Consider the following 72089-nt stretch of genomic DNA (forward strand, 5'->3'; position numbering starts at 1 on the left):
TAGAAGTCATGAAGTTTGTTACACTTGTATTCGTTGGTATTTTGGAAGATTTTTCGTGTGCTATACTACATAAAAATCACGAAGTTCGTTAAACTTGCAAATTTTAATATTTTGGAATATTTTCGTGTGCTATACTACATAAAAGTCACGAAGTTCGCTAGACTTGAATACATTGGTATTTTCGAAGACTTTCGTGTGCTATACTACATAATGTCACGAAGTTTATAAAACTTTCAAAATTTAGTGTTTTGGAAGATTTTTCGTGTGCTATATACTACATAAAAGTCACGAGATTTGTTAAACTGGCAAAATTTGGTCTTTCGGAAGATTTTCGTGTGCTATACTACATAAAAAACACGAAATTCGTTAAATAGCAAAATTTGGTATTTTGGAAGATTTTCGTGTACCATACTAAATAAAAGTCACGAAGTTCCTTAAATTCCAAAGTTTGGTATTTTGGAAGATTTTCGTGTGCTATACTACATAAAAGTCACAAACTTCGTTAAATTTGAATCTTTGATATTTATGAAGAATTTCATGTGCTATACTACATGAAAGGCACGAAGTTCGTTAATCTTGCAAAATTTGGTATTTTGGAAGATTTTCGTGTGCTATACTACATAAAAATCAAGAAGTTCGTTAAACTAGCAAATTTTTGTATTTTGGAAGATTTCCGTGTGCTATACTACATAAAAGTCACGAAATTCGTTAAATTTGCAATCTTTGGTATTTATGAAAATTTTCATGTGCTATACTACATAAAAGTCACGTAGTTCGTTAAACTTGTAAAAATTGAAATTTTGGAAAATTTTCGTGTGTTATACTACATTAAAGTCACAATGTTGGTTAACCCTGCATACATTGGTATTTTGGAAGATTTTCGTGTGCTATTTACATCGTAAATGTCACGAAGTTTGTTAAACTTGCAAATTTTGGTCTTTTGGAAGATTTTTATGTGCTACACTACATAAAAGTCACTAAATTTGTAAAACTTGCAAAATTTAGTGTTTTGGAAGATTTTTCGTGTGCTATATACTACATAAAAGTCACAAAATTTGTTAAACTGGAAAATTTTGGTCTTTTGGAAGACTTTTGTGTGCTACTACATAAAATTCACAAACTTCGTTAAACTTGCATACATTGGTATTTTGGAAGATTTTCGTGTGCTATACTACATTAATGTCACGAAGTTTGCTAAACTTGCATACATTGGTATTTTGGAAGATTTTCGTCTGCTATATCACATAAAGTCTAGAAGTTCGTATAACCGGAAAATTTTGGTATTTTGGAAGATTTTCGTGTTCTCTTCTACATTAAAGTCACAAAGTTCGTTAAACTTGTATACATTGATACTTTTAAAGATTTTCATGTGGTATATACTACGTAAAAGTCACAAAGTTTGTTAAACTAGCAAAATTTGTTCTTTTGAAAGATTTTCGTGTGCAACACTACATAAAAGTCACGAAGTTTTCTAAACTTGCAAATTTTGGTATTTTGGAAGGTTTTCGTGTGCTATACTTCATAAAAGTCACGAAATTCGTTACACTTGCAAACTTTTGTATTTAAAAATATTTTCGTGTGCTATACTACATAAAAGTCATGAAGTTTGTTACACTTGTATACGTTGGTATTTTGGAAGATTTTTCGTGTGCTATACTACATAAAAATCACGAAGTTCGTTAAACTTGCAAATTTTAATATTTTGGAATATTTTCGTGTGCTATACTACATAAAAGTCACGAAGTTCGCTAGACTTGAATACATTGGTATTTTCGAAGACTTTCGTGTGCTATACTACATAATGTCACGAAGTTTATAAAACTTTCAAAATTTAGTGTTTTGGAAGATTTTTCGTGTGCTATATACTACATAAAAGTCACGAGATTTGTTAAACTGGCAAAATTTGGTCTTTCGGAAGATTTTCGTGTGCTATACTACATAAAAAACACGAAATTCGTTAAATAGCAAAATTTGGTATTTTGGAAGATTTTCGTGTACCATACTAAATAAAAGTCACGAAGTTCCTTAAATTCCAAAGTTTGGTATTTTGGAAGATTTTCGTGTGCTATACTACATAAAAGTCACAAACTTCGTTAAATTTGAATCTTTGATATTTATGAAGAATTTCATGTGCTATACTACATGAAAGGCACGAAGTTCGTTAATCTTGCAAAATTTGGTATTTTGGAAGATTTTCGTGTGCTATACTACATAAAAATCAAGAAGTTCGTTAAACTAGCAAATTTTGGTATTTTGGAAGATTTCCGTGTGCTATACTACATAAAAGTCACGAAATTCGTTAAATTTGCAATCTTTGGTATTTATGAAAATTTTCATGTGCTATACTACATAAAAGTCACGTAGTTCGTTAAACTTGTAAAAATTGAAATTTTGGAAGATTTTCGTGTGTTATACTACATTAAAGTCACAAAGTTGGTTAACCCTGCATACATTGGTATTTTGGAAGATTTTCGTGTGCTATTTACATCGTAAATGTCACGAAGTTTGTTAAACTTGCAAATTTTGGTCTTTTGGAAGATTTTTATGTGCTACACTACATAAAAGTCACTAAATTTGTAAAACTTGCAAAATTTAGTGTTTTGGAAGATTTTTCGTGTGCTATATACTACATAAAAGTCACAAAATTTGTTAAACTGGAAAATTTTGGTCTTTTGGAAGACTTTTGTGTGCTACTACATAAAATTCACAAACTTCGTTAAACTTGCATACATTGGTATTTTGGAAGATTTTCGTGTGCTATACTACATTAATGTCACGAAGTTTGCTAAACTTGCATACATTGGTATTTTGGAAGATTTTCGTCTGCTATATCACATAAAGTCTAGAAGTTCGTATAACCGGAAAGTTTTGGTATTTTGGAAGATTTTCGTGTTCTCTTCTACATTAAAGTCACAAAGCTCGTTAAACTTGTATACATTGATACTTTTAAAGATTTTCATGTGGTATATACTACGTAAAAGTCACAAAGTTTGTTAAACTAGCAAAATTTGTTCTTTTGAAAGATTTTCGTGTGCAACACTACATAAAAGTCACGAAGTTTTTTAAACTTGCAAATTTTGGTATTTTGGAAGGTTTTCGTGTGCTATACTTCATAAAAGTCACGAAATTCGTTACACTTGCAAACTTTTGTATTTAAAAATATTTTCGTGTGCTATACTACATAAAAGTCATGAAGTTTGTTACACTTGTATACGTTGGTATTTTGGAAGATTTTTCGTGTGCTATACTACATAAAAATCACGAAGTTCGTTAAACTTGCAAATTTTAATATTTTGGAATATTTTCGTGTGCTATACTACATAAAAGTCACGAAGTTCGCTAGACTTGAATACATTGGTATTTTCGAAGACTTTCGTGTGCTATACTACATAATGTCACGAAGTTTATAAAACTTTCAAAATTTAGTGTTTTGGAAGATTTTTCGTGTGCTATATACTACATAAAAGTCACGAGATTTGTTAAACTGGCAAAATTTGGTCTTTCGGAAGATTTTCGTGTGCTATACTACATAAAAAACACGAAATTCGTTAAATAGCAAAATTTGGTATTTTGGAAGATTTTCGTGTACCATACTAAATAAAAGTCACGAAGTTCCTTAAATTCCAAAGTTTGGTATTTTGGAAGATTTTCGTGTGCTATACTACATAAAAGTCACAAACTTCGTTAAATTTGAATCTTTGATATTTATGAAGAATTTCATGTGCTATACTACATGAAAGGCACGAAGTTCGTTAATCTTGCAAAATTTGGTATTTTGGAAGATTTTCGTGTGCTATACTACATAAAAATCAAGAAGTTCGTTAAACTAGCAAATTTTGGTATTTTGGAAGATTTCCGTGTGCTATACTACATAAAAGTCACGAAATTCGTTAAATTTGCAATCTTTGGTATTTATGAAAAATTTTATGTGCTATACTACATAAAAGTCTAGAAGGTACGGTAGGTATGATTAATATCTTGTTTGAGAAAGAAAAGTTTGTTCCGTTGGTTCTCACTGAGGAGACGGGTGACAAATTAGAGGTTTCACAAATTGCGGTTGTTAGTGAATTTCCTGATGTTTTTCCCGAGAATGTTACTTCTCTTCCTCTGGAAAGGGAAGTGGAATTCTCTATTGAACTGATACTAGGAACGGCTCCTATATCGGTTTCTCCGTATCGGATGGCACCACTTGAATTAAGAGAATTGAAGGGGCAATTGGAGGAGCTGATGGCTAAACATTTTGTGCGACCTAGTGTCTCGCCGTGGGGAGCTCCAGTGTTGTTAGTAAAAAAGAAGGATGGTGGAATGAGGTTATGTATTGATTACCGTCAGTTGAATAAAGTCACCATCAAGAACAAATACCCTTTACCAAGGATAAACGACCTGTTAGATCAATTGGAAGGAGCCTGTGTGTTCTCGAAGATTGATTTACGTTCGGGTTATCACCAAATCCGTATGAAGAGCTCAGATGTGCCAAAGACTGCCTTTAGAACCCGTTATGGTCACTATGAATTCTTGGAAATGCCTTTCGGTGTGACGAATGCTCCAGTTGTTTTCATGGAGTATATGAATCGGATATTCCAGCCTTACTTGGATAAATTTGTAGTAGTCTTTATTGATGACATTCTTATCTATTCTCGTACTCCACAAGAACACGGAGAACATCTGAGGATTATTCTGTCGATATTACGAGAGAAACAATTGTTTGCTAAGTTGAGCAAGTGTGAGTTTTGGATAACGGAGGTAAAATTTCTTGGTCACGTCATATCTCAAGGAGGTGTGGCAGTGGATCCGTCGAAAATTGAAGCGGTAATTAATTGGGAGAGACCGAAGAATGCATCAGAAGTCCGAAGTTTCTTGGGTTTAGCCGGTTACTACAGAAGATTTATTAAAGGGTTTTCTCAATTGGCCCTACCGATGACTAGACTTACCCGAAAAGAGTATCCTTATGATTGGGATTCGGGGTGTGAACAAAGTTTCATGAGCTTGAAGGAAAGATTGACGACTGCTCCTGTTTTAATCATTCCTGATCCAAATAAGTCCTATGAGGTATTTTGCGATGCTTCCAAGAAAGGATTAGGAGGTGTATTGATGCAGGATGGTCAGGTGGTAGCATACGCATCTCGACAGTTGAAAGTTCACGAAGAGAATTATCCAACTCATGATTTAGAATTGGCTGCGGTTGTATTTACCCTGAAGGTGTGGCGTCATTACTTGTATGGAGTTCATTTTGAAATGTTCAGTGACCATAAGAGTTTAAAGTACTTGTTCGATCAGAAGGAGTTGAACATGCGTCAGAGGCGATGGATGGAATACTTGAAGGATTATGATTTTGACTTAAAGTATCATCCAGGCAAAGCAAATAAAGTGGCGGATGCATTGAGTCGGAAGGTGTTAAAGAGGGCCGAATTGATGATGTTAGAATATGCATTATTGGAAAGATTTCGAGATCTTAATCTTCAATTTGATTGGACACAAAATGGAGTGATGATGGGGAACTTGAATGTTAATTCCATTTTGAGAAATGAAATTCAACAAGCACAAGTGTCAGATGCTAAGTTACAAGAGGTGTTGGTTCAACCAGGATTTACACAAGCTATGGATGGAATGATTATGTTTAATCAGAGGATTTGTGTTCCGGACGATGCATTGTTGAGACGAAGGATTTTGGATGAGGCTCATAAAGGTGCTTTCACTATACATCCTGGTTTTTCAAAAATGTATCAAGATTTGAAAAGAGATTATTGGTGGTCCGGAATGAAAAGAGATATCGCGGTGTACGTATCGGAGTGTGCGGTGTGCCAATAGGTAAAGATCGAACATCAAAGACCAGGTGGGTTGTTACAACCACTAGAGATCCCAATATGGAAGTGGGATGGTATTTCAATGGATTTTGCAGTTGGACTACCTCGTACCCAAGGTGGATATGATTCTATTTGGGTGATTGTAGATCGGTTGACGAAATCTACACATTTCTTAGCCGTGAAGACTACTTACAAGGCAAGTCATCTTGCACGGTTATTTATTGCAGAAATTGTTAAGTTGCATGGTGTACCCTCTAGTATTGTGTCAGATAGAGATCCAAAGTTCACTTCAAGGTTTTGGAGAGCCTTCCAACAAGCTATGGGATCTAGGTTGTGTTTGAGTACGTCGAATCACCCACAAACGGACGGTCAAACGGAGCGAACGATACAAACCTTGGAGGATATGTTAAGAGCTTGTGTGCTTGAAAGTGGAGGAAATTGGAAAGAGCTTTTACCATTGATTGAATTTGCATATAATAATAGTTATCACGCGGGCATTGGTATGGAACCTTATGAAGCATTATATGGGAGGAAATGTAGGACACCGCTGTGTTGGTCAGAAGTTGGTGATGATAGAATTTCGGGACCCGAAATTATTCAAGAGACCACAGACAAGATTAGAATGATTCGTGATAAGGTTAAGCAATCATAGGATCGTCAGAAGTGTTATGAGGATAACCGTATGAGGCCTTTGGAGTTTGTGGAAGGTGACCATGTATTCTTGAAGGTTACTCCGAGATTGAGGTTGAAAGGACCGTTTAAGTCGAGGAAGTTAAGTCAAAGATACGTGGGACCGTATGAGATTCTAGAAAGGATTGGTGAAGTAGCATACCGTTTAGATTTACCACCTTCTCTATCAGAAATGCATGATGTTTTCCACGTGTCTCAACTTCAGAAGTTTATTCTCGATCCTCTTCAGCCAGTGTTACCAGATGCAGTTGAGATAGAATCAGATTTGACTTTTGAACCCTTACCGAGCCGCATCGTGGGAAGAGAGACTAAATGGTTGAGAAACAAGGAAATTCCTCTTGTTAAGGTTCAGTGGGATGTGACGCATCCGAGTGATGCTACGTGGGAGCTTGAATCGGAAATGCGGGATGCTTACCCTCACCTTTTTAGGTAATTCTTAAATTCGAGGACGAATTTCTATTTAAAGGGCGGGGAGGATGTAATACCCCGTATTTAATAAAATGCTCTAATGTTATTAGCTGACACTGAGGTTTTATTATTTAGTGCATCAGAGACATTTTGGACACTTAAGTTATAAGTGCTAACTTAAAGTTATGTTACTTATATTCTTTTCCTTTCTATTTCTTTCTCATTTTCAAACAAACACAAAGTTCTAGAGAGAGGAAGTAGAGAGAAGGGAGTGCAAGAGGAAAAGAGAAGAAAAGCTTAGATTTCGATCATTTCTCCGTCGAATCAACTCATCTTCGTCATCAACGACTCGTAATCGAGGTGGGTTCTAGTTAGTAACTTATTGCGTTTGATTTATGGATGAAAATCATAAGATTAGAAATTAGGGTTTTGATATAAATCATAGGGTTTGGTTCAAACTATGAAATTGATGTTGTTACTATTGATAAATCCTGATTAGAGGCCATATGTGTTGTTTCTATGCATTAGTATAATCTGGAATAGGTTTGGGTGTGGAGTTGGTTGGATTGAACCATTGGTGAAGCAAGAAAATAGAGCTGAGAACTCGGATTTCGCGCGCTTCGCGGCGCGAACCTAGGGAATAATTAATGAGTTTAGGTTATGCCAATAGTACGCGGCGCGTACAAGGGTTCGCGGCGCGACCACTATGGAAATTTATGAGTTTTGCTACTGCCAAAGGTTCGCGGCGCGACCAAGCTGCTGCGCGGCGCGAACTGAACCTTTCCACAATCAGAATTTAGTTTAAATTAGATAAATTGTTTCGATCATAACTTTTGAATCGTAACTCCGTTTTGGTCGCCGTTCGAAGCAGTATGAAACTAGAAACATGTACTTTCTAGTAGTGTAGGTTTGGGGAACAAAAGAAGAAATTATTTAATCGGAAATCGGGGAAATTGTTTGATTCTTTGGATTGTTTTTTTGTTCGGAAACATGCGAACGGTATACTTTTTGGTATAATGAGTGATTGCCATATATTTGTGATAATTGTCGTTGTTTACATGACAATGATGATATTTGTTTATTGCCTTCGGTGTAATACCTAGTATATTTGGAATTTGTTTGGTTGAGTTCTATTGCAGGTGGATTGGCATACCTTTGTTGTATATATGTATATATCAAAGAGGTTTGAATAACTACATGGGTTTAAATGAATAAAAGAGAAGTGAGGAAAAACTAGGATTTGTTAGGTATATATAGCTTAACAAAGAGAATCTAGGATGAAACATTATATGGAACATAAGTGTGTTTGAATCTTGTGAGGAAAGGCTAACAGGCCTAGTGGAAAGGCTAATAGGCCTAGTGATTGGTATGTACAATCACCACTGTATGAAATAACTTAATCGAAAACACTGTATTGCTTTATTTTCTTTTGAATGCTAACAGGCATTCAATGTGCAAAAATGGCACTGTGCAGTAATGGCACAAATAATCTTGGCAGGTTTGATTCCCGCTTTGTGTACGAATGGAACCTAACAGGGTAGAGACTTGTGATGGTTAACAGGCCATGTGAAGTGACGATTCATGGGTAATACTCATGAGTTCGTATCCATTTCGTATGTCGAGATTTTTCCAATGGATCCATGACTCGTGCCACCTCCTAGACGTAGAAGGGGACGGGAATAGAGGGATACCTTGATAACGGTTTTCGATTGGTAATACTGTGTTTGAGTTGTTGAACTCTAAATATGTTTCCATATAATGTTAGTATGTGAACTCAAAGTCTAGTTCCTTTTGTTATGACTTGAGATTTGATAGGTTAGAACCTTGTAAAGCCGAGAGGATCTATAAGATAGGGAACTCATTGAGATTATTTTATCTCACCCCATTATATATTGATTTCAGGTGCTACAGATTCCGCGAAGGGTAAGGAGAAAGCAGTTTGACTTTCCTTATGTCTTCTGTTCTTTTGGCATGGCGAAGCTTCCGTTGTGGAGTCTTATTTTGAGATCATTGTTTTGATCTAGTTCTTAGTATTTTGTTTTGAACATCTTGTATATGTTATGCCATTGTGTAGACTTATTTTTGTATTTGGGCATTAATGTATATAATGTGTTGACTAGGAACTTATTGTATTTCAATACCAAATACCTTGGATTCATGTATAAATATATGCTTTGATGTATGTAATTATATATGGGTGTTACAATTTTCGTGTGCTATATACTATGTAAACGTCACGAAGTTTGTTAAACTTGCAAAATTTGGTCTTTTGGAAGATTTTCGTTTGCTACACTACATAAAAGTCCCAAAGTTTGTTAAACTTGCAAATTTTGGTATTTTGGAAGATTTTCGTGTGTTATACTTCATAAATGTCACGAAGTTCTTTACACTTGCAAATTTTTGTATTTTGGAAGATTTTCGTGTGCAATACTACATAAAAGTCACGAAGATTATTACACTTGTATACATTGATATTTTGGAAGATGATGATGAAGGGTTTTTCTATGTCTTGGCCTGATAATGAAGAATCAGAAGATGAAACTAATGTTGTGACTGCTCTCACTAGCAGATGGGGATCTGATGTAGAATCTTGTTATGAGAATGATTTTTATGTTGATCTGAATGTATCTTCCAAGAAGCCATGTATTGGATGAGATAAAAGCTATAAGACAGAAGAAAATCAGAAAAAGATCATAGCTCGACTGAAGAATGAAAGAGAGAAACTTCTGAGTATTGCGCCTAATCTTCAAAAAGACGTAACTTTCCTAAATTCCAAACTTGTCTACATGACCAGATCCTTGAGAAGGATGAACAATGGAACTGATGTGATAAAAGGACTGGAAATATGAGTAATAATGATCAATCATTTAATCAACGAGGCAAAGTTCCTGAAGAAAAGTCCACTCCTTCTCAAACGAAGAAAGTGATTACCATGTCCATCCGGATGTTACAACATCCTGGCAGACATCTTGAAACTCCAACTAAAGCCAAACCCTCAACTTGGATATGTCATTAGTGTGGTGAGTATGGTCATATAAAGCCTTTTTATTACAAATTATATGGAGTCCAAAAACCTTCGGCTCAGTTTAAGGCGAATCTAGTGAGTAAAAAGATAAGTTCTAAATATAGGGATGTTAACCTTATAGCTCATACTTCTTTGAGAGCTTCAACCAAAGAAGATTGGTACTTTGATAGTGGATGCTCTAGACATATGACAGGGCTCAGAAGTTGTTGGTGGATATCAGATCTCAGCCCACACGTTTTGTTAGATTTGGTGATGAATCTAAAGGTGAAATTAAAGGAGTTGGAAAATTGGTGTGTGTTGGATCTTCTAGTCTAGAAGATGTTCTTTTTGTGGAAAAAAAACTAACTACTAATCTTATTAGCATTAGTCAATTATGTGACCAAAGAAGTATCAGTCAATTTCTCAAAGTCAGGATGTTTAGTCAAAGATGATAAAGAGGCTATTCTGATAAAGGGTATAAGATCTAAAGATAACTATTATCTGTGGGAACTGTAACACTCCGAAATTTAGATTTAATTATTTAATTGAATTTTGTGATTTGATGTGAATTTGTGTGACATATGATGATATGTTGTCAGGAATTAGTGGGAGATAGACGGTAATTAGAATTATTTAGATTTAAATAATTTGGTTTACATTATTTAGAGTTATAATAATAATTAAAAATATTGTTAAGGTGAGTTAAGTGAGGGCATAAGAGGAAGATCATAAAAAGGGTTCAAGGGGTAAAATAAGAATAAGCCAAGGAAGGAATAGAGATCCACTGTGAAATTTTGGGAGAAGAACGTGAAGTGAGAGCTAGGGCACAGAAAACCAAAGAGGAGTTCCAATAGAACGCGAAGGAAGAAATCACTTGCTAGGAATCTGAGGTAAGAGGTGTAATCCCGATTTATTATGATTGATAGGGGGTTAAGATAGATATAGGATTTTCTTTATATCTTTTATAATGAATTGTGAATACTCACCCTTTTTATGTTGGTTAAAACTACTAGTCTTTTTGTTATATCTTTTATAATGAATTGTGATTACTCACTCTTTCTATTCGAATGTTGCCTCCATGTAGGTAACGTGCAGATGACAAACAGTAGTTGTAGAAGCATTGAAGATAGCTCAGAGTGTTTCATTAGTTTCGTTATAGTAGTGGTGTTTTGCTCTAATATGTAACATCGAGTCTGGAACGCTTTGTTTTGCGAATGATTACTATATTTTGATTAACTTATTCCATGAGGTTTTCGGATGTTAAAAACTGTTTTGAATCCAATTTGTGATGAGACTGAGTTATTGTGAGTTTTGTTTATGAAGAAGTTTTTTTGGTGACGATAATGGCTTTACGTCCTCACAATTACGACAAAGCATCTCTCTTCATGTTTGTTCATGGACTTTATACAGGAACATTGCAGATAGATTTGTTGCAAGATCAATGTTGAATACTCAAACAAGTTGTAGTTTTCTTCAAATTTATAACTCAGTGTTGTAATCTTCAAATATTTACAAAGAGCATTCAAACAAAACTCTGTAAATGAATACATTGTAAAAATGACTGGACAAAAGTTCCAGTTTAAATAATGAATTCATCGATTTAATTCAAACAGCAGCCGGACGACCACCCTTTCTTGGATCACTTACTGCTGTTAGAGTGCCATACTTTACATGTGAGTTAGCGCCTTCACCAAGCTTCCTATGAATGTTAATAGGTGCTTCGGGAGTATGAACAATAAGCTGAGTAATCGATTTAATTTGACATGGTTCCAATTGATGACCTCTATCTTCCAGGAAAAGCCTACTTTCTTCTGAAAGCTCGATGTGATCACCATTATAAGCAGTCATGTTCTCGAATGAAACTGTAACCGGTAATAGCTACACGAGATAAAACAAAATTCTATATTAGATAGTAGTTAGGAGAATCATACATAAAAAAACTACTTGAATACAGAAAAGTTAGAACCTTTGTATAGACCCTTGGTCTTAGAACTGCGTCTAAAGGGTTCATTCCGAAGACGAAATGATTAAGAAAGACTTGAGTCACTGCTGGAATAATGCTCATTCCCCCACTTGCTCCAATTACCCCGACCAATTGCTCATCCTACCGAAGAATAGAAAAAGAAATTTTCATGTGTATGAGACAATGCTGTATAATTTGATTATCATATTAATCTAGTGAACAAACATTCTTGTGCTGTAAGCAATACCTTTGTGATGATAATAGGAGTCATGGAAGACAGTGGCCTTTTGTTTGGTTCGATAAAATTTGTCGGTGCTGGAGGTAGTTTTTCGGGGGATATATCAGTCGGTATAGAGAAATCATCCATTTCATCGTTGATCACAATACCTGTTGACGTTGAACGAATCCCAGCTCCAAAATGTCTGTCTACTGATGTTGTCAGTGATACCGCGTTTCTATCAGCATCTACAACACACAAATGACTTGTTCCGTGATCTCTAAGTTGGTTCCATCTGCATACAATTCAAACCACACTTTTATTAACTACTCGTTAGTTCGCATCGCAACATAACGTGCTAAAGGTAAAGTTTTCAAGTTTTCATTCAAATTCAAAACACACCTTTCCATATAGTACTCTGGAGGGAAAGTAGTGTTATCAAGTATCCGTCGCTGAATTGTTTGTGCAAAAGACGGCGAAAGCATTTCGGATACAGTTTCACTAACGTTTTCGAAGTTCGGGTCACCCAAATTCATTCGGATAGCAAACATATGTTTCAAAGCTTCTAGTACTCTATGTATACCCAAATTTCCCTTTGCAGCATCAAGACTTCCATAACTATCCAAGATGTTTAGGACCTGTCCATACTAACTATTAGAACATACAAGCATACAATGTAGCGTGTATTATCGTGTCGATATTAAACTAATCTCGTGAAAGAGATATGAATATACAAACCAGAGAAAGACCAAGAGTTCCACTCGAAGGAAGTGGCATTCCATGTAAGGTGTATCCCATCGCGTTCACAACCAATGCATCGGTAATTTCCACCTTGTAATTTCGTAAATCCTCCATTGTTAAAATACCACCAAGTTCACCAACATCCTTTACTAACTTCTCACCAATGGTTCCATTGTAGAAAGCTTGTATCCCTTCCTCTGCCACTATCTCCAAAGTTTGTCCAAGTTCCACATTTCTACATATCTCGCCTTTTTTTATCAAAATTCCTTTAGGCGCGTATATATTTCTTAACCCGGAATCACTCATTATCTTATTTTTATTTAAGGCTAAATAATCGCCGAGAGTAGGAGACACTACGAAACCATTTTTTGCAAGTCGTATAGCCGGTTGGAATAATACCTTCCATGCCAATCTTCCATGTTCCAACCACGCTGCATGAAGGCCGGCTAACTCACCAGGAACTCCGACTGACAAGGCACCTAAGAACTTAGCTTCGGGATTTCTCTGATACATATTCTGCTTAGACAATCAAACATTCAGACAAATGTAAGTTTCGTTTTCATACATTTCAATCACGAGTTTCGTTCACTTCAACGATCTAGTAGAAACAATTAATCAATCTCAAACCTGTGAAGCAGCAATAGGAGCAGTTTCTCTCATGTCATAAGCTTGTGCATTAGAGCTAGAAGATGATTTCACAACCATGAAAGAGCCACCTCCTATGCCGCTCGAAGCCTGAAAAACAACACCAGCGCATAACGTAGCCGCCACTGCAGCATCAACAGCATGCCCTCCAAGCCTAAGTATCGAAACACCAATAGCCGAACACCGAGCATCATCCGCTGCAACAACTCCAATTTCTGATTCAACAACTTGTCCCTTATCATCTGTTCTTCCCTCATTATATCTTTCCGCTCCCTTCAATATCCCGAAATTTACGTCGCCTCTTACTGCTAGCCCAATTACTAGAAAAGAAAAGAATTGCACATAGCATCAGATACTTTTTAACTTTTTACCAAATCAACTTTTTCTGACTTCTACTTGAAGAAGAATCACTTGAAATAATTCAAAAGCTAAAACAAACAGGTTATAAAATTCTATAAAATTTGCTGTAATTCATTATCTGATTAATTTTTTGAGTGGTTCTGAATTCATTATCTTATCATCTAAATATTGAAAAAAAAAAAAATCTAAATCATTTAAGAACATAAAAAATGTGAATAAGAAAAGAGAACTAACTTGTGACACCAACAAAGAGAAGAAGGAAACAGAATAGAATCTTCTTGTGGAATCTATTTGGAGAAACATGATTGGGTCCCAACAAAGGTGAATCCATTAACATGTACGATGATGTTGTTCTTGTTGTAGAACTTGAAAAACAAATACTATGAATGAATTCAGTATAGAATGGTTAATGTTTAGTTGACAATTTTATTAATTTTTTTTTAAGATTTCTGTATTGAATATTGATTTTAACAATTGGATGGATTATTTATATATTTATGCTATGTTATGATTCATTCCTTAGTTTCTAGATTAAAAAATGATTTCATTCGTTACGTTATCAACGTTTACCAAATTAAATTGTTTTTATTTATGAACTTTGATTGGTTTCTGTTCCAGGTTCATAATCTTGTCGTGTCTAAAAAGGTTAAATCGGACGTACTTTCTTTTTTCAAAAAAAAAATGGCACATATTTGTTTTTTCTAATTAAGAGCTCTAATTTTAAATAAATATATTTTTAATTATATTCGGTCATAGTTACAATTAAACTTTGAAAACATACTAGTAAATAAATAAATTGAAAGTTATTTGTTTATGGTTCCAGAAGCCAAACAGTCTGAGAGTACATCACTATGTTGACTAATTTTTTGAATTTGAATTTGAATTTGAATTTATGGTTCTCTCTGAATATTCTCTTTAACAACTGGTCGAATTTTATTTATGTCAAGATATGATTAATTGATTATTAATTCCAGTCAAAAAAATGATTCACGTATTAAATTTGGTCCAGTCAAAGAATGAGAAAAGATTACCAATATTGTTAAAAAAGAAACATATTTATGTAACTAAAAAAAAAAAGCAATTTTGTTATTCGCAATTATGAATTTGGTTAGTTTTGTGTCCAGGTTCCAAATTTCTAGTATATACGCTCTACATAAATTATTGGACTTTACATAGGTTTTAACAATTTCACATCCACAACTTATATAGAATATAACTAACTTTATGTAAAAAATAAAAATTATAAATTTTACAAAATTATTTCTTATAAATAATATAGAAAAATAAAAGATGAGAAAATAATAAAATAGTGATGATAGACAGTTGAAACGGTAACTTATCAATTTAATGTCAATGACACTGATACAAAAGTGATGACAACTAGTAGAGGCCTAAGGCAGGGGGATCCTATCTCCCGCTTGTTTTTTATTATCATAATGGAGTATTTACATAGAAAACTAAAAGTTCTCAGCAAGATTTTAAACTTTAATTTCCATGAAAAGTGTGAAAAGATCTAGATCATTGATGTTAGTTTTGCGGATGACCTCCTCTTATTTTCAAAGGAGGATGCGATATCAGTAAAGCTTGTCATGGATACTTTCAATGATTTCTCCCAATCCACATATTTATTTGTTAACCCTCAAAAATATAAATTTTATTGTGGAGGTATGACTGGCAGTGAAGAGGACCTGATAGCTGGGATCACAGGTTTTGTGAAAGGTGTGTTGCCGTTCAGATATCTGGGGATTCCGCTGACAAGTCGTAATCTTAATAATTCTTAATGCGTGAACCTTGTAGATAAAATTCTAGTCAGAATTAACCATTGGAGTGCCCATATGTTGAGCTATTCCAGTAGAGTTCAGTTATTGCGCAACATTGTATTTGCAACCACTAGTTATTGGATGCATTGTATGCCTCTTCCCAAAGGTGTGATTAAGCGTGTGGATGCAATTTGTAGATCATTCATGTGGACGGGCAAGAGTAGTGTCACTAGAAAGAGCCCTGTTGCGTGGAGTAAGGTATGCTCACCCAAAAATCAAGGTGGTTTGAATGTTATTAATTTCCAAATGTGGAATAATGCTTGCTTGATAAAACTCCTTTGGAATCTTTGAAAGAAGGAAGATTCTCTATGATCCAATGGATCCATACCTATTACACGAAGGGGGTAGACATAATGACAGTACCGATTAAGCTATCGTGCTCTTGAATATTGAAAGGAATCTTAAACCAGAGAGTGAAGGTACAAGAAATGGCACAATGGGAAGAATTGTGCCAAGAAGGGAAATTTTGCATCAGCAAGATTTACTATTCCCTGTTAGAGCCGCAGCTGCTGGTTCCTTGGAGGAGGGTGTTTTTCAATAACGAAGCTCGACCTCGTGCTTTGTTTATAATGTGGCTCGCATGTCATAATAGCCTGGCCACAAAGGAAAGACTTTACAAATTTGGTATGGTGGATCACGACTGTTGTGTTTCATGTGATGAAATAGAATCCATTCAACATCTTTTGTTTACTTGTCAGGATATGAATGATATTTGGAAGAAGATATTGGAATGGATAAATGTTGAGCACAACCCAAAGGGATGGATACAAGAATTTGCTTGGATTGAAGATAGAAGCAAGAGTAAGAGTTTGAGAAGTATCTTCCTCAAAACAGCTTTTGCAGAGACGGTATATAGTTGTTTGAAATATAGGAATAAAAAAATTCATGATAGAATAGATACGACAAATATAGCGTAAGAAGTTATAGATACCATAGTTCATCGATTGTGGATGAAGAAGAAATCTAAGATCACATTACTCATCTTCTTATGATATAGTGTTTAGTTTGTTTTGTTTTTGTTCTTTATCTAGACCCTAGGGGTCGATTGTATTTCATTGATTTTTGGAATATAATAATTTGTTTTTCAAAAAATAAAAAAATAAGAAAATAATAAAATAGTAAAAATATGATAGAAGAATAAATATTAATTATCGTTAAACTTAAAATTATCGTTAATATAATTTATAAGAAGATGGTATAAAAAAGAGTATTGGTAGCCGACACTCTTCACTATTATTTAAAATTTATGTTAAATATTTGAAAATATAGTTTAATCAATAAATAATGAAATTGCTAAATTGTATGTTATATTATAGACAAATAACTATTGTGATTCTTTAACGTTTAGATTGGGCTTTTTTTTTAACATCCCTTAACTTTTAAAATGTTCTATTTTAATTCTTTTTAATAAGCGATAAAAAAATTTTGAAATTGGTCGCTAAATCCGTCTCTAATTACAAAAAGACTAAAATAAAACGTTTTAGAAGTTAAAGGAGCAATGTGAGACAAAAAAAATATTTATGAACCAATCTAAATCTAAGAATATAGTTAAGGGACCAAAATAGATATTTTACCTATATTATATTATTATTATTATAACAAATAATTATGTAAGTTATAATGAAAATAATGATGTGAAATGTATTTTTTTTAATTTTGTTTAGATTAAAATTTAAGCTTTTTTTAAATAAAGTTTTTGTTCTTTTATGTTTTACATTTGTCATAATCTACCATTTTATAAATGTTGGAGTTTTTTTATTTTGTGTGTGATATAAATCTTCAATATTGTAAAATATAAAAGACTGAAAAAAAAAACCAGGTTTAAAAATGTGAACTAAAACTTTAGTTTGAACAAAGTAAAACACGAAAAGTGTATATAAATTTAGCTTCCATTATTATATTTTATATTATATAATATGAATTCCACCAAAATAAAATTCATGGAGATATAAAGTGAGATTTCATTATTGTCTTTATATATTATATTATATGAATCCCACCAAAATAAAATTCATGGGGATATAAAGTTAGCTTCCATTATTGTATCTTATATTATTATTATATGAATCCCACCAAAATAAAGTTCATTGAGATAGAAATTTAGCTTCCATTATTGTATCTTATAGACTTATATTATATGAATCCCACCAATATAAAATTCATGGATGGGGATCACTTGGGTACATAAATTACTTTTCTAAGCCACGTAGTTATGGGACATTCCAAGTTACAGGTTATCATAAAGTCTTTGACTTATGCTAGAAGGAACTGATGAGACTAATGAAGAATATTCAATAACTTAGAAATAGGATCATCCATCCAAAGTCCGCCCATAACTTAGAAATAGGATAACCTAACCAAAAGTCAGCCCATAAATTAACTATCTACAATTGATTGGAAGTACACAATTTTAATTTTTTTTTAAAGTAAAATATGTAATTCTTTGAATGTATAAATGTTAGTTTTGACAGAGTTGAATCGGTGTGTATTCAACAAAATCGAATGGAGTTTGTAATTGTTGTATATGTTGGATTCAACAGAGAGTTGAATACAGCTTGTTCAAGCATAAGTTAGTTGGTTATTTTGAGAATTGCTTTGAGTGCAAGCAATCTCATTATAAACAGGGATCTAATGAGGAATATTCAATAACTTAGAAATAGGATCATCCATCCAAAAGTCAGCCCATAACTTAGAAATAGGCCAACCTAACCAAGAGTCAGCCCATAAATTGACTATCTACAATTGATATTGATAGAAGTATGCAACTTTGACTTTGTCCTTTGTCAAATATGTAATTCTTTGTGTAAGTAAATGTTAGTTTCGATAGAGTTGAATTAGTGTATATTCAACAAAGTCGAATGGAGTTTGTAATAGTTGCATATGTTGGATTCGACAAAGAGTCGGGTACAACTTGTTGAAGTATATATTAGTTAGGTATTTTGAAAATTGCTTTGAGTGCAAGCAATTTCATTATAAATAGAGAGGTACTCTATTGTTGTAAGTGTGAAGAAAGTTTAATAAAATTTGTAGTTGAAAGTAGAGAGAGACTCTGTCGATTTTGTTCCATCTTCTTCCCCGTTCTCCCAAAATTCTAATTTCTCTTTTCTTTCCCAATTGACTTTCATAGATTTCTTTTCTTCTCAAACCAATTGTGCACCGGAATCTTCTAGCAACCAAAGAGTGGTTGAATCACTCGAGTGAAAGTGAGGAGCAAGAATCATGAATCAATCAAGAAATTGATTGGATCTTGTTCCGTCAAGAGGAGCGATTTCTCAACATAGGGTATCTAGAGCACTTGTTGCGATTCTTGGGAAGCGTAGAACTATGACTTCGCATTCGAACGAGCATCTTCAAACAAATCTTCCAATCTTGAATTTATATATATTATACATATTTTTACTCGATGTTTCGAATCTAGATCTATTATATATCTTTTTACTCGATCTTTGTAAGAATTATGATAATTGGTGTAAGCAGATGAAGAAAGGAACCATCGTAGCTTTATCTTTGTGTGAGGCGGAATACATAAATGCATTTCTTTGTGCATGTGAAGCGACATGGATGGTAAATCTTATCAAAGAAATTGCATGTGAGAATCATGGAGCAATGATCGTCAAGATCAACAACATGTATGTTATCAATTTGGCCAAGAACCTGATAGCACATGGAAGAAGCTTACACATTGAGATGCGGTTCCATTATCTTTGAGAGAAAGTAGCAAGTGGGGAGCTGAATTTGGAGAACTTCAAAACTGAGAAACAACTTGCAGACATCATGACGAAGGTTGTGGAAGTGAAGTTATTCAAGAGATTGAACTATGATAAATGTAGATAGCTTAGACAAAATGAATTATATGGTATGTCAAATATGTAATTGTTTGTGTATGTAAATGCTAGTTTCAACAAAGTCGAATTAGTGTGTATTCGACAAATTCGAATTGAGTCTGTAATAGTTGCATATCTTGGATTTGATAGAGAGTTGAATACAGCTTGTTGAAGCATGTGTTAGTTATTTTGAGAATTTATTTGAGTGAAAACAATCTCATTATAAATATGAAGATACCCTATTATTGTAAGTGTGAAGAAAGTTGAATAAAATTTCTAGTTGAAAGTAGAGAGATACTCTGCTATTCTATTCCATCTTTTTCTCTTTTCTCCCAAAACCTTAATTTCTCTTATATCCCCCAATTAAATTTCGTAGATTACTTTTCTTCTCAAATAAATTGTACACGGGAATTGTCTTGCAACCTACGAGTGGTTGAATCACTCATGTGAAGACTGAGGAGTGGGAATCGTTAATAAATCAAGAAAGTGATTGAATCTTGTTCCGTCAGGAGGAGAGATTTCCCAACACCCTTAAAGATTGGCATACTATGGTAATAGAAAGTAAATTATCCAATGTCGAACCTAATACAATTGTTTATTTCCCTAACTCAATGGGAAATAGGTGTAAGAATAATCTTCCCCGAGTTAGGCTTTGCCAAGCTTGATTCTGAGTGCTAAAAAATTCAAAGCCTAAGTCTGACTTGTATTCTATTATAGACTTATATTCAGGTCTGAGTCTGGTCTTTTTGAAGTCTTGATTAAGCTATTAACCTACCTAACAATATATTTTATTGAACATTTTTAAATAAGCGATTCAACTAATGTTCAAATAGACTAACAAATTAAAATTAAAATGAGACTAAATGTTTGTTTGTATTAACTTATTTGAGTTTACCTAATAGCATGAGTTTTGTGATACTATTATTTTGAGAAAACTTATGAAAACAACTTATGACATAGTTCATAAGGTTTTTTCAGCTTATTTTTATTAGTTATTCAAGATAACTATTCTAGGACGACATGAATGGCCATCGGCCGACCAGACAGAGGGAATTATAATTCATCTAAAGTACTCATCACACATGGAAACTACCCTATGGAAGAGTGCAAGCAATTAAAATCCAAGATATATCCAATAGCTATCTGGATCACACGCCTAAAAAATAATAGGTTATATCTGCCTCACCATATAAAGGATAAGCGTGAAGAATTCTGACACACAATTTAAAAATCAATTTCAATTCACTTTTCTCCCTCATCTAATGACTTGAGTGATGGAGTGCTAAATTAGAAAGTCATACTCTCATCCACCGTATCGGAAGCTCAGATCCATCTCCATCCATCACAACCATTAGTTCACCGATCAATTATGATAGAACAATGGCGGCGTATGTGGGAATCAACTTCTGATTCTCCCATTTTCCACAATCGCATGTTCACTATTCAATTCGTCGGTTTAGATCCTTTTTCAATTTATTGGATAAATAGTTCTCAAAATCAAACACAAGACTTACCGTGTTCGACCTAATCAAAGAGCATATCACCCTTGATTTTCTGATTTTCTAAATTGGTGACTTCTAAACTTTTCAGCAATGGCAGGATTTTGAGCTACTCGTTCTGCCGCATTACGCAAAGGTTGTCATAGTTGTTGCCGCTTAAGCAGCAATCAATAAACCTTATATGCTTGATTCTCAAGGTATAACAGATCAAGTAGCAGACACTCCAATACATCCAAATCTGCACCAACCCAAATCGTTGGTGTCATACCCCAAAATTTACCTCCCACACTTTTCTCATAACAAAAACAAGGTTCAAATCTCAAGGCATGGCTCATTCACATAATCCAGATAATCCACAGTCAACTGATCCAAATTGAAAGGTTAACCAAAGTCAAAGCATGATCCAAACTTATAACCATTGGTCACATAACAAGTATGGGGAGGTATATCCATCATTTGATCAAATATTGATCATGATTCCATTAACAGAAACTCAGAGATGAACAAATACAAAAAGGTTCAAATTAGGGTTTCTTTAGGAGAAAGTCAACCCAACTTTGACTGGGCATAACTTTCACCTGGAACATCAAAAATTCCCCACTCAAAGCCTATTGTGAAGGAAATTGAATTCTCTACAACTTTGTGTCTCACAAGCCAAGGCTAAAAATGCTTCATTTAAGAGATACAAAGCAAAAGATTACAGGTCATTTTCAGGCATCCTTCAAAAGTAGTTTTTCCCAAAGAGGCTATGATCAAGATAAAAGTTCCAAATGAAAAATATATTCCAAAGTGGCTTGTAGAGGACCTCTTGAGGTTTCCAAAAAGTCTTAGAAATCCCTCATAGCTTAAATATTGAGTGAGATATGATCAATCAAAGTTGGGAGATTTTGAGGGACCAAATGTGAAAAAGGAGGGTTTCAAAAGTGAAATTCTTACTTATGGGCCTACATTTTATGACTCAAACTTGATCCATAAGTTATCCAAACCATGTACCACGAATTTCACCTTTTATTTATTTTTTTATATGATTTTTATTTCATTTAACAATGATTTAAAAATAATATAATTGAAGAAAATCAAGTATTGTGTGAAAAAGATTCATATTGACTATTTCCAATCACAATTATGACAGAATTATAATCTATTTTCGTGGTATATTAATTGGGAAGGAATTAATAGAAGATTTGGACAAAGTTAGAAAGTTTCCAATCAAATCTCTAATCAAATTTCTCAATATTGAAAGATTGGATTCAAGTGAGGTTTTGGACAATTTTATTGACCTAACTCGTTGCCTATAAGTACCTAACATATACCACTTGAATAAGGGTTGAGAATTCTGCCCAGAGAGAGAGTTGCAAGAACGAAAAAAAAGCTCCAAGAACTCAGAATCGGTTTCAAGGAATTTGTGCCTTTCAACGAGAATTGAAGGTTGCAAAAGATTCACAGAAGGATTCTGAACGTATCTGGATACTCGCACGACTTCAACACCCCCAGAACAATCTCCAATTAGCCTAAGTAAGTCACTCTGAACTTTGGATCGATTAGCATGGTTTACGCATTCATATGATAATTCGTTTGTATATTTTGCTTGTGTCTGATGCTGTGAACGTTTTTGGATCCTTAATTTTGTTTCTGAGCATGTTTCATATGAATCGCCATTGAAGACCGTTTTAAGCTTTTAGGGTTCATAATTAGGGCTTTCTGGTAGAGATGAAATTAGGGAAAATTAAGGCCACCATTAGCTTCGCATGGTTTAGACGAAGCGTCTGAAAGGCTCGCGAAAGATTTATGTGAACGTATGAGCTATTCGTTATTATTCAGGTCTATTCGCTACGAAGGAATCTCTAGCAGATTCGTAGCTAATTTATGAGAGATTTGCAGGTCTAGGGGTGGAAGACGATGAGCTGGCATCGTCTGGTTCGTTAGTTTAAATTTCGCGCGCATGAATTTCTATTTGGAGGTTCGTTTTTATTTATTGAGTCAAGTGCGTATATTTAACAATTGGTTTATCTGGTTGAGTTGGTTGAAACGCGCGCGTGTGAGGGAGAGGTCGCAGGTTCGAGCCTCCCCTCCAACAATATTTTTGTGTAAAATCCCTTTTCTTGATCCAGTGCGTGCACAACATCATAGGCACGCCATACTGCCTCAAATCTGACCCTTGATTCTCACCCCAACCAGATCTGACGCCCTTAGTTTGATGTCCATACCATGAGCCCTCATAACAACCCTACTGAATCAAAATCCTTATAAATGAATTAAATTTGAATTAATTTGTTTGTTTTAATTAGAATAGTTTAATATATATTTATTAATATTGTAACAATTATTTTATAAATAAATTAATATATGATGTATGCTAAATTATAATTTGTTACTCGTGCCGATTAAATCGATTAATCGCTATGGTTAACAATATATTTAATTAAAATGTTATTTAATTAAATAAAATATGATTTCTATTATTTGGTTAAATGGTTGCAACTATTTTATTAGTTGTGATGATTAACCGTTTTTCCCTCGATTTAATTTGTTATTCTTTTTAATCGAATCAATCGGTTATGAGGGGTAACAATGCATATAAAACTCCATAAAAATTATTAAAATATACCTCAGTTCATTATTAGTGATAATCGAATCAATCGATTAAAATTGGTAGTGATGCAAATTTCAAATCTTTTAACCATGGTGATCAAACCTATTGATCATTGCGGTTAATAGTGCCAAATCAGGGTTGTACGCCCTAAATCCTAATAATTCTAAATTCCATTCAAACTACAATTACAAACCCAAACTGCGATAGGCTGACCAAAAAGCCTCTAAAAAACCGTATCAAATCAAATTCCAACTCTAAATGGCGTACAACTCTTCCCGAACTACGTAGACTCTGATCCTCCCTAAGGAGGTACGTAGGCACTTGGCAACAAGGCGAGTCCCCCTCTTCAAAATCTCAATCATGTCTTAAAATTCTGTTTGCCACATTTCTCCCTAATTTTCTGCCATGCAACCCTAATCTTTGATTGTTAGCCTTTAGGAAAGGGCTGAGGGTGCCTCATACCTTCCCTCGGCCTGATTATAATAACTTACCCTCAATCTCTTATCTGTGTAGGGTTTCCTATTCGCCCTTCAGAATAGGTGGCGACTCTCTAAGTATAATTTTTAGGCAGGTTGCTACAGCTGGATCTACTCTAATGCCTCTGATCAGACCTCTGATACCATCATTAGCTGCATAATCATAAGCATTTCCTAGCTTCCAACTATTGCAATTCATTCTTGGAATTCAAAATCAAAATGAATTGATGAACAACATGTAAACATCATCTAACAACAAAATTCACAGGCAATATAGGAAATGTTGTCTCGTCTTGAATAAAGCATACAGAATGCGCCTCTATGGCACACCGCAGAAGAAGCTATGTCAAAAAGAAGACAAGCCGCCATCCCTGAGCCTATTGCGTCGAGAAGAGACAGAGCTCCTAAATTGCATTATCACCAAAAGAGCAAGAAGTTCCATATTCCTCCTCATATTCCCGAGGGAGACCCAAACGACCATGTTCTTACATAGGACCAGGTAGAAAATTAGTCGCCAAAGAATTTCCAAAAGCATCCTTTATGTGCTTGTATTTTTGATAGAAAAATACTGAAATCAATGGAGAAACTTTCTAAGCTAGAAAATACAGTGGGAAAGTTGACCCAGACGAGCAGGTGCAACTCGTCAACGAACAATTGAATTACTTTCATGCGAATGAAGCCTCCAAGTTTAAAATGTTCTTGCTAAGTTGGATTGGACTGTCCAGGCTATGGTTCAACACTCTACCAGATGGGAGCATTGAGTCTTGGACATGCCTATGTGAGAGTTTCACCGCTCACTTTACGGTACGAATAAATCATATTGTCTCAATATTTCTTCAACCTCGAGGAAAAGTTAAGCATCCATTTGAACAACCAATTATTGTCGCTTGATGGGGAAGGAGTCTCACTAGCGAAAAGATGAATCTGACCGGGGAATGTATGGCCGATACGATAAGTACACTCCTTTTTATGCATCATAAGAAAATTATTATCAAGAGTGTGCTAACATAGAGTTTCAAATAGGAGGAACTAGAACCCCTTTCCCATTAGAGAGTCATCCCGGACAGATCAAACAAAGTAGTATTGCTTCAATAAGGGCCACAACCACAACACTGATGACTGCATACAGTTGAAAGATTCTATGAGGGGTTGGTAAAAAGAAGCCTGTTGTTTCAATATGTGAAGGGAGGAAAAAGGGAAAGAGAAGAGTCTCCCAAGAGTAAGTTCTCTTCAAAATATGCGGATGCTAGAACCAATGGTGAAGAAAAGGAGGATAATAATAGGAAATTCCAATACATTGCTGCTATCACTGGAATGACGTCCCGGGAAAATATCTCATCCAAGGGGATGATAAAAATATAGTAAATAAAGATAGAAACTTCTATAAGAGGATATCTGAATGTCTAATGGAGGATATTTAAACTTCCAATAAAGGAGATATGAATGTGGAAATGGGAGAGAATGAGATTTAGATTCCCACGGACACCATTAATGTTTTATAGTGAAATCGGAAATGATCAGTGAATGAAGAAGCAAAGCTTGCTACGGTGGATATAAGCTTCCAATGTGGTGGAGTGGGAGCTTACCTACAAGGTTAGTACTCGAACACCTAAGTTAGTAAGAGATAGAAAAAGATGTGTAAGTGAAAGTGAATTTGAATACCTGGGAAATGAAGCATCTCTCTTCTAACATTGGAGAAACAGTTAACAACAGTAAGCCTGGAGTGAGGTGTGGATTACTGTAAATAGTTAAATTGATATGGGCAGACAACAAAGCTCCAATAGGAAAAATCTTCTATTTCCACAGAAGAAAGAGATGTATATTTTGTGCGTTTTATGTTCTCAGATATATTATTGGATCTTTCATTTTGGTCTTTGCGAAAGGCCCTAGAACAAATTGTACCTTAAATGATGAAAAATAACTAATAAAGAGCCCTAATCAAGGACAAATATATTGGTCCTCTCTCCCTAGGAGCATGGTTCCAAAATCACTTCATCCACATGTCTAATATAATGACACATAATCTTAGACATTGAAATGTCTAGCATCTATTTTTTCCATTGATTCCTGGTAAGAACAGTGAGAGCAAGAAAATCACTATCAAAACTATCAAGATTCTAACATTTCCAGAGACCTAATTCGCGATGTTAAGTGCATAACCACTTTTTAAAACGCCCTAAAATCTAATGAGTACCATTAAGAATGGAGTTAACAAATGAATAGTGGAATCATACCTGCAATCACGGTGAAGAACATGTAAAATGAATGTATTATGCCCTTATAAGACCTCTTAACTAAATGAATGGAAGTTTAGAAGAAGATAACATATAAAAGATCAAAGGAGGAAGGTTGAGATTTTTTTTATAGGAATGAGAAGTCTAGTCGTAGGGGTAATCTATCGCTGCTTATTAAGCACCTCATCAGTTATAAGAAATGGAAAAGATTCTCCGTTTCAGAGACACATGTTAGGAGTAAGGCTAAATGTTTCTTCCTGAGGAAAATCAATATTGCTCGCGTTCATTGCAACACGCATTTTCCTCAATTGATGTTTTGATTTTTTTTAGCTAACCGATGTTTTATTTTCCTCAACTCGATGATGTTTGACTACCTATAATTGACGTATGGTATCACGTAATTGACACCTAGAGACATGTCCCTTAGTCGCCCTTACATGAGGGACTCACCCCATGTATGAAGGACTCGCCTCATACCTGAGGGACTCATCCAGATAAAGTAAAGAGAACTAGACTAAATCACCTCGTCCTTTTTAAGCCATTGTGCTTGAGGAATTTTGTATTGGTATATTTGTTAATGACCCATATGGGCGACATGGGGAGGCCAATGAGGTAACGCCACACCCATAACACCTTTTTTATCGTCCTTCTTTCAGATCGATCGTCAATTTATTAGATGTGATGCCTCATCTCAAATATGTCGCCCATATCTGGGATAACTCGCCTGAAGCGGGAAAACATGAAAAGTGACGTGCTCCTAATTCATAACAGTGTGAAAGAAGTCAGGGAAAAATTAATCACACTCTCCTAAATAATAGGGGATCAATTGTCTGCTCCCAATTTTTATAAGAAATTGTTGCTAATTCCTAGGCTTCTCGGATCCAGACCCAAAAGCTTCTATAAATTATTTGTTTGAGGTGAAAAAGGGATCACATATTCACACAAATGCTAAATAAATTTCTAATCTCCTTATTTGAACTAGCTCTAAACCCTACAACAAATTCTTTATTACTAGAGATTGTCATGTATTGTAATTTTAGAATGTACAATTTTAAATGTTTTGTATTATAAAATAAAATAAAATAATTCAAATCCCAAATAAAATAATCCCCATATAACACAAATAAAGCAGAGTAGTGTGATGCACTCACTTTACCTACTACAACTCTTTATTCAATCGTAAACATTATCTTCATCAATTATCAAATCATGGATTCTCCTTTATTGGGACCCCATCACCATGTTTCTACCAATCGCAAGATTTTTCTATGTTTCCTTCTCCTCTTTGTTGCATACAACAGTTAGTTTTCTTTTCTTATTCAATTCCCCTTTTTTTTTTATCACAACTACTTTTAATATTATTATTATTTTGTTAAGTAAACATGTTTTTTCTTCATGAAATATATAATAATCCCGTTTTGTATATTCATAATTCACCATTATCATGATGAGGGGAACATATATATTTCATGTTGATAATTGATTTAGATGATTGATTGTAGGATAAGAAACAATATGAATTCAGAAAATCACCATGATGAATTTGGATATAACTAAGTGCATGTTTTTTCTTTTCTAGTTATTGGACTAGCAGTAAGAGGCAACATAAATTTTGGATATAATGATGGAAAAACAGACTATAAGGGACAAGTTATTGAATCGGAAATCGGAGTTGTTGCGGCCGATGATGTTCGGTGTTCGGCTATTGGTGTTTCAATGCTTAGGCTTGGGGGGCATGCTGTTGATGCTGCAGTGGCCGCTGCGTTATGCATTGGCGTTGTTTTACAGGTTTCGAGTGGCATAGGAGGTGGTTCTTTCATGGTTGTGAAATCATCTTCTAGCTCTAATGCACAAGCTTATGACATGAGAGAAACTGCTCCTATTGCTGCTTCACAGGTTTGAGATTGATTAATTGTTTCTACTAAATCGTTGAAGTGAACGAAACTCGTGATTGAAATGTGCGAAAACGAAACTTACATTTGTGTGAATGTTTGACTGTCAAAGCAGAATATGTATCAGGGAAATCCCAAAGCTAAGTACTTAGGTGCCTTGTCAATGGGAGTTCCTGGTGAGTTAGCTGGCCTTCATGCAGCATGGTTGAAACATGGTAGATTGCCATGGAAGGCATTATTCCAACCGGCTATAGAACTTGCGAAAAATGGTTTCGTAGTGTCTCCTGCTCTCGGCGATTACATAGCTACATCTAAAAATAAGATAATGAGTGATCCCGGGTTAAGAAATATATACGCGCCTAATGGAATTTTGATCAAAGAAGGCGAGATATGTAGAAATGAGGAACTTGGACTAACTTTGGAGATAGTGGCAGAGGAAGGGATACAAGCTTTCTATAATGGAACCATTGGTGAGAAGTTAGTAAAAGATGTTAGAGAACTTGGTGGTATTTTAACAATGGAGGATTTGCGAAATTACAAGGTGGAAACTACCGATGCAATGGTTGTGAACGCGATGGGATACACCTTACATGGAATGCCACCTCCTTCGAGTGGAACACTTGGTCTTTCTTTGGTTTGTATATTCATATCTCTTTCATGAGTTTAATCTAATATCAATACGAATACGATAATACGCTAAAATTGTATGTTTGTATGTTCTAATAGTTAGTATGAACAGGTCCTAAACATCTTGGATAGTTATGGAAGTCTTGATGCTGCAAAGGGAAATTTGGGTATACATAGAGTACTAGAAGCTTTGAAACATATGTTTGCTATCCGAATGAATTTGGGTGACCCGAACTTTGAAAACGTTAGTGAAACTGTATCCGAAATGCTTTCGCCGTCTTTTGCACAAACAATTCAGCGCCGGATACTTGATAACACTACTTTCCCTCCAGAGTACTATATGGAAAGGTGTGGTTCAAATTTGAATGAAAACTTGAAAACTTTACCTTTAGCGCGATATGTTGCAAACTTACGAGTTGTTAATAAAAGTGTATATGAATTGTATGCAGGTGGAGCCAACTTAGAGATCACGGAACAAGCCATTTGTGTGTTGTAGATGCTGATAGAAACGCGGTATCACTGACAACGACTGTAAACAAATATTTTGGAGCTGGGATTCGTTCAACGTCAACTGGTATTGTGATCAATGATGAAATGGACGATTTCTCTATACCGACTGATACATCCCCCGGTGAACTACCTCCGTCTCCAACAAATTTTATCGAACCAAACAAAAGGCCACTGTCTTCCATGACTCCTATTATCATCACAAAGGTATTGCTTATTGCTTACAGCGCAAGAAATAAATTGTTATAATCATGATTCCAGCAGTGTCTCATGCACTTGGAACTTTCTTTTGCTATGTCTTGGCAGGATGATCAATTGGTCGGGGTAATTGGAGGAAGCGGCGGAATGCGAATTATTCCAGGGGTGACTCAAGTCTTTCTCAATCATTTCATCTTAGGAATGAAGCCTTTAGACGCAGTTCTGAGACCAAGGGTCTATACCAAGGTTCTAACTTCTCTGTATTCAAATAGTTTCTTTATGTATGATTCTCCTAACTACTATCTAATTGTGATTTTTATCTCATGTAGCTATTACCGGATACAGTTTTGTTCGAGAACTTGACTGCTTATGATGGTGATCATATTGAGCTTTCCGAAGAAAGTAGGCTTTTCCTAAAAAAGAGAGGCCATGAACTGGAAGCATGTGAAGTTGAAGCTGTTACTCAGCTTATTGTTCATACTCCCAAAACACCTATTAGCATTCATAGGAAACTTGGTCAGAACGCCAATTCACATGCAAAGTATGGCACTCTAACAGCAGTAAGTGATCCGAGAAAGGGTGGTCGTCCGGCTGCTGTTTAAATAAAATCGATCAATTCATATCGAAATTTGTAAAATTCAAAATGTCAATATAGATAACTCATTGGTTTTACCAGAACATTGGTCCAGCCATTGTTACAATGCATATATGATATACATGTACAGTGCTTTGCTTGGCTGCATAGACTTTCACTTCTATTTTGTTTTTGCTTTAGAAATCAACACTCACAGGTTATTGGTTTTTTATTGGATGATTTGAAGTTGTACTTAAGGAAATACTCAAAACAACTATTAATTGATAAGAAGGTTTCAATATCTATTAATTCTAGATCTAGGGTTCTACAAAAACAAACACAAAATTAAGAGAATGATAGAAGATCGAGTATTGTTCGCCGTCAATTGACAATGAAGGGAAGATTGAGTTCATCAACTTTGAACGGAAGACAAATGCATCTTTAAGGACTATGTGGAATAGTTTTTCTGTTTAGAAACAAAAGTTTCGAACAAGGTGAATGCAACGATTTCGAGATCGGTTGAAGATATTATGAAGATGTTGCAACGTCCATCTGAATATTGAAATGTAATGTTTGATTTATGTTAACATCACATATGTAATGCTTATTTTATGTTACCAATGGTAATTTTATATTATCAACCTACACCTCTCTGGTTTTTCTACTTCCGCTTCTGTATAATAAGAAAATGCAATTTCATATAGTTTACGAAGATGCATCTGCAGATGCAAAATAAACACAAACTTAAGGCATGTTTCAAAATCATCTAAATTGTATGTTAGGTGTGCCTTCGAAAATATATCTTCAAAATTTGTAAATATTATTGTATTTTCATGTGGTGTATCAGTGATAGATAGGGGGCATTAAAAAAATTTCTTCTTTCGAATATTATAGCTTACCTTGTTTTCCTCTTATGGGCTTATCCTTTACTATCTGCTAGTACTATTGACCCTTTTGCATCATTCACTAGTATTTTAGGCCTTATGTCTTGGATACATCATTTACTTCAATAATAATTTTTCAATCAGAATAAAAATTCAAAAACATTTTTTTATTTGTGTTTTAAAAAATAAATTTTATGATTTATTTTAATAATAGTATAAATTATGTTAAACATATATTTTATAAGTTAAAAAAAAAAAAAAAACTTTATCATTGAGTAAAAATTTGTATATATATATTATATATATATATATATATATATATATATATATATATATATATATATATATATATATATATATATATATATATATATATATATATATGCCGTACAAATATGGGACAAATAGTATCTCACAAGTTGAAGAGGATTAGAAACAAACTTTTTTACTGTCTTCAACATTCACTTTTTATTGAGTGAAATACACATGGATTCTTTACTTTAAAAATGAGTTTCATAGTAAGGTTAACATATATATTTCTCCTGATAGGAAAGTGGTTGTTATTGAATAAAAAAGAAAATGTTTCTCATATTTATGTCAAAATATGTGTTCCAAAAATCAATAAAACGGTTGTATGTATGGTAGATGTATGATAAATGGAAACTAAATCCCTTTCCTTATTAGGATTATCATATATATGAATGCTATGCACAATTGATTTGAAATATCCAATACAACACCAAGGAAACATGGTAAATTTATGTGATTAAAATAGACACCTTTAACCTAAAAACACATGGATGAGATGGCGAAAATCTCTTCTAATTTAATTAGAGATTCTGATTTATACTTAAAAAAATATATATGTTTATAATTTTTTAACTAATTTTTAGTATTTTTTAATAAGCTATTTAAAAAGCAATTCAACTTACTTATTATTATTTTTCTTAATACTACCATTGATGATTTAATTGAAAAAATTAAATGTATATTTTATAACTATTTCAATGACTAATTTGACCATTGACTTTTCTCTCTAGAGTTAAATATACATCTGTAATATAGACAAAATTCGCTTTACCTCTTAAAAAAATTAAATCATCTCTTTGGAAAATTTATCTTGCCACCCCCAAATAATACATGTCAACCCATTTTACATTATTTCCAAAATGCCCCTGACACTATTTACTCAATTTTTACTTTTTCTAAAAAAAGTATTGTTGCCAAAATCATCAAAAAGCAAATTTTCGGTACCTCTTTTTGGCTGATATCGGAAATTATTTATTTTTTATAAAAATCTGGTATCTATTTATCGGAAATCTCAAAATTTCCGGTGCGATTTACTAGAGATTTTAAAAATTTTCGGTAATTTTATGAACTGAAGTCACAACGGAAATTTGAAATATTCGATTTTTTTTATATACCAGATATTTCAAATTTCCAGTATTAATTTTAACTGCTGCTACATACCAGAAATTTGAAATATCCGGTACCAGAAATTTTAATTTTCTGGTATGTAGCATCAAGCACGGTAAATTGGTAAATCCAACAAAATTTCTGGTATTTATATGAAATTTCCAGTATGGTACCAAAAATTTCAAAAAATCTGGTATTTTACAGAGATAATTTGGTAAAATTGCCCTACTTAGAGGATGGCATGTATAAAATTGGGGGTGGCAAGATAAATTCTCACTCCCTTGAAATGTTAAAATCTATGTCTTTTACCCTCTAAATGTACAAAATTACCCCATATAATATTTGTTTTTTATTTACCCTCAATTTCAATGTTTAATTAAGCTTAAAGGGGAATCCAAAAAAAAATTATTACAAACATAATTCCAAAAAATATATATTTCAGAGGGTAAAACGAAAATCACCTACATTATAGGGATAAAGTGGAATTAACTCGTTTCTTCAAAATTTAGAATATTGACATGTCATGAGGCTTCTGAATTCAAAATTTTAAAATTGTTGAATTCATGAACAAACACAATAAATATAAACACTTCATTAAACTAAAAGAAACTTAACAACATTTTGCATATAAAACACAAAAATAAGTTGTAAATAATTAAACATATCAATTAATTACAAACAAAGATAATAGATCAGACAAACTAGTTATGTCCAGACCCCAATGACACATCTCATCAAATATCTTGAAATAAATCAAGTTTAAACAAAAAAAACATCAAGATATCTAATAAGAAAAATTTCTAATTGGATCATCTCCAAAGAACAATACTAATCAAATATTAAGAACGTGATTCTCATATCTTTGTCGTTTTAAAGTTGTGTGTTGGTGCATTATCGTAGAATAGCAGACAATTTTACTTAACACTGACCACCCTTCTTGTAATAGGGTGGTTGAACTGGGATTCATTTAGTCTAAATAGTGCTTTAGATAAGAAATTATAACTTCAATATTGATCCTAAACAAATGGGGAGAAGTTTATTTGTTGTAGTAAACTACAACTAGGGTAGAGTTTATTCTCTTTAGGTGTGGATAAGAAGAATTCATTGATTTGTGTTGTGAAATGCAGATGAACAAAACGCATCATTTTATACAAGATCATGTGCATTATAATCCATTTAAAGTGTCAATGCAATACCAAACAAAAGAATCCAATAAATTGTAGAATTCAATTAATTGACACGTTTCAGAATATAAAATTTGAATAGTGCAAAAGAAAACATCGGCATTGGTTTGAATTTTAAAACCTATATCCATATGACAAATCTTAGAATGGTAAGTTTCAGATTATATAATATGAAAATGTTTGTTAAAACACTAGGATCCATTTTCTTCGATAAACACAAATTTAATTTACACTAATAAAATAATAACCTAAAATAACATTAAAAAATACTAAAAATATTAAAAATCATAAATAATGTTATATATCAAGGCGAATACATGATAATGTTGTACAGAAAATACAACTTAATCCAAATGATATGAAATGGTCCTAAAATTAATGTATCATACTCGGTCGTACAAAAACTTATGACCCTTATGTTTATCCGAAAAGAAGTATTATATAACTTCTTTTAAAATATTCTAAAAAATTGTTTCGACATCAATTCCCCCTTGTACAGTAGTATGACACTCAAGTCCCCCTTAACCTCTTAAATCTGAGGCTAATGTTGTGGTTTCGTTGGTTCATCTATATTAAGAGTGGGTCCTTAACATGTGTTTCCTGTCAGTAAACAATAAAAAAAATAGTAATTAGATAATTTAATATCAAAATAGTATAGAACCTAAAATCAACATGCAATCTTTTATGGTTTGAATTATAGAATCTGCACAAAGACGTGTTCAGATTAATTTTACAATCTGCACATGATCAATAACTTAGAGAAAGAAATTATGCATTCAATCATATAATTAAACAAATATGTAATTACATGTTTTAAAATATATAGATATATGATGATTCAAACAAGAAAATGAGTAAATGATAGGTCTTCTAATCTGAAGATTTAGGGACTCGAAGTTGCTAAATATTAAAGAGGGGAGAAGAATTAGTGATTTATAACTTACATAGACTTTCAAATTCTATATAATTTAGAGATTTTAAAACATGCTCTAGATTTTAAAATCTAATAATATTTTTGTTAACTCAAAGAGATTTTTAAGAATCTCTTGATAAATTTCAAAGGTGAGAAAAGAAATATTCAATTAAGCCTAAATCTTAGAGAACTTTTTTTCATTACTCATAGGCTATTTTATGAGTATGGTCCAGCCCATTATACATTTCCATGTTTTCTAATATTTCAGTTTTCCATTAGCACTTTTTTGTTCACTAATATTAACATTTTACTATTATTTCTTTTATTATCACTATTGTTTTTCTACCATAGATATTAGATACCTTTCTTAGCCAAGTTGGCCAGCCCCAGTCTATCATAGAATCTACAACTTGGTCAAGGATCTAGCATAGACCCATATAAATAGTAAAAGCTATAGCTAGTAGTTTGGCCAAGCAAAAACTTTCTCATAGACATTTTCAGTTAAAGTTTCATTTAATAAACATTCTTGTGATATATAAACTAGTGCAAGAAAATAGTTTTTACATTGGACGAAAGGGGTTGGGTCTGATATAAATTCAAACGATGTAGTAAATCAGAGATATTTTACATCGGGTCACAGTTCGATGTGAAAAATACACATACTATATCATTTGATAGTTACGTCTGATGTGAAAAAAATTCATTTTAATAAAAAAATATATATCGGTGGCTTCAACGGGTGATAGAGAAGAAAAATATCTTATTTTTAACAGTGATAAGAAGAAAAATTAAGTTTCCACCTAATTGTTTCTTTCATAAGGACCAAGATTATCTCTAATCATTCGTTTAGACAACATAAAAAGATTGGTCTTAATCCTCTTATAAATTAGAAATTACAATCCTTAATATACAAGGCAAACCTCGAAAAGATTGCATACCAAATATGCTTTTGGTTAGAGTTGCTACATATCACCATTATTATATTACCACCACAACCAACATTAATTTGATCCTTATCCAAAGAATTTTTCTTTACCCACCTACTTCGGAGATGCATCTCCGAAGGCTTTTTTTTTTTTGAATTTTCATACTTTTTGGAAATGAATCTCCGAAAACACCAAAAAAGTGGTGTTTTCGGAGATTCATTTTCGAAGTCAAAAAAATTCAAAACCGTGAGTATTTCGGAAGTTCATTTCTGAAAATATTCATGCATATACAATTTTTCCTCCTTCACTATTTCATCATTTTTTCTCCAAAACTTCTCCAAACCCTCTCCAAAACTCAATCAATCTCCATCCATTTTTCGTCTCAAAATCAAGTTTCAAACCGTTGATCACGTTAAAGGGAGCATAGAAAGATACAATTTGAGGTAAACATCTCTCATTTCATCCCCTATTTCACTACATTGATTGATGAATTTTCTGCTGAAACCTGCAATGGTTCGGAAGTTCAATTCCGAAATATATTACCTAACAAATTTCGGAAATGAACTTCCGAAATATGCCCTGGCAGTTAAAAAAATAGTTTTGGCCAATTTTGCTAATTTTTGCATATGTTAGGTATGGTGCATCCGGACAATATTGTGCAAGACGATGACGCGGTAGTTCCGGAAGTTGTCAACGTTAAAAACGATTCGATTATCGACGATCGAGCTATGATCAATGCGGTTGATGTTCGGCAACAATTTACTAATGATCGAAGCTTCGGTAGTCGCGAGCATTTGATTGATTGGGTTCGGAACGAAGCTAGTAAAGTTGAATTTGGAATTGTAATTTTAAGGTCCGACAATGGAAATAGTAGGCGGAAAGATTTCGTTGTTTTGAATTGCGAACGGGGTGGGAGTTATGCACAATCAAACCGGGTGCTAAAACACGAAGACACGGGATCGAGAAAGTGCGGGTGTTCGTTTAAGTTGCGGGCGACTCAGAGGGTTGATGATTTGTGGCGTTTAACCGTGATTTGTGGAATTCATAATCATGCCTTGGATTCCAAGTTACACGGACATCCAATGGCGTGTCGTTTGTCCCGCGAAGAGAAGAATGTGATTTCGGATTTAACGATAGTCATGGCGCCTCGCAACATACTTGCCGATTTGAAGCGTAAAAAACCGGATAGCGTTTCAAATATCAAGCAAGTTTACAATGAACGACACAATCTCAAAGTTTTGAAAATGGGCCCTCGGTCGGAAATGCAACAACTTTTGAAACTATTAGGCGATAACAAATATGTGTCAAGCTTCCGAACGTTCGAGGACAAAGTTACGGTGCGTGATATTTTTTGGACTCATCCCGAAAGTATCAAATTGTTCAACATATTTCCAACCGTTCTTGTCATGGATTCGACGTACAAGACAAACAAGTATAGGCTTCCTCTTCTAGAGATCGTCGGTGTGACCTCGACGGGCAAGACTTATTCGGTCGGGTTTGCTTTTTTGGAGTGTGAAAAAGAAGAAAACTTTACATGGGCTTTGGGAATATGCAAGTCTTTGTTGGTTGATCAAAATGTTATGCCAAAAGTCATTGTGACCGACCGGGACAATGCTTTGATGAATGCGATTGATACCGTTTTCCCGACATCGACTGTGTTACTTTGTCGGTATCACATAACTTGCAACGTGAGAAGTAAGTTGAAACCCGCAGTTGGGACAAAAGATAGGCCGGATGAAAATGGTAAAGTTATCAAAGCCGGTGTTGTGGTTGAGAGGATAATGGCGGCATGGAGGGAAATTTTAAATGCATACTCCGAAGAGGTGTATACCGAAAAATTGGTACACTTTAGGTCTTTGTGTGGTTCCATTAAGACTTTTTGTAATTACGTCGAATCCACCATTCTTGACAAAGTAAGAGAAAAAGTCCTGTGCGCTTGGACAAACCGAGTTAGACATCTTGGTTGCACCACGACTAACCGAGTTGAATCCGCACATGCGGTCTTCAAGAGGTGGTTGGGTGATAGCAAGGGAGATTTGTGTCGGGGATGGGACACCGTGAACCAAATGCTTGAAAATCAACACAATGAAATTCAAACATCGTTCGGTCGGAGCAAGACGGTTATGGAACACCGGTATAAGGGCCAAATTTTATTCTCCCAATTGATTTACAACATATTCCGAACGAGTTTGAACTTTTTGCTTCATGAAGCGAAGCGGTCGGAGACCACGGGGTCGGATAGTTCTTTATGTGGGTGTACCATTAGAAATACATACGGCCTTCCATGTGCTTGTAGACTTTCAAAAAAGAAGAAGTTGAATTCACCAATACGCATGGATGAGGCAGCCGACCATTGGAAGAAACTTCGTTTTGATGATTTTGACCCGCCGAAAGAAAATGACTCCAAAATCACCATTTCCGACGAGTTGGAAGTGATAATGAAGAAGTTTGCTAAAGCGGATGACACCACGAAAATGCACATAAAAGAACAATTGCTAAAAATTGCATTTCCGGAGACCACCGATTTGAAACCGCCATCTCAACTGGTTAAAACGAAAGGTGCACCGAAAAAGTCCAAAGTTACACAATAAGACACATCAACAAAATGATCTCCTTCCTACTTTGTACATGTTGATGCATCATTCCCGGATTCACCGACACCGAAGTCCAAGTGTAGTGGTAACAAAGGAGCCCGTATTTCGAAGCCACCTCGCACACCGCCGATCAAAAAATCACCGATTGTCTACATTGATGAGATGCCACTTTTTATGCACAAATATATCGATAACATCGTTGATGTTGGAGGCGACGGCAATTGTGGATATCGGGCCGTTGCGGGTTTGCTCGGTAAAGGGGAAAATAATCACACTTTAGTCCGACGGGAACTCATTGCGGAGTTGACTTCGTATCGGGACATCTACGGCCGACTATATGAAAATCAAGAAAAGTTTGCAAAAATTCATGATGCACTTGTTCCATCACTTACCGGTATCGCTCCGGTTTTGAAGTGGATGTCATTCCCCGATATGGGTCATCTAATAGCAAGTGCATATGATATGGTATGTGTCGATTTGACGAGGTTTAGACTAAGTGAGACTTTCTTTCCACTTCATAGTTGACCGCCGTTGGACGCGTAAAGCCGCATCATATGCATCGGGTATCTACGATCGCGGCACTTCGTCCAAGTGTTTTTGAAACCGGGGTGTCCTATACCGGCTACTTCTTGTCAATGGACGACACATCGTTCAAATGAGGCGGAGACTTGGCCGGATCCGTTCGTTTCAAGAATGGCGGAGTTTGAAGAAATGATGAGCCAAGAGCGCGAGCAAAATAGAGAGCGGTCGAAGAACGTACCTATTTTGGACTTAGGATCCACCGATTGGTTCGGTGAATTTTAGTTTGTTCCGGATCGTTTTTTGTTTGTAATGACCATTTTTGTATGTATTGTTGTTTATCATGTAAAATCGGATCGATTCAATACATATATAATATAAGTATGTTTTATGTCATCATTGTCTAATTTATGTCTATTTTGAATTCCTTTTGCAATTTATACACAAAACACTAAGCAATCAACAAAATGCAAAATTTATGTCTGTTTCTGCATAATTCGGAAATGAACTTCCGAAATATACTAGTCTGCCTCCAATTTTCGGAAGTTCATTTCCGAAACATCCACTGAGTGCAAGATAAGGTTTGTTGGGCCATTATTACTCCAATAAGTCTATAAATACAACACACTCTTCTTCATCATCTTCACACCACAAAACACAAATGACACAAACCTACCCCCACCTAGCATTCGTCTCCTTCACCACCGGCTACCCGATGCCGTTCCAATTTCGCTTCTCGCGCGACACGCCGTTTGCGGAGTTGATAACGTCGCTCCACACGCTATTGCAATATCCCGAAAATCGAAAGGTTGTCAAGCTCGAGTACCGTTCGCCATCGCTTAACGACGAGGGAGGCATTGAATTCACACCTTTTGAGATCAAGAACGACGAAGATTTAGCGGTTTTGTGGACAACGTTCAACCGATTTTCTTCGAAGGGTCCGATCGAATTGGACGCGAAACTTCAAAGATCGGGGGCCGACGTTATCAAAATGTTGACTCATCCTCACCTACCCGTGTTTAACAATATGTAACTTTAATCTTATGTAATGTGGTCGATGTAATCTTCATCCGATTAAATAAAGCGAATCGTTCTTGTTTGTTATTTTTCTTCTGTCCAGACCTTATTTCGGAAGTTCATTTCCGAATTCCTCCAAGGGGGGTGAATTCGGAGATGAACTTCCGAATTCACCAATTTTCTGAAAATTAACCTTATTTCAGAGATGCATCAATGAAATCAATATTTTTCATTAAAATATTCAACTTTTCGGAGATTCATTTCCGAAAACATCTTTTTTTCCAATAAAAGTACGTTTTCGGAAATGAACTTCCGAAACAAAGAGTATTTTCGTAAATTCACCAGAGGTGACCAAGAAGGATAGGAGATGGGTAAAAAAAAATCTATCCAAAAGTATATGTTGGTGATTATACGTATACTCCTTTGTTTGCTGAACTAGTTCTTACAACTATTCAATAAGAAGAAGTTCAACAAAATCACTACATTATTACTCAACTTCATTTTTCTTATATATTGTAGTGGGGTGATTAGTGTTCTTGGAACATGGGTGTGAGTGTGTGTGGTTTGAATATTTTAATATCTACCCTTTAAAAAAAAAGTGTGTATGGGTAAGTGTGAATATTCAAAACTGATATTAGTGTTTTAAATTACGGGTGTTGTTCGAGTTCGATTTTTAGTAAAAACAAGACTTAATCAGTGAGTCATCTTTCGAATCACGAAATTAAATTTGTCGATTTACTATGTAAATTAGAACTGATGGAATCCAAAAAAATTTATTTATTTTATGAAATCATTGTCAGTGTAGTCGTGTCAATATTAATGTTGGATTTTTTACGTCTATTTATAATATAAATTTTGACCTCACAACATCTTATAGTTCTTTTTATATTATGCATGGTAGATTCAACTTCGTTTTTGTGATATGTATTTTAAATTTTAGATTACCACAAAAGAGTTTTTAAGAGGATACAAAATGAAAATGTTGAATCTCAAGTTAAATTAAAATGATGTCTTCTTTAATTATATGAAACTAAATATGATTTGAGGTAGGGGTGGAAATAAGTTAGGTTAGGCTAGACTTTATAAGGCCTAGGTCTGACCTACGATAAATTTAAAAGGTCTGAGCTTGGCATGTGACATATATTAGGCTCTCTTTTTTTGGTCTGACCTGCCTTTTTAAAAGTCTGGCTTGGCCTAAAAGCCTAATTAAAAGCCTATTTTTCATTATGATTTTCAATTAATCCATATTATTTAAGAAACCTTCTAAGTCGTCCTATATATATATATATATATATATATATATATATATATATATATATATATATATATATATATATATATATATATATATATATATATATATATATATAGGCCGGCCTATTTAGCCTTTGTTCTAAAATATATGCATATATAGGCTTGCCTATTTAGCCTTGTTTTAATATACTATGCAAATATAAGCCGATCTATTTAGCCTATTTTTAATATACATGAAAATATAGGTCGGCCTATAACGTTTCATAGACTTTTTTAATAGCCTAAGTCTGACCTATTTTATTAAATAGACTTTTAAAAGAGTCTAAGTCTGACCTTTTTATTAAATAAGTCTAGTCTAGCCTTATATAGGCTAGACCGTAGACCTCTGTAGGTCGACCTGACATATTCCCACCCCTACTTCGATATAAATGGCATGCACCTTCATTTGGAAAGAAATTGATAAGGCAAGTTTGCACCCAAACAAATGAACTTTCCTCGAGAGATCACTATAAAAGAAAACTCTTAATTTGTTGCCTGATGAGAGCTATTCATTACATGTTTTTCAGTCTGTTTTACATTTTGTGTAAGAGCATTTACTTCTAATAATTAATGATTTTTATATTTTTAATTGAATCAAGAAGAATTGTGGAAATGACTAACATGTGCCAAAATCATTTTAACCATACAAAATCTAAAATGTTTTCATTGTAGAAATTAGAGTGACAAGAATGAAGTAAATTTGGACACAAGAATTGGAAGAAGAGAATAAAAACGAACAAATTGAAAATGTTCATGATGTTAAAATTATTAGAATTCACTAAAAAATATTGTGTTGCGCCATGTAATGCACTAGGTCGTGTCACACTACTTGGAGATTTCTTAAGCCACGTTAGCAAAACTTCCTAAATGCAGCACATTGATATAGCTATCAGGCATATTCGTGTGAGATAAGAATTTTCTCTCTAAGTAAAAAATATCGTTCAGTTGTTAGAGTTTTGAATTTTATCTCCAAGAAAACCTCTCTCGATTTTAATGTTATTTGTTATGTTTCTTTATCTCTTTTGTCATGGTTTCTATTGCAATGATTAGCTAGTGTCATTAAGTTAAGCCCCTTTAGATTGTTTTTATTGAAGAGTAATCTATATTCAGAAGATGAACATCAGAAGTTCTGATGTGGACTGATCTTCTGATGGTTACTCAGAAGATAGTGTTGACCAAAAGATGTTACCTTCTGGGTCCAGATAGCGGAGCTGTTTAGTTAGTAAGGGTACTTTAGTATTTTGTAGTATTGTACTGTTTGTACCTTAAACTTGTTCACTAAATTTAGTCTGTTAGGGTCTAGGTGGCAATTTTTCTTTTGTATAAATAGCGTTATAGTAGCTATCATTTATTAACAACGCAAATAGAATATACAACATTTATTCTCTCATCTATTTTGCGTCGTTATTCCTTTTGTTCATTTTCTTTATTATCATCTTTATTCTTGTGCACCAACAATTTTATCATAAATTTGGATGAAACATATAATTCATCGAGTATTGTTCATTCTAATGATAAACTCTAATGTTATTCCATTTTATTTGCTTTAAACAATACAAATTATTGACAAATAATTTAATTTCAACATGTCGATCCGTTTTGCAATCGTTATTTTTAACAATGTACGTGAACAAAGCACGGAGATTAAAGCACCTCATTTTTAAATCAAATCCAGTGATACTAAAGTTACATCACTTGTCCAAATGACCCTACTTGTAAATTAAGACAAGCACACTCTATAACCATATGATAATGACCTAATTATTACAATACCTTTATTTGGGATGTTTAAGACCACAAAACAATATGGTTTTGTTCTTAACTGCCGACGTAGCAAAGAAATATCAGAAACTCTTCCTATTATTAAACTTAATGGAGTTTTATATTTTAGTAAAATTTTCCATGGCTAAGAATAAACTATTCACTATTAGAGCATTGACAAAAAAAAAAATAATGCATTGTGAGTGAGACTTTGCCACTTTGGGACTTCACTCCACTTGCTACCACATGCATCCTCGTACTTACCACTACCACAAACACTGAATGCACCTTATTTTTATATATATATATATATATATATATATATATATATATATATATATATATATATATATATATATATATATATATATATATATATATATATATATTCCCTCTGGCCATAATTATAAGCAAATATTCTCTTTTTAGGTTCATTGAGTAATGAATGTATCTGGTCTACATAAAAGACCAGATACATTCATTATTCAATGAATCTAAAAAGAGAATATTTGCTTATAATTATGGCCAGAGGGAGTATATATATAAATCATGTATTTGGGTACCAAGTCAACATAATACACAGCCACCCTAAAAAATCATAGGTTTAGTATGAACTATTTTGAGGTAGTATTTCCTTTTTGGTATGAGTCACTTTCATGAGGGCATGTCACTAGATATTCTAAATCCTACTAATGTTGACAGCACAAATCAGAACTTACTTTCACGTTAGTGCGCACTATAATGCTTCCCTACTTCTCACACCAATTATATTGAATACTTTTCTCTATTTTTATACAATTATCTAAGTAATTAATTTGACTTAACTGTTGTTCTAGTTTTTTCAAATTTTTTTACTTGACATGCTATAAAATGCTACATAGAATAGATATAAGTAGGAGTGGCAAACGGGAATGCTGGTTCCGTGTAAGTCCGCAAGAAAATGGGGTAGAGCGGACATAGTTAAGCGAGTGGGTCTAAAATTTTGGTCTGCCCCATAAAAAAATAAGGACGGGCGAGCTAAGTCCGCGGACAGAACAATTGTTAGGTCTAACAATGCAAATTTTATATTAATGCTTGTGTCCGCAAAGGTCCGCATAAAAAACGGGACGGAACGGTCACACTAGAAGGCAAAGGTCTAAAATCTTAATCCACTCTATACAAAAATTGCGGACAAAACAGACATGTCTAATGGACAGGACCCGTTTTACTACTCCTAGATATAATTGAATAAAGGGTTAATAGTAATTCAACCTCCTGTAATGTTAGCAAATTTTGCTTTTGCCCCCTCCCTACCTTTAGACAACGGTTTTTTTTAAAAAAACCGTTGCCAAAACCTGTCTTTGGCAACGGTAGGGGGGTAACGGTAGGGGGTAAACCAAAACACGCTCATATTACAAGGGGGTAAACTATTATTAACCCTTGAATAAAAAAGATGAAAGGAATTGAAATGAGCGTGAGAAGCACGTGAACTAGAATCACGGGAATATAGAAAACTGAGAAAGCAGAATAAATTCCACGTAGAAGTGTCTTATAGTAAACGTAGACGTGTATGGATGACAAAACAAGAGAAGGACACGTGTATGTACAACAGTTCCAATCAATGTTGCACACATGATTTTTTATGGTATGTGTCAGGAGAAATAAGGGCACCCATACCATACCTGAGCAAAGGTCATGTGTGTCCCCCATTTTTGAGTAAACATTGTGCGGCTGCGGTGTATCAAGTTTTGGGGGAGATTGGTCAAGTATGGAGAGAAACAACAAATTAATGACTTTACTTTACCATTTGTAAAAAACTAATCCTAAAATCAATGAATAGGTAAAAAAAAATAAGGATTAAATGCATTTTTGTCTCTCTAAGTTAAAGAATATTTTATTTTTGTTTCTGTAAAAAAAAATTTATCTGAGTCCTTATATCTCACTTTCGCGTTCTTTTTAGTCCCTAAAATTAAAATCCGCAGAAAAATTCGTAGGAAAATCCGTAGGAAACCTGCTAATTTTTCTGCGGATTTTGACTTTAGGGACTAAACCTCAAGCAAAAAATAAGATATATAGACTCAAACTAAAAACTAGCTAAGTTCCAAGAACAAAAATTAAAAATCCGCTACCTTACAGTGATCAAAAGTGCATTTAAGCCTAAAAAAAATATCCACAAAACACCTCAGATTTCAATTTACACTTAATTTACTTTGCAAGTTCACTGTCATCCTCCCCTCTCGTTTGAAACTACATGATATTTTTTCAGAAAATTAAAAGAAAAAGGGAAAAAGTAGTTAAACTTGGACAAAGTTTGTAGAATTATTATTATCTATCAGCAACATGTACAATTATATATAAATTGAGGTACTACTAAAGGACAAAGAAAAGAAAAGACAGATGGCTTAAAAATAAAGGAGCTAATAAAAGCTGGGACAGTTAATTGAAAGGCAGTAGTTGAATGCCAAGTGTAGCACAAGCAGTGTACAACTGTACATATGCGTTAATCGTGGTGATTGGCGCTAGATTTGATATAGAGAACTACGGTTCGATCTCTCGCACTTGATGTTAGAAGTGACTCATAATATATATTTTCAAATTTTAATTTAATTGTTTAATTTTAGTTGAACGATTATTAATATTTAATTGAATGAATATAACAAACTTTATTATAGTTGGATGAATTTATTCTATATTGATTCTAGGGTCATCCTCCACGTTTGCAAAATTGCTCCAACCCAATCCATTTTGCTTCCTTAGGCGTGACAACACAATCATTATTCAACCTAAAAGAATTGCATAAGGCACATGAACAAAGGTGTACTTGCAGGACCATCAAAGTGTAAGGAAAGAATAATAAAAAGATGGAATTTGATTCTTTATCGATAATGAGTGAAAGCTTTTTTTACTTACTAGTAATATTTTACACTTAAAATTGATTGATGCCATATTAAGGATTGTATATTTTCTTATCAAAGATAGTGTGGCCGTTTTGTGCGGGTTAATATTTTAGAGAAAGAGTTAAGATGGTAGAAAGTTCGGTCAAAAAGTATAGATTTTGATTAATAATTACTTTATTCAAAATTTTGTTTTGAATTTTTTAAATATTTACTTCTAAAAATTATTACTGTAATTGTTTATGTCTTATTTGTAAAAATTAGTGACATTATTTTGTTCGAGAATTAAAAGTAGATGCATTTAAAAAATTGATAATCTTAAAAGTGGATTTTCTAATAAGGAAGGATGTATTTATATTAATATAGAATATTTGGGTACTCTGACCCAAATACACTAAATCAGATAAACAAGTTACAGACAATGAATCAAAGTAACTTTAAACAAATAAGTAGATTTTTGTATCAATCTTAAAAATTGCATTTTTGATTGGTACCAAAATCAGCACTAAGCCAAAATTATGATAATGCTATAATATTGAAACTCAAATCCGTTACACTAGCTATGACATTGTTGAATAATATATCATTTTCGTTTGTTCTACAAAGACCAGCAAAAAGTCATTCAAATAACACTCAAATATCTCCCTCCCAGAATGTCCTCATCCTCATGAAGTGATCACAATATTTTATTTGGAAAATGTGTCGAAATCAGTCCAAGTACAAATATTTTGCCATATACTTTGCACCACCGAACATCTAACAAAGAGATGTTCAATATCACCCACCTGCTGGCCATAAAACTCACACACACACCAAGTCTCGAAGATTATGAATAATATTTCTATAATGTAGCTGCATTTTTGTTGGGATTTTATCTTGTAAAAGACGTCAATAGAAAAAAAATTCAAGGACTTTAGTTTCTCACAACAGTTTCATAACTTTTCTCAAGATTTCATCAACTTAAATTTCCACACCCCTGCGCGATTTTTCCCTAACAATCTCCAACACTAATCCATACCACATCATCAGTTACACTGCATCTAGGAATTACTTCTGTCAGTAATTGATTCAGTTCCACCAGCTCTTCTGCCACAACATCGTCTAGGGATCCTTGTACCAATGTATTGTAATGAACACATCAATGTCAGTCATCTTGACGCCACTCCCCCATGCTGCCAACATCGATAAATACTTTTTGATCTGACTTTGAAATATGTTTGGAAACAATGTTGTCAATGTATTTTGTCCTGCCCAATTTGCATACCATAAAGGGATTTTTGCACTAGAACCAAGTTTATAAGAAACATGCATCAAGAAACCATTAGCAATCTCCTTTCTCACATTACTAACAAGGCCCATCCACCATAGAGAGCATTTTGATCTATTTCTTACCAACACATTAGACCAAAACAATGTTTGAGATTTCCATACATATGCTCCAATATATCTTTTCAAATTGACTCATCCTCCTTTAGAAATCTCCTAATCCATTCAGACATTAAAGCATTGTTGTATGCTGTAACATCTTTATTTCCAAGACGTCCATCCTATTTACTTTTGCACACACTAGACCACTGCACCCAACATATTTCATTCCCAGTTGTGGATCCATGTCTGAGCAATTTCCTCTGGATTCTTGTTATTTCTTAAACGGTGGCTCTGATCTCATCTCCAACGGCGTAGAGTGGACATACATGATTAGCACTACAACGTATGTAATCGGTTTGTATTTTGAAAAAGAAAATACTGAGGGTTAAACGACAAGTTAACTAAGCAAATGACATCGTTTTTTATGGAGAAATTCTGTCAATTCGACAATATTTTGTTAATCGAAAATATTTTTACAAATATCTCTATAAATATATGACAAGTAATATCAAAATTGAATAATTCTAAAATAAAAGATTAATTTTATGAACAAAATTTATTATTAATGAATTAAATATTTGAGTTTGGTACACATCAAAATAAGAAAAGTTGAGTTGGGTGGATGTCTTTAAGAGACGAAAGCTCCTTGTACCAAATTTTCCATTTATGTCTTAAAATTTAGCTTAAAAATAAATAAAATTTCTAGCCACTTAGGTAACTAGCTATATACCGCATAAAGTTATGACAAAAAATATTTGTACCGAATGCAGAAGGAATAAAATTGGATTGTGAGTGCATGATTTAGATGTATTAGGTTTTTCTTTATGTGATGGTCATCTTAACAAAGTATTTTTTATTTAATTTCTTTGGTCTCTTAGTTTTATTTTAATCTTTTAACTTAAAAATTATTATATTAGTCTCTTAACAAAACAAACCAAACAAACCGTATAATATCAAAGTCGTCAACTATAATACTAATTTTTTTTAAGCAAGTTATATTGAAGGAAACAAAAACGAGATTACAAAAAGAGGAATAAGGCCCGTGGAAAAATTACCCACCAATTGGAACCTAAGATAAGTAAAACAATGGGTTTTTGTCAAGAAAATTTCTTTGGCCACCTCCCTATGGGGGTCACCCCCAGCGAAAATACCAAAATACCCCTGCTTCGGAAGTTCATTTCCGAAAGCGTTTTTTTTAAAAAAATTGACTTATTTCGGAAGTTCATTTCCGAAAACATCATTTCGGAAGTGAACTTCCGAAATACTGCGATTTCTGCAGATTTATCAAAACACTCCCCTCCCCCAATCATTTACCCTAAATCAAAACAAAAAGTGGCAAAGGCGAAAATTTGTGCAAACAGAATTCCAAAGCTGCATCAAGGCTCCAATCACACTGCTAAACAACATTCAAAAGCCCTCAATCCTAACACTTTGTAAGTTTTAAAATTTTTAGATCTATTATTGAAATGCATGTTATTTAGGGTTTTAATTGCATAAATGATATATGGTTAGGTTGTTAGTAGTATTTAGGTTGTTTAGAAGCATTTTGATTTGGTTTGAAGTTTGGTTTAGGGGTCTGCCATGGAAGTTGCAGAAAAGTGCATCGCAGGGGTGTTTCGGAAGTTCATTTCCGAAAACACCTCCCTCCCAGTTTTCGGAAATGAACTTCCGAATTGTATCAGAAGTTCAAATTTTTTTGTTTTTTATTTTGTCTCGCATATTAATCGATTTCAACTGTTTACAGGAACATGTCAGACAACCAACAAGCACGCAGGACTGCGTCTTCTAAAGAGGGCGCTAAGGGAAGAAAGGGTTCTTCAAAGAAGGAGGTGAAAGAGGTGAAGGAGGTGAAGGAGGTGAAGGAGGTGAAGGAGAAGAAGAAGCTTTTGACTGGTTCTGCTTCTCGTCCCCTGGGAGTCCATGGCTCGGACGCGCAGGCTCAGCCTTCAGGCGTGATCAACGCTGATGGTTCTGATACTGAGTGGGATGAAGATTGGTATAATTATCTTCATTCGGAGGAGTTCGCTCGTCGAGAAGAATAACGTGTTTTTATTTTGTTTGATGTGTATTTTGTAACGCTCGTCGGGCAGAATAACATGTTTTTGTTTTGTTTGACGTGTTTTGTTTTGTTTTGTTCGGATTTCGGATTGTATCGCACAATGTTTTTGTATTGGATTTATCATGTTAATAAAAATACGTACTACTGTAAGTAACAAATGACGGAGGAGGTGTAACCGAGGCCGGAACATATGACGGAGGAGGTGGATGTCCGGAGGAAGAAGAACCGGAGGTACGTCCACCGCGAGACAAAGGAGCCAATCATTGTAAGCTATAGTTTATCATTATCATCTGGGGACGTCATTTCTAAAAAATCAAGATTAAAAATAATAAGATTTTTTTCCCAATTTTTTGTAATGACGTCCCCTGATGATAATGATAAATTATAGCTTACATTGATTGGCTCCTTTGTCTCGCGGTGGACGTACCTCCGGTTCTTCTTCTTCCGGACATCCACCTCCTCCGTCATATGTTCCGGCCCCGGTTACACCTCCTCCGTCATTTGTTACTTACAGTAGTACACCTTTTGAAATTTGGAAGCCTTTTTTTCTCCCCACCACTCTCTCATCCCCACCTACCCGTGTTCAACAATATGTAACTTTAATTTTATGTAATATTATCGTTGTAATCTTCACCCGATTAAATAAAGCGAATTGTTGTTGTTTTTCATTTTATTCTGTCCAGACATATTTTCGGAGGTTCATTTCCGAATTCTCCAAGGGGGGTGCGTTCGGAGATGAACTTCCGAAACACCACATTTTCTGAAAAGTAACTTTATTTCGGAGATGCATCTCCGAAATCAATATTTTATATTAAAAAAAACACGTTTTCGGAGATGCATTTCCGAAAACACCTTTTTTAAGAAAAAAAGTACAGTTTCGGAAATGAACTTCCGAAACAAGGGGTATTGTGGTAAATTCACCAGGGGTGGGCAAGAAGGTTAGGAGGTGGGTGAAGAAATTTTCTTTTGTCAAACTCATAAAAATTACAATTGGTATGGGGAATATTCCCAATAAACGACCATCTCCAAACAAGAGCCTTGCAATTCCAAACGACGTCCCGAGAATTCCACGCTAAATTCTTAAAAATCGCACCATTCCTACTAAGCCAAATACTCCACACAATTGCCAACCACACAACACCCACCTTACCTTTGTTAACTTTCTTTGATCTACAAAAAGATCTCCAAGTCCAAAAACTCTCCTTAAAGTCCACCTCTTTATAATTAACCAAACCAATCCAATTTGCCATTTCCTTCCAAACATCATCCGCCTTTTGACACAAGAAGAAAAGATGGACGGGAGATTATAAACCATCATCACATAGAGAACATAAAGGAATGGAAGAAGACGGAAAAATACCTCGATTCTTTAGCAAGACTTTTGTAGGAATCCTATGCTTGAAACAACGCCATCCGAAAGCTTTGACTTTTAGCGGAATATCACCCTTCCAAACAAAAGATGTCACAAAATCATAACAATTAGGCGGCCCAAACGTCAAAAAAGATTTTTCCATAATACTATAGCAAGAGGAAACGGAAAAAAAGCCATCTACCGACGGACGCCAAACCACACGGTCCTTCTCACCAATCCCCGACACCGGAGACACCGGAACCGGGCTACGGGGATCCAACAAAGATCTCAACCTAACCTCCAAAGCCGAAGGGACTAAAGGAATCCCCATATCATTCCAAACCCACACATCTCCTACCCAAGCTCCCATACAAGCAACGGAAACATCCTGTAAAAGAGAAATAGCAAATAAAGACGGAAATAACTCCTTTAAAATGCCTTCCTCCATCCATAAAGAGTGCCAAAAAGAGATAGAAAAACCATCACCGATCCGGAAAGAAACATTATCCACAAATAAACCAACGGGCATTCTCTTCTCCAAAGATAAAATATCCGACCACCACACCGATTTCAATCCATTACTCTCCACCTTACCTCCTTCAATAACAATCCTAAGTTTGATATCACTGTAGCGAGCCTTAAGCATCCTATACCAAATAGAATTAGATTCCTCCAAAATACGCCACTTCCACTTCGAAAGGAGAGCCAAATTAAATTCTTCAATTCTCTTAATCCTTAATCCCCCCTTTTCCTTATTAACACAAACATCTTTCCATCCCACCCAATGAACTCTTTTCCTCTCCTCCGAACCCCCCAAAGGAAATTGCTTTGAATTGAATTAATCTCCCTAATTAACTTTTTCGGAGCCAAGTAAAAAGAGAAAGTAAAGATAGGTAAGCTACCTAACACCGAGTTCAAGAGGGTTAACCTTCCGCCGAAACTAAGAAATCTACCTTTCCAAGAGCTTAAACGCCTCCTAATATTATCAACCAATGGACTCCAAAACTTAATCCTTCTAGGATTAGAACCAATCTGAATACCTAAAAAAGTGAACTCTTTATCTTCCCTCTTGCAAGAAAGGAAGGAAGTTGCCACATCCAAAAAGCGAGAATTAATATTCACGCTGTAATACGGTGAACTGACTTTTTATCGATCGAAATGTCGCGGTTAAGCATGAGTCGCCACCGACTTTTATTTTATCCAAACTAAATCGGAAAGGCTAAAAGAAACAGAAAAAAACCTTTTAAAGAAATCCGAGTTCGGGGGGTAATTTATGCAAAGGGAAGGTGTAAGGCACCCTTTACATCCATGGTTTTCCATGGGCTCTTAATTGCTTTGCTTGCTCGTTTGTTTTTTAGAAAAAAGTAGATGAAAGAAAAAAAAGTGGACTTTAGCTCGTAAATGAGCGTAGCCAGTTTTCGAAGAATTGTGAGAAAGAATATTAAAGATGAGCATTGCAAGGCAATTAGGGGCAATTACCTTAAACTCAGATGATAGGTCTCTTTTTAGCCTTTCAGAATGAAAGGGTCTATCCTTGCCATAAGAGGGCAGGAAGCCTTTCGTTTGGAGGTTGAAGGGTCGTCGAAGCATCCTTTGCCATGAGACTGTCTCATGCCATAGAAGGGCAGGTAGTCTAAGGCAAGAATTAGAATAAGCCATTTTCGTTAAGCAACCAGAAGATACCTCAGCCTTTTCCCGTAGGCAACTTCCGAGGGTCGAGGTCATTTGTGTATCGAAGGCAGCATCATTTAGGGTCGTGACCTTTTTATCGAGGCAACATGGCTGAGGTATCCTCGTATTCGAGGGACTTGGCTTATTCTGCAAAAAAACACAAGGCAACAGGCAACAAGGCAACAGAGAGGTTACCCCAAAAGCGTGCGTGTGTGCAACAATCACGTGATTATATTCAGAAAATTATCTTATAATTAATTATCTACATTGATTTAAGGCTTGCACTCCCTAAGATTACTAACCACACAATAATATAACAATAATAATGGGGAAGGGAAATTGTAACCAGCGGAGGAGAGGGGAATTGAAACCAGCGGGATATAATTAAAAATTAAAACAGAAAATGTTAGAGTTAAGGTTTAGGGTTACCAATACACGTAGCTTTGGCAGTCGACAAACCCTGAAAATTGGAAAAGAAAGAATAAACAGATGGGTGAGTGCATTATTGGTTCGGAGGCAAACATTACTAACCCTAAAAATAAAAAGATAAAAGGAATTAAAATAAATAAAAGGCACTTAGCTTTGAATTTGATCTGATATGGTTGACAGTCGGAGGAAGCCTGAAGCATTGACTCTGACCATTGAAACATTGACAATAGAAAAAGAAGTAAGTGTAGGAGGAGTTCATTGTCAGCGGGGATCAAACCCTAAAAATAAAAGGTGAAAGAAAATTTAAATAAGGAAAGGATAGAACTTAATTTTTGTTTGACGTGGCGCGTAGTCGGAGTGTACTTGACGAGTAACCCTGAAAAGGCACAAAGAAACAAATATTTTTCAGTGTAGGCACAATCTTCGTAAACCCTGATTAGGGTACGAATTAATAAAAATTAAAAGAAAAAATGATCGATTTAATTGATTATTGGTTTTTTAACCTAATTAATTAAGTCGATGGAAAAATAAATTTGGTTAAATATATGACATACCCATAATTAAAACAAAATAATTATGATTTTAAAGAGTTATTTGAATAAAAGAGGATAATTTTAAACAAACAAATTAAAATAGAAAATAAGAATAATAATAAAAAAAATGTTAATGCTTATAAAAAAGGGATTTAATAAAAAAAAAACAAGTTTAATATATATCAAAAAAACTATAATTAAAATATATATAAGTAGAGAAACAAGTTGTATGAAAATGGTAAAAGAAATTAAATTAAAGGGAAGGAACTCAGCTGGGATTGTGTGAGGTATAGCTGGTGAGGTCTATGGTGTTCCTCATCTCCCAGATGCATTGGATCTGAACTTCTTAGTGATCCAATGGTGGACGTCGAGCGTGCATGGTAGGCATGCGTATGGTGGTAACGCAGGATCTGTTGGCCTCTTATAACATATGTTTTATCAAAAAATATATGACTCACCTGGGGTTCGAACCCACTCCCCCTTGGACCCATCGTTATGCCATTAACCAATTGTGCCAGCGATGCAAGCTGATAACAGACTGAGACACAAATAATATATTTAAAACATAAACGACCCAAAATTCAAAAGAATTTTGCCCGCGCCTGGTCTTCTTCTTCCCTGATTTTTCTGAAAAAAAGTTAATACTTTCAGCCACGGTTATTTTGTGTGGCTTTAACCTTCCTCTTTCGAAACCTAAAGTTATCATCAATCAACAACAAATAATAACCTATATTGGCTAAAAGGCACCCTCCGAACATGATGAGCCTATTAGTTTTGGCCAATTTCGCTTCTATTCAAAAAGCCCTAATTCGTGAGGTCGAACCCTAGCCATGGTGGATTCGTCAAACCTTAACAAAAATCGAATTAAAGGTCCAGAAAGTTTTAAAACACGATTGTAAACATGAATCTATGATCAAAATATGTTTATGTAATGTAAATCAATGCAATCGAATTTTTTTACAAGTGGAACAAACCGTACGAATCGTTGATGATTCTGAGTGTCTCAACTTTGGGGAATGATCGAGAATTGTTCAAGGATATCGTGGGAACACGTTTGAATCTCCTAATCACCTTGAATCAAGCTCTTTCACCAACAACCAGTTTGACTTTCTTTGAGTTTTTTGAAGGTTGGAGTGGTGTTGTTTTTAGGCATGGCAACGGGGCGGGTCGGGGACGGTTTTAACCTCCCCCAAACCCAAACCCGAATCCCCAATCAATCCCCGTTACCCGCCCCAAACCCAAACGGGGATGGGGAATTAAAACCCAAACCCGTCCTTAGCGGGCTCGGGTTGGGTTCGGGTATCCCCGCCCCACCACCATGTATTTCGTAAAATCAATTTTTTTAATAAAAATATTTACTTTTTCAAAAATCAAATTACATTATAAATAACAAAATAAAACAATCTCAAAAAAATTTTATACATATATTTCAAATATTTAAAATAATAAATACAAATCAAATTATTAAAACATTAGCCACATATTTAATAATATAAATTATGAAATATAAATAATAATATACATATTAAAATAAACGGGGCGGGTTCGGGGACGGGTTCGGGGTGGGTACTAGTGTACCCATTACCCGACCCATCCCCATGTTTTCTAATCGGGGAAAACCCAAACCCGAACCCAAACCCAGTCAAAGCGGGTTTTCCCCGTCACCTTCGGGGCGGGTTCGGGTGGGTACCCGTGGGTCTGGGTTTTATTGCCATGTCTAGTTGTTTTGCGGCAAAAAAAATCCCTCCCATGCTTGCTGCAGTGTTTTGGAATATATAGGAGTGTAAATTAGGTCAAGTTTATGGCCTTAGATCCTTGATCATTGGATAGAAAAAAATTTGATTGAATTTATAATTATGAATATTTCTAATTTAGCCAAATTCAATCTTTCTCTTTCCAATATTTCTTGCATGAATTTTGATCAATTATTTGGCCCTTTTGATTGATTGAAACTAATTGGAAACCAAATCTTTGATTTAAACTAATTATTTTATATTTTGCATAATTTATTAGTATTTAAATGAACTAAAATTCAAATAAATAAAATAAATTAATTAAAAATAAAATAATTAATTTCAGGATGTTTACAAGGCCCATAGACACGTTTGGGATCCATTCTTTATGCCCATTAGTCCAAAATACCAAATTGTGCACTCAGGGTTTTGTGTTTTTTCTTGTGAATCGACCAACTTCTGAGCCTTGTATTTCCTCCAATTTTAATCATATGAACGTGCTCTTGAGCTTTGCATCTTGATTTGAATTGGAATAGGAAAAAATTTATGGGCAAATTTTGGGGTATGACACACGCCAATAAGCTTACTCTTATTGAAATTAATCCCGAGACCCGACACCATCTCAAATCCTCTTAACACCGCTTTTATAGCCCACAAATGCTTCCAACTACCATCGCCGACCAAAATAGTGTCATCCGCAAATTGAAGGATGTCGACAAAACATCCCCCTTTGACATCACAACCAACAAAATCCCCATTTTGCACCGCTTTGTCAACCAAAAATTTAAGCCCCTCCGCCACAAAAACAAAAAGAAAGGGTGATAAAGAATAATACTAATATCCTTTAAAACTATTAAAAGTGTTTTTTTTTTAATTTTTTTTTGTTTTATTATATCCAAAAATAATATATTCATTAGGACGGACACTAATGTGTCTGTCTACCTGCTTTTTCAATGCCCACTCAAAAATATATAAACAATATTTTTTATTTAAATTTAATTTTATAAAAACACATGTGGAAGTTAATAGTAGCGTGTGGAAGTTAATAGTAGCTATGTGAAAGTTAATAATAGTAATTTTAATATAAATTATATATATATATATATATATATATATATATATATATATATATATATATATATATATATATATATATATATATATATATAATATTATGAGAATGCCATTTTTATGTAAAAACATGATAATGAATATGAATCATTAGATTTTAAAATAAACTAGTAACAAACCCGTGCGTTCGCACGGGTTCTGGTACGGGACGCACATTTGTTTCACATATATATTTTTTAATAGAAAAAAATTAAATTAAAAGTAATTAACATTTTGTGGAAAAAAATAAGAACAATTAACATTAAATTGTGTCTAAAAAAATAAGGAACAAAATTGAAATCACCAAAACTAAACTGTGTCTAAATAGCCTTTTGTAACTTCACGTTCCCGTTAATAATCAATATTTTGATCAGTAATTTCATGCTCCCATTAATATTTAATATTTTGCTCAGTAACTTCGTTCCCGTTAATTTCAAAATATTTTGATCAGTAACTTCATGTTTCCGTTAATATTCAATATTTTGATCAATAACTTCGTGTTCATATTAATATTAAATATTTTAGTCAGTAACTTCAAGTTCACGTTAATATTCAATATTGTGATCAGTAACTTCATGTTCCCGTTAATATTTAATATTGTGATCAGTAACTTCATGTTCCCGTTAATATTCAATATTTAAATCAATAACTTCCGGTTCCCGTTAATATTTAATATTCTGATCAGTAACTTCATGTTCCCGTTAATATTCACTATTTTGATCAGTAACTACATGTTCCCTTAATATTCAATATTTTAATCAGCAACTTTAGGTTCCCGTTAATATTCAATACAGTGATCAGTAACTTCATGTTCCCGTTAATATTCAATATTTTAATCAGTAACTTTAAGTTTCCGTTAATATTCAATATTGTGATCAGTAACGTCATGTCCTTGTTAATAAAACATATTTTAATCAGTAACTTCAGGTTCCCGTTAATATTCAATATTGTGATCGATAACTTCATGTTCCCGTTAATATTCAATATTATGATAAGTAACTTCATGTTCCCGTTAATATTCAATATATATATTGTGATAAGCAACTTCATGTTCTTGTTAATAAAAAATATTTTAATCAGTAACTTCAGGTTTCCGTTAATATTCAATATTGTTCAGTTAGACGAATTTGGATACATAATTTATTTTAAATAAAAATGTTAAAAAAAAAGAAAAAAGTTAGATAATTAATTGATTATTTCGAATATAAAAATATTTAGATCAATAATAGATTTTCTCCCGTATACCATTTTTGGATTAAAAATATTTAATCATAAATACCATTTCTCGTATATAAAAATATTTAGATTAATAATAAATTTTTTTGTCTGTATACAAACTTCATTTTTGTTTATGTATCATTTACAAAAATATTTGGATCAATAATAAATTTCGTATATAAAAATATTTAGATCAATAATAATTTTTTTCCCGTATACCATTTTTGAATAAAAAATATTTGGGTCATAAATACCATTTTTCGTAAATAATAGATTTATTTCCATATACAAATATTATTTTTGTTTAGGTATCATTTACAAAATTATTTGGATCAATATTAAATTTTCGTATATTAAAATATTTAGATCAATAATATATTTTTTCCTTATACAATTTTTGGATCAAAAATATTTGATCATAAATATCATTTATCGTATATAAAAATATTTAGATCAATAATAGATTTTTCCCCGTATACAAGCCTCATTTTTGTTTAGGTATCATTTACAAAAATATTTGAATCAATAGTAAATTTCGTATATAAAAATATTTAGGTCAATAGTAAATTATTTTCCCGTATACCATTATGGAATAAAAATATTTGGATCATAAATACCATTTTTCGTAAATAATAGATTTTTTTCCATATACAAATATTATTTTTGTTTATGTGTCATTTACAAAAATATTTGGATCAATATCACATTTTCGTATATAAAAATATTTAGAAAATAATAGATTTTTTGGCCTATTCCATTTTTGGATAAAAAATATTTGAATCTTAAATAACATTTTTCGTAAATAAAAATATTTAGATCAATAATAGATTTTTTTCTCGTATACAAACTTCATTTTTGTTTAGGTATCATTTACAAAATATTTGGATCAATATTAAATTTTCGTATATAAAAATATTTAGATCAATAATAGATTTTTTGAATAAATTTTTCCTGTATATCATTTTTTACTAAAAAATATTTCGATCATGAATATCATTTTTCGTATATAAAAAATATATATCAATAATAAAATATTTTTTGTGGAAGAAAGAAGTGAGAAAGTGATGAAAGATAAAAAAAAAAATAGAGAATGGAGAGAGATTTGATAAGTTTAATAAAATATAAGAGTTGTATTATTTTAATAATAAAATTAAGAACTTTTTGGTGCAAAGACCAAAAAACCACAATTTTAATGTGGTGGCAAAAAGCTAAATAAGGGTGTTTTTGACTTTTCCACAACCATTAATTTTCTTATATTATAGATGATGGAGATTGTGTGTCATTCATTCTTTTTTTCTATCATTCATCATTTATTTTAATAATGAATGAGAGAGAAAATATGACACATAATCTCTCCCATTTATTTTAAAATCTAATAGATCATATTCATTCTCATGTTCTCACATAAAAATGACATTCTCATATACTAATGTAATATATGTCTGATATATATATATATATATATATATATATATATATATATATATATATATATATATATATATATATATATATATATATATATATATATATATATATAATTTATTAATAAATTTAAATTTTATTGCTAGCATTTCACATGATATGCATAGCTAGTATATTTAGAGATTCCTTATTCAGAAAAGGAATATGCTCATGAAGATTACATATAGTCTTTAAGTTCTTTAGCTAACACTTTCTTCTCTACCAAATTAGAACAACATACTTATTAATTTGGAGTTTTTCCCATCATCACCATCTTTGACACGCTCTAACATATTTAGTGATATTTTTAGTTGTTGAATCTCAGACCCGGCCATCCCCAGGTGCAGCATGTGCTGCAGTACTGGGCTCCAATTTTTTGGGAGGCCCACATAGTTCAATATTTTTCCTTCATTTTCACTTTGGTATTTTCTTCTTTTTAAGTGCTTTCAGTAACCTATTCCTCTTTTTTGTATTGCATTAAACACATAATGAATACATTATAAATATATATTTTTCATTCCTACTCCAAATATTTGTGTGCCATCAAAACACTTAGAATTAAATACATAAATTTTATATTGAAAATTGTGCATTCAATTTTTTAGAAAAGCTAAAATTATGTTTTAAGACAAAATATATATAATTTTTAGTTTGGTTTAGTGACAAAAAGATAAATTAGTATTTTTGACTGAAATAAACATAAAATAATTTTTTTGTCATTTTCACTCCAATCTAATAATATATTAATTCAAGAAATAAATAAATTTAATTTATTTATTTATTTATATCATTTTAAATAAAATATAACTCAATCAATGTTTTGTAAAGGGTCGATAAATATTTTTACATCTATTTTTGTCAATTCAAATTCTGAGAGGCTTAAATATTTTTTTTCAATCATAAAACCGAAAGATTTTACATCTATTTTTTTTTAATAACACGTGTAAAATCATAATTTTTTAAAATATCTATCATTATATATATTTTTTTTAAAATAAGTGTAAAATTATAATTTTTAAAATTGGATCGTTTTTAATTTAGCCATATTTTATAAATTAGAACAGGGCCTCCGGACTAGGGGTGTTTGCGGTGCGGTTTGGTTCGGTTTTGAGCATAAAAGTCATCCTAACCGCGATATAAAAATGCATGCGGTTCGGATTGGTTCGGTTAATTTTTAAAAAGTCATCCAAACCAAACCAAACTAAATCAATGCGGTTAGGATCGGTTCGGTGGGTTGCGGTTTACACCATAAAATAAAAATGTACTGAAATAAAAAAAGGAAAATAATTCATTCTTCCATACATTTATTACATATATTACAGTACCATTAAAAAGAAGTTTTTCATACAAATTACACCAAAATAATCTATTCTTCCATACATGTATTTTACACCAAAATTACTATCATATAAGTGTATCATGTATTTTACAGTACCATACTATGTATTTTACATATACTACATACTAAATTACTAATATAACTTCAGTTATTCATACTACATACTATACACAGTTTTTCATACTAATAAACTACATACTAACTAATAAACTACATACTACATATACAAGTATAAGATAACTTCAGTTCTAATTATTAATACAACATTACAACTTCAGGACTAAATATTATCAGTACCACATATACACCAAATGCTTCTCTAGAATAAGTGAGAGAGAAATCAGAGAATGAAGTTGAAATGTTGAATAGGAATGAAGAATGAAGGAATAGTGAGTCACGTGACATGAGTGTACAATATTGCAATTGGATTGGAAATATAATAAATTAATTATAGAAATTCAAAAGTTTAGTTAAATATGCGGTTCAGTTCGGTTTAGTTCGGTTTTGTGAAATGAAAACCGCAAACCGAACTGAACCGTGCGGTTCGGCCCAAAAATCATCCAAAACCATCCAAACCAAACGCGGTTTTTGCGGTTTTCGGTTTGGATTGGTTCGGTTTGCGGTTTTCCTTTTGGATTGGTTCGGATACGATCACTCCTACTCCGGACTGATTGGGCCGGCCCTGTTGAATCTTTAGTTAGACGTTTTATCTCATATCTAAGTGTTTTTCAACTTCGAATATTTTGTCTCAGTTGATTTTAAGACTATCCATTGCCATAAATACCTGAGCATGGTCAAATAGAAATATTAGGACTATTCACTCTACTCTCTTTCTTCGTGTTGAAGTGACTTTCTGACTCAATGCTCGTTTTCTTCATACAGGTCACTTAACACAATAATACTGTTAGTAATCGCTTTAATAGATTCAGTGAATTTAATGTCTCATTTTAAGCCAAGAAAATATGTTGTAGATAAAAAGTATATAAAAAACTTTAGTGGAAAAAAATATTTTACACTATAGTATCTTATAGTATACTTGTTAATTTTTATGACGTAAGACAATGCATTACAAGAACTAATCTTGTTGAGTCAACTATCAAGTATATTATTGTGTTAAGTGAAAAGAATGAAAAGAAATTAAGAGTCCTAAACTCACTTAATATAAAGGAAGAGAGTGGAGAATTTTTATATTTTTAATTGGCTCTGTTCGAGTATTTATAGTAGTGGAGAGACAAGCTCAAAATCTCGACGAATAACTTTAATCAGTCAGAAAATCCCAAACAAGCATCAATTAAAATAAGTGTGTCATCTACATATTGAAGATGGGAGGCCACAAACTCTAAAGAATCCATCTTAAAATCAAAGAAAAGATACAACTCCACAACCATATTAAACAATCCATTAAAATCTTCTACCACGAACATAAAAAAAATGAGTTAAAAGATCACCTTACCTTACTTCAATCTCATTTAAATACTAATCTTTTAAATCTGAAAACAATTAACCGACGCCCCAAAATTCTCATAAAATACGTAAAGACGCATCTAATATCCCTACTTAAGACTAAACTCAAATCATATAACCATATAATTTAAAAACCCCAATAAATTAAATCATATTCTTTGTAAAATTTACCTAGATAGACTTTTTTTTTTTTCCTTTGTCAACAAAACGCCTCACATTTCACTACAAATTTTTTAATTTTGCAAGTTTACTATCATTCCCTCTTGCTATTGATTCGCTTTGAATTACATGAAAATTTTTTCACAAGTTAAAAGGAAAAAGTGGTTAAACCTGGACCAAGTTTATAGAGTTACTATCTGCAACGTGTACATATATACAAATCGGATACCAAACGACAAAGAAATAAAACACAGATGGCGTAAACATGGAGTAGCTAATAAAAGATGGACCAATATTCAAAATTCAATAGCATAATGCCAAGTGTAGCACAACCACCTTAGGTACCATAAACATGTCAGATCCAAATTGAATTAAAGCCACTACTTCTTGAGTCAGAGTTCCCAACCATAAGGAGATTTTGCATTCATTCATGATCCAAAAGAGTGAGTGAGTCTAGGGTTATCCTCCACGTTTGCAAAATTGCACTAAATTTAATCCATTCTGCTTCCTTAGGCGTGACAACATCATCATTATTCAACCTAAAAGAATTGCATAGCACATGAACATGACAGTACTTGCAGAATCATTAATGTGTAAGGAAAGAATAATAAAAAGATAAAAAAAGATGGAATTTGATTCTTTACCGACAGTGTGTGGAAATCTTTTTAACTAAATTTTAGACTTAAAATTGACAACATATTAAACCTAATTTGGCCACATATGTTTGAAATTCATATGGTTTGTATAAGTTGTTTTGTAAGGCTAATCTGACTTTATAAATTGGTCATAAAAGATGACTTAGTGAAGGATTCTCCTTTTAACTATGAATATTTGTTTTAAGTAGGTACTATAATTTTCATATTCTTTATCTCATGCCAAAGATTTAGCGGTTAAAATTTTCATCTAAAAAATTTGTCACCGTTAAAAAAAAATTGCTTGTATTTTTGTGGAGCTACCTTAGTTTATCACATCAAAATTATTTTCAATGAAAATTTATTAAATACATAAGTGGCCGAAAAAAGAAAAACATTGAATTCAATAAATAAAATAATAAAGGTTAATTTATCTATAAAATTCTTATAAGTGTTATGTGTCAATATTTGGAATAGGGGTAAAAATTAAACTTTTTAAAGCATATTGTTTTTTTTTTAAGTTTATAGGAGATTTGTAAATTCATAGACGGAGAGTTGTTTTTGTCGGTCAAACGGTCCAATAAAATTGATTTAGTGTTCAATACAGAAATATTCTTGTAAGAGAACACTACTAAAAAATTCGCTTTTAGTGACCGAAATTTTATATTCATGAGAAAATTTTAAGAGGTCACTAAATCGGTTACTAAAATAAATCAGCCACCGATTTAGAGACCAATATTTCGTGACTGAAATTTTGGTCACTATAGTGACCGAATTAGCCACCAAAATTTAATATTCATGAGCCAATTTTAAGTGGTCACTAAATCGGTCACAAAAAATATTTTTATATACAATTTAATTTTTATATATAAATTAGAGACCGAAATTTCGGTCACTAATATTTTTTGTTTTCTTTTTCTATTTTTAATCCTCTTTATTATTTTACTATTTTCTTTCTATTTTTTTAAAAATTTTAATTCTCTTTCAAATTTAATTTTTTACTAAAATTTTCATATTTTTATTGTTTTAACATTATATATATATATATATATATATATATATATATATATATATATATATATATATATATATATATATATATATATATATATATATATATATGTTAAATGGTGTAGTGGCAAGTTGTTATTAAAATACACAGAGGTCACAAGTTTGATTTTTAGGTATCATAATTTTTAATTTTATTTTATGAAAAAGAACACTAAAATCGGTCTCTAAAATCGGTCACTGGATTCGGTCAAAAATTTGGTCTCTAAATTTCGGTCACTAAATTCGTCACAAATTCGGTCTCTAAATTTTGGTCACTAAATTCGTCACAAAAGCTTAGCGACTAGCACTTTTTTAACCGAAAAGTAATGGTCGCTAAATCGGTCTCTAAACGTTTTAGTGACCGATTTTTAAGCTTTTTCGGTCTCTAATTCAGTCACTAAAAGCGAATTTTCTAGTAATGGAATGATGAACAGTAAATCTTTATTAGCACTAAAAGAAAACTTACTCTCAGCCTTGTGATATAGTGAGGTAATATTTATGTGATAAAGAAAAGGAGTTGTGATGTGTTCATCACGTCACTATGTGTTTTTGTTATTTAAAAAATAGAATTCACGTTAGCACGTGGGAGAGTCAGAAAATTTTATTAAAGAAAAGGTTGTGACGTGGAAAACACGTCACAACTTAAAAAATAAAATTAAAAAATAAAGAAGTCAGGCTTGCACATGGGAGAAGTTTGAATTTTTTAAAATTTAAGTTGTGGCGTGTAAATCACCTGACAACCTTAAATTCAAAAATAAAAAAATTGAAGAGGAAAAGTTGACGGACGTAGGATTGGATAGGTGGAGGTTAACTGACAGCTTTAGCTAGTGTTATGATACACACGTCACTAATTTATAACAGTTAGATAGTTGTGACGTGAAAATCATTTCTCTATAGAGGACCACACACAGGATTTTTATCACTCGCTCATTATCAACAATTGGGTTCAACCTGACGCTTTTCTACATTCCACGTCAGACAAATTAGGAGCAATTTTAATCGCTCATCATAGATAAGAACGTCTATGCGCCATAATAGGTACCTTGTAATATGAAGATGATATATATTTAGGGCTCTTGTTCGCTTCTTCTTCTTCTTCTTCTTCTTCTTTTTCTTCTACTTTTTATTCAATTATTCTTCATAAATCTGGTATGTTTAATATCACTATCCATGTTACACTAACGTTGTTGTTGAGACCCGAAACCTTATAGGTTTAATCTTGTTGTAGTTATTTAAAATGAGATTGATGTTATATGTTATTGTTTTTGTTGAGATATATATGTTATGGGTTTACTGAGATTGATGTTATATGTTTATTGTTGATGTTGTTGTACTTTTATTGAGATATTGTCTTTTAGTTGTTGTTTAATATTAGTTGTTGTTTAGATTGATATAATGATAATTATTTTTTTATTAATTATTGTTTTTGAGTTGTTGATGTTATTGTTGTTGGGGTTGTTTAGTTGTTATACTTAGCAAAGTTTTGAAGTCTATATGTTTATGGCTTAGTTGTTATTAATTATGTTTATACTTAGCAAATCTTATACTAATCAATGTTTTTCAAGCATTCTGCAATTCGTCATTCATCTCACATTCTTTAATGGTTAAAATCTCTCCAATACTCACTACAATAAACAACGCTTTTAACTTCGGATGCTGAATGCTTTTTACCTCGGCTAAGGCATCGAGGTAACAAAGGCGTCATGAAAAGTTTTCACTTAACACCTCGGTGATTCGGAAACTGGGGGGTATGGTTATATGCACATGGGTTTGAACCCCAACAACTCCATTTTTAATATTTACAAAACTAGTGTATCTTTATATCAGTTTAATAAAAAACCTAGGGGTATGGTTATTATTATTTTTTTAGTATTTTAAAATTTGTTACATTGTTTACCTAGAATATTACATTGTTTACACAAAATATTAAAATTAAAATAAAAGTAAAATTCCATAGAGTTCAAGATAAAAATCAAATTCTCTAAGGTCGAGATAGAAATCGAATTCCCTCGAAATTTAGACTTTAAATCTTCTAACTATTGAATCTTGGGGAAGATCTTCTGTTCTTGATAAAAAAAGAGTAAGATAATTAATATCAAATATCAAATCATTTTCGTTTAGAATAAATATTTAAGAAGAAAAACCTTGAACCCAAAAAAAAATTCAGCTCTTACAATCCATCAAAAAGAACTTTTACATGCATCCTTAGGTTTCAAGCGCTTCATATCTTTCGTTTAGGTTAGATTTTCAATATTCAGCATGGTTTTATAATGGATATCCCTTAGGTTTCACGCAGATCACTAATGGAAGCGTCTTGAGCATTGATAAACATTAAATAGACGACAAAGATTTGTTAAGGTCAGTGAAAAAATATAGAAAAAAGCTTAAACATCACCTCAGACATGTAAAACCACCGAGGTGAATGCACTTTTTTTGTAACATTGTCTTGACATAATATTAAAAATACATTGTATACAATAAATCTTCGATGAAATGAAGATTTAGATACTAGATGTTCCATGCAAGATGATAGACTTCTTTGGTGAAATTAGTATTTAGATACTAGATATCACATGATGATGGTGGCCTGTATTGGCGTGATATTGATGATATGAAATGTTGTTGCATGTCAATGTCGCATGTATTCATAGTCGGGACTTGTGTTCTTAACGATGGCCTGTATAGGCGTAACGATGACCTATATTGGCGTAAAGATGGTATGTATTGACAAATAATTGGGGCTTATACCCTGATGGTACCATATGCATACGAGTCGGTGTCAGTTCCATTACATTACACCATGTATGATTTGATGTTTTTCGCTGAGGAAATATAATAATGTGTGTTAAAATTGTTGTCTACTCATTATTATACTCCCTCTTATATTATTATGATATCTCACCCCTTTTGTTTGAATGTTACCTCTACGTGGGTAACACGCAGGTGACAAGGATTAAAGTAGCTGAGGTATGGAGCGACGCCTAGTATTGCATAGTTCGACTCGGGTTTTGCTCTGATACGTAACATGTAACACCCCAAAACTACCACACAAATATATAGGAAAATCAAAGTGTAAAAGTCTCAAAACATACATCACATTTGAGGCGTCATAATTATCAACTTAAACAAATCATACACATGCTCACATATATGTATAGATACATAGCAAGTAATACGGAGGAAACTCACATCCATTAAACCTCAATACTCAAATAGTCATAATATCACAGCGGAACAACATCAACAACAATATTCAAGTCTTACATGCCAATCATGGGCAACTAAAAATCCAACATATCTCTATAGGACATAACAACATAATCCAATAAGAGATAACAACATCCAAATGACAAAACGATAAGACAACAGAGCATAGTCAAAACAAGCTAGACGTCCTCCGAGTGCTACATATCAGAGCATAGACACACCGACACGAGCTAAAAGGTAAACGGATACTCCACGTCGCTACCTACACGTTACCAACCAAGGGTAACATTCAAACATAAGGGGTGAGATATCATTCATTATAAAGAAATGTATGATAATATTCAAAGCAAGAGAAAAGATCATACATTGGTCACCACTTCTCATCACAACACTTAATACAACAATTCACATCACATAATCGACTTATGAAACGACAACAATGTCAACAATCAACCATGACAATATATGCAATTCACAAATAAGTTTCCAACATATCACGACAAACATCTCATCATCAAGTCATCACATCACAACAACATAATAAAATAAGACACAAATGCAATTCACATGTGATTCTACTTATGCAAATGCATGTGGTACCATTTGGAGTAAAACTCCCACCGTCTCAAAATTTACCATTGGGTACACCGTCGCTATTTGCCAATAAGGCCATTGTCTCTTTATGCAATGGATGTGACTCAATAAATGTAACATCCATTCAAACACAACACACATCATAAACATGACGTCGCAACATCGTATAAATCACCATCGAACATTATCAATAAAATGTCGAACTTCAACCACAGCAAAATCATCATCATTCATAAGAATGCATCACCTCACTTCACAATACGACACAAATTCATCATATTACAGCAACATCAACATTTCATCTTATTACCAACATCAATCACAAACATCGAAAAATTCCACTTAAAGAAAGCTTCAAAAAGGTTCCTAAGGTTTTCAAACCATATTCATTAGAAAGACATCAATTAAAGCTTAACGGAGGTTCAAACGACACTTAAAAAGGAGTTATGGATCAAAAGATACATCGAATTAAAGTTTGAACAAGTTTTGCACAACAGGGTCCGCTTAGCGACCTTCAAGCGCGCTTATGGAAATACAATTTCAATAACCCCGCTTCAAGCGGCCAAAAACAGTAGCGAACCAATTTTGAGTTTCGCTTAGCTAGCTCTTTTAATTTTTCAAAAACAAACAGTATCCGCTTAGCAGACATGCGATTATACAGAAAAATAACAACAGACACAAAACAGCGAAATCACACATCCATCATCCCAAACTCTTTCTAAACTGCGATTAAACACATATAATCACGAAATCTATCATCATCTATCATCAAACATCAATTAAAAACACATTTCCAATCAAAGATTCATGCATTTTCCTCATAAACTCTAACATTCCATACACAAATTCATGGATACAACACATAATCAAAACCCCGCCCTAAACATCATCATACATCTTTTTAGCATGAAAGAACCCCATCCTTACCTTGGGATTTGGATTGAAGCCAACTCTAATCTTCAATCTCTCTTTCACTTCTCTCTTCCCTTCTTTCACCAAAATCCCCAAATGAACTTCTAATTCTATTTTCCTCTAAAACCCTTGTTTTGTTAAACCCTTACTATCTTCTAATTGCTAATGGGCCCTAATTAACACTTCTCTAATGATAATCCTATCATAGACCCAATAACTAGTCTAATTACTAATTTATGTCATTTACTAGTAAAACTCAATAAATAACATAAAGCCACATAAGCACATATAAACACACATAATCCACATAATTCACAAATAATAAAATAAAATACGAAATAATAAATACGGGTGTTACATAACACCCGGAGATGAACGCTTGTTTTTGTAATTCTTTTGTTTATTATTGTGTTTTGGAAGTTTGAGAAGATTATGAATTACCTCTGATGTTATTGCGATGTTGGTATTTCTTTTAAGATGATTTGAAAGAGGATGATTACTGTGCATGAACTATTTTCGTTGCGTTAATAAACTGAATTTTGAACAATATGGTGATTGTGAAATCAGTTCATCTGCACTAACGTGTTATGTATCTTTGTTTAAATATTTAAGCAACTTGTATGATGGTTATGAATGTAGCATCCCATTTGATATTGTTTGACGTTTTTAATTACTTTGATTATTTATTTAATATAACGATGGGAAAATGGAGTGTTACAGCGACCATCTATTTTTTAAGAGGTTCCTATCGTGGCTTGGCATCGGCAATACGAGAAGATAAGACGGAGGTCGTGGTTGGAAATATATTTTTGGCAACAGCCATAAATCGTCGCCTATATGTATTTTAAGCAACAAGTTTTACATGTTACCTAAAAAAGTGTTGCTAGAGACAACAAATGTTGTAGCGTCTGCGTTTGAACTTCCAATTATTTTCTCGCGATCTTGAAATCCTAATGCCGTCTAATCTTTACGTCACGATCTATTATCGATTGTTGCTTGAGAAGACACTCCGGTGACAGATCTCCGCCAAATGTTGTTTTAGTGTGGATCTCGTCGATGACTGATGATTAAGGTGGAATAGGATAAAAAAAAATCAACAGAGCTCTGTATAACGTTAGAGGTTACTGTCTCAATCTCTCGGCAATTTCTGATAGAGACATGGTTTTGGATCAAAGATGATTTATTCGTTGAATTTCGTGAGATTTATGAATCAATTTCTACAGACGGTGCCACTATTCCGTCATGGAATCAGAAATGGGGTTGTTGATGACTTGGAGCTTTGGAATCAATAATGTTAATATCCCGTACGATGATGCAAGATGGACGTGCAAGATTAACACTCTAACGGTTAAGTCAACCACAAAATTCAAAATAAACATAATGGAAAACAGAGATCAGAAAATATACGTCAAATCTCACGTGTGTTAACTTTATACGTTGAATAATTTTGTATGAACTTCTGTATAATTGAGTCTCAGTATTAAACCTTTGACTGATTCATAACAATACTTTTACCAAGTATAAATTTCATCTACTAAATATATATTAGCTATGTATTGTTAGGAAGAGTCAAAGGTTTAATACTGAGACTCAATTATATATTATTAACTTAGCTATGTATTGTTATAAATAAATCAAAATATTATTATACTTTAAAGACACACTAGTAAAAATAAAAATAAAGATACGTTTTCTCTCTTTAACTTTTGATTATTTTACTTTATTTCATAATATTAATAGTATTTTATTAACTTGTTGTTAAGACACTTGTTATAAACTAAACCATTATTTACCCATTGGTTTCATGTCTATGTCTATTATTTCATTAGTGTAGTAATAATTAACAAAATTGAAATTCATGTCAGAAAAATTAATAAAATTAAAACTCTTGATTCACTCCACACCATGGGCTTTACTAATTTTTCCCACTCTGGTTTTCTTTTATGTCCTTCCTTTATTTTATTTAATTTTGAAGAGTCAATAAAACTACGTGCAACTGTACTATTTAGCATAGTACTTATCAATTTTAATTTATTTTTAACCTTTTTTTCTTTTCTTTTTAATTTAATTTTTGTTTCGGATAATTATAAAATCTAGATATATCTTCATTGATTAATGTAGCGTATCTCACGCTCCACCGCTTTGAGAGTCAAAAGAAACAAAAAAGTCCCAACAGATTACAGAGCGTTCATTATTCTACATAACCATCAATTAATACGCGCCACGTGTAATAATAATCCGAAATAATCACACGTGGCAAACGATTAACCTTAGAGCATCTTCAATGGTGGTATTTTCTTTTGAGTTCTCCACCTAGACATGCCACATCATAGTACCATTGCATTGCAATGCAACTATGAAAAAGTTGTGGTACCCAATCAAATTAGTTTATGAGATAAAGTTGTGGGCCCAATAATAACTTTTTAGAATTATACAATTAAAATAAAAATTATAAAAATTATTTTAAGATGATGTGGCTAGTGGGACCCATAAAGAACCCAAAAATGGGTTACACCATTGGAGATGCTCTTACTGTCATATTAAAGCTTCGAACGTGTACGGTGACGGAAGAAACACCCACTGCTTTTAACCGCAGTAGAAAAAATTGAAGGTTCATTGAATATTTTAACCTAACCACGGTTAAATATTGACTCAACCACGGTTAAAGGGCTGTTTATAAAGGAAGCTAACCATGCCGGAGTTTCTGTAAACATTCAGATAGAACCAAAAACACTAACAAAAACAAAATGATGGTAGGAGAACATCATCGAGCGAATCCAACGGTTCATGTGCCTCCATGGAACTTCCATGATGATCCAACGGCTGAGATTTATTCCTCTTATTTCCCTGACGATGGCAATGCTGGCGCCGGAGATTACTCTCCGTACTATCTCCGTGAAGCACTGACGGCGCTTCAGCGTTATCTTCCATCAAACGAGTTAGACGCCGATTCCGACTCGGATGTTCTTGGCCGTGACTCGGAGTCTCCGGTGGACGCTTACTCATGCGATCATTTCCGCATGTACGAGTTCAAGATAAGAAGATGTGCTCGTGGAAGATCGCACGACTGGACGGAGTGCCCGTACGCTCATCCCGGAGAGAAAGCACGCCGCCGTGATCCGAGGAAGTTTCACTACTCCGGCACGGCGTGTCCTGATTTTCGCAAAGGAAACTGTAAGAAAGGTGACGCATGTGAGTACGCGCATGGTGTTTTCGAGTGTTGGCTTCATCCTGCACGTTACCGTACTCAGCCATGCAAAGATGGTACTAGTTGCCGCCGTCGTGTTTGCTTCTTCGCTCACACACCGGAGCAGATCCGTCTCAATGTTCAACAGAGTACTCCACGGAGCCTTAACTCGCCGGATTCTTACGACGGTTCTCCACTGAGACAAACTGCTTTGCCGTTTCTGTCATCTCCGATTTCAATTTCTCCACCGGAGTTAGAGTCGCCGCCGATATCTCCGATGAGCAAATCATTAGGTTCAAGTTCAGTTAACGAGATGGTTGCTTCCTTAAGAAATTTACAGTTAGGGAAGTTAAAATCTATGCCGGTTAGTAGAAACCTTACATTCGGGTCAAGTTTCGGGTCACCAAGAGGATCCGTACTTCGACCCGGGTTTTGCTCTCTTCCTAATACACCTACACAAAAGCCTAATTCGGGTCGGGTTGGTGTTGGGTATTTTGATCTCTGGGAACAAAGTTGTGAGGAGGAGCCTGTTATGGAAAGAGTTGAATCTGGAAGAGATATAAGGGCTAAGATGTTTGAGAAACTAAGCAAAGAAAATTCAATGGAGAATTCGGATTCGGATTCGGGTATGGGTCAATCAGGTGGGGCTCCGGATGTTGGGTGGGTTTCTGAGTTGCTGAAATGAATTGAATGTGATGTGTTGGCTTATTTTTGGAGGCTATTGGTTCTGAATTCTGATTAATTGTTGGTTAAAAGCGACGTCGTTTTGGGAGTTGTTTCGTTGATTTTTGTTTTTCTGTTTGTCCTTTTGTGAATCTGTGTAAATATTTTTTCATTGCAAGGTACGAGTGATAAAGGTTTAAGGGTAGTGTCTGATTATCACTAAACCGTCCTAATCTCTTTTTGTATAGTAATCTAATCATTATTATTGTTCTTAATCTTATTAATATTATCATGAATTATGGAGTATTATTATTATGCATATTTTTAATTAATAAATTTGTGGTGGTGGATTTTGATTTGACCAAGTCGATAGAAAATTAGGACATCACACGCAGCACGTGTTTGAGAAATTGGTTGTTTTAGATATTTTAAATCTTAAAATTGTCCTTTCATCTGTATGATCTTATCTTTGGGTAATCCAATTAGACAC

At 33.4% G+C, this 72089-nt stretch overlaps 3 protein-coding genes across 3 annotated transcripts; 2 read left to right on the plus strand and 1 right to left on the minus strand.

Annotated features, from left to right (window-relative positions):
- Positions 1 to 11203: 11203 nt before the first annotated feature.
- LOC131616955 (glutathione hydrolase 3-like) lies at positions 11204 to 14326 on the minus strand. Its single transcript, XM_058888373.1, has 7 exons — positions 14067 to 14326; positions 13455 to 13792; positions 12825 to 13343; positions 12489 to 12724; positions 12117 to 12381; positions 11873 to 12010; positions 11204 to 11784 (listed from the first exon to the last, which is right to left on the minus strand). The coding sequence occupies exons 1-7, from the start codon at positions 14167 to 14169 to the stop codon at positions 11512 to 11514; spliced, it is 1872 nt and encodes a 623-aa protein (XP_058744356.1). The 5' UTR covers positions 14170 to 14326; the 3' UTR covers positions 11204 to 11511.
- A 13095-nt stretch (positions 14327 to 27421) lies between these two features.
- On the plus strand, positions 27422 to 30639 carry LOC131616956 (glutathione hydrolase 3-like). Its single transcript, XM_058888374.1, has 7 exons — positions 27422 to 27578; positions 27858 to 28174; positions 28286 to 28804; positions 28910 to 29145; positions 29247 to 29511; positions 29611 to 29748; positions 29832 to 30639. The coding sequence occupies exons 1-7, from the start codon at positions 27488 to 27490 to the stop codon at positions 30102 to 30104; spliced, it is 1839 nt and encodes a 612-aa protein (XP_058744357.1). The 5' UTR covers positions 27422 to 27487; the 3' UTR covers positions 30105 to 30639.
- Positions 30640 to 70438: 39799 nt separating this feature from the next.
- On the plus strand, positions 70439 to 71905 carry LOC131620318 (zinc finger CCCH domain-containing protein 20-like). Its single transcript, XM_058891354.1, has one exon. It carries the CDS (start codon positions 70497 to 70499, stop codon positions 71619 to 71621), a length of 1125 nt encoding a protein of 374 aa, XP_058747337.1. The 5' UTR covers positions 70439 to 70496; the 3' UTR covers positions 71622 to 71905.
- Positions 71906 to 72089: the final 184 nt, after the last annotated feature.

The sequence above is a fragment of the Vicia villosa genome, linkage group LG7 (assembly GCF_029867415.1).
Source record: "Vicia villosa cultivar HV-30 ecotype Madison, WI linkage group LG7, Vvil1.0, whole genome shotgun sequence".
Classification (NCBI taxonomy): Eukaryota; Viridiplantae; Streptophyta; class Magnoliopsida; order Fabales; family Fabaceae; genus Vicia; species Vicia villosa.

Coding starts and splice junctions, on each gene's coding strand:
- LOC131616955 (XM_058888373.1), bottom strand. CDS start 14,169: ATGTTAATGGATTCACCTTTGTTGGGACCCAATCATGTTTCTCCAAAT. Junction 12,382..12,488: donor CCAGAGTACTATATGGAAAG/GTGTGTTTTGAA, acceptor AATTGTATGCAG/ATGGAACCAACTTAGAGATC. Junction 11,785..11,872: donor GACCAAGGGTCTATACAAAG/GTTCTAACTTTT, acceptor TATCTCGTGTAG/CTATTACCGGTTACAGTTTC.
- LOC131616956 (XM_058888374.1), top strand. CDS start 27,488: ATGGATTCTCCTTTATTGGGACCCCATCACCATGTTTCTACCAATCGC. Junction 27,579..27,857: donor CCTCTTTGTTGCATACAACA/GTTAGTTTTCTT, acceptor TTTCTTTTCTAG/TTATTGGACTAGCAGTAAGA. Junction 28,805..28,909: donor GAACACTTGGTCTTTCTTTG/GTTTGTATATTC, acceptor TAGTATGAACAG/GTCCTAAACATCTTGGATAG.
- LOC131620318 (XM_058891354.1), top strand. CDS start 70,497: ATGATGGTAGGAGAACATCATCGAGCGAATCCAACGGTTCATGTGCCT.